Genomic DNA, 72089 nt, shown 5'->3' on the forward strand with positions numbered 1-72089 from the left:
TGGGTTAAATGACCTATTATCTAAAATTGAGTCATATTTGTTTCAATAGATAGACCCATTTTGTCTTTGAAAAAGTTTTTCTGTACATTATTTCTGACAACTTTCAGAGGTTTTCGAGGCCGTGGAAGGTTCTTAAGATGGTTTATATAGCTCGAGAACTAATCAGATAATAAGTCAATTTCAGGCGAAACGAAGTTGGTCGGGTCTGCAAGTCAAAAATAAAATTTTCTCAAATGATACCCCTTGATGTATGAAACATACTTGCTGAACAGACTATGCCATTTAAAACACGATTTCATACCGAAAAAGCTGACGATCACGTTTTCCGGGATGTTAACCACTGTGCACTGGCTGTAATCGCATAATTATCCCATATGGATAGAAAACCCAGCAAAGATGGGACAACTATGCGGTTACAGACAGCACAGCTGTTTCAAACTAATGCTCACCGGAGCCGAATCAATATTACAACAGAAATGAGAAGCAACATCTATTAAAACCCAACCGCCTCTGGATTTGCGGCTGTTTGTGGCATTTCGCAAGTTACTTTGAATACGTGGCATTTGTACTATTAAAAAGGAAATATACACCGAATGCAGCAATAATTTCATTTATATGTACATGTCTGTTTATATGCTCCACTATCGAATCATCTCACCGGTTTTGCTCTAAATATAAACATTGTTGTACGTAACGGCCTATATTTTGAGTGACAGCTTCAGCAGTTTACCTATTTTCGAACATTTATCGATTATTTTCGACCGAGTTTGGAGCCATGGGGCTCGCCTACGATCTGCCGTTGGCCTAGGGCGAGGTTGGTTGCAGTGAGGTGATGATGGTGTTCACTTAACGGTTTTTGCATGCCTACCTTAGCGTGTTTATGCACTTTTGTTTGTTATTCTTTCGCCAAGCATAATCGTTTTTATTGCGCTGAGGTAATGCTGCCTAGCCTTTAGTGATTGCTCGGGGTAGGAACAAATCGGAGAGCATGTCGTTGTATTCGTGTTTACATACTAAAAGGATAGTCGGAAGAGTGTTTGCACTATTAGGCTTACAAGCTTTCTGTTTGTTTTCGAGTATTATAATATATCTGAAAAGGATCATTTTTAGTCAATGAATCGACTGCTTTGAGCGTGCTTACAGCGGCACACTAGGAGTTAACTTTCTGAAATCAGTATGGCGAAAGGCATCTAAGGTTCGATTTCTCAAAATTAAGCACTTTAATCGAAAAAATATTTGGTAGGCGTAGTAGCGGACACCATCCCTCATAACCGATACCAAATAGTTTTTCATGAAAAGTTCCTAATTTTGAGAAAACCAGTGTTAGATGTCTTTCGCCATACAAATTTCTGACGGTTAACTCTTGCTGACTATTTTGTACATATACTATAGCGCCTGGATGTGGCTGCGGCGAGTAGAAAATCAGCCACTGCCAATAATTCATTGATATTTATTGAAAACAAAAAAAAAAATTGTGTGCTCTCTAGTTTCAAATTATATCAACTGTTTGACTTATCAAAGATTGTTTTATTTATTCATTTTAATAAATACCAGGAAAGCGTAATGACAGTAAAACCGATGCTAGTATAACTGTCTTATATTTGCTTGATTTCCTATTTATATGGTACAGTTATGCTGTTATGGGTAGCGCATAACTCCGAATAATATTCATATCATCCAATAGTTCACAGTTGCAAAACACGAATCGTTCCGTAAATTTGTCCCACCTACTTGGTCCCGAAGCGTTTAGTATTCAACGGTGCTCGGAACTCCATTAAAGGCACAATTGATTATGTATGAAAGGATAATTTCCGTAATAGGGGAAGGAGGTGAAAACTCGTGAAAAATCAGCGTAAAAATAACTTCATCGCATTCCGCTACTGGAGCGCAAAGTTGCACGTTGTTTCAAAGCAACCAGCCACGTTGTTTCGCGAGGTGTTCAGCGTTCGGTTCCGTGGTTCTGTGAAAAAGTAAGTGTTGGAAGTCGTACCGTCATTCGTAACTTGTGCTTCTTCCGATGCGACTATCGGACTGGGAAGCAGCCGAATTCCGCGAACCTAATTAAATTACTGCTAATTTTCACTAAATCTAGCTAATTTCTTCTTGGTTAGTGTGATTAGCTTTGTGCGCTCGTAATCAATATTTAATCAGGATGCCGATAGGCATTTTTCATCGAAGTGGATCTTAAGGACGTTGAAAATAATCAACAAAATCGAAACTTAAAAGCCAGCCTGTAATTATCATGAAATATTAATGTGAGATGAATTTTTCATCAGCGGTGAATGAATGTTTCAAACTTTCCAAACGATAGCGAATAAAACCGAAGAAAAATGTAAGCTTTTATCGAGCCACCTTACCAACAGTGGTTCACTCGTCCATTCGGCTGACTCGTTCTCTTGTCGATCTATCTGGATATCTAACAGGGCCGTTTATAATAAATGGTTTGACGAAACATATTTTCTACGACGTCACTGAAGCTGTTGAAGATGATTCCATTATTCTTTTAAAATAGGAACCCATTTAGAAAGATTTAATATCAAATACTGTTTTATATCAAATAGTCAAATAGCTCCAATCATTTTAGCAATGGATTAAGGAGATCTTAAATTTTATATTGGTCATCTAAACATAGTACCACTGGGTCCCAATCGTGAAACTGAAACTGGATCAATTGTGATAAATCCTTAGTGGAGCATCAAATGCTCCGTGGTCCTAATCTTATGATATCCCCTGTTCTAAACTGAGCCCAAATCTCGAAAAGAGTGTTTATTTTAAAGAGTAATACCAGCACCATGGGACTCCCCTCCACGAGATTTAACTCTTGCTTCGACTTTCCGATGCTCACCACAGGATACAACATGAAGGCACAAGTGGCGTATTATCGCAGCCGTAGCATTTTTGCTGGTTTTTCGCGCGAAGTCAAGTGGACCGGAAGAAATGTGTTTATAGGGGAACAGGATAACCTGTCGTCACCCAATTCGTTCGTTCGTTCCGGGTACCACCTGCCCATCGTGGAGGAAGTTCGCGTTCACTTTTCTTTCACCCAATTTGTTTAACATTGTTTTCGAGTTCAACGAGTAGCTAAGACAGGAGCCTTTAGCGTGACATTCGTTTTCCCTGTCGATGGTGTCTGCTTTGAACATTGCTACAACAAGCAACGGTGCTGAAATACACTCAGCGACTATTACGGGAAATTATTTCTCCGAGATTTCTGCTGTGAAGCGTAATTGGGCAAGAATGAATTTTTAATGCATTGTTATTGGAGCAATTTAGTTACTTTTGTGCTCACTCAATCGTGTTAACGCATTCAACTGATAGGGAGCTTTAAAAGTATTCGTCATTTGATAATTTTGATTATAGTTGCAGTTAGTTATTTGTTGAATATCAACAGTTTATTAGTCCGTGCGTCGTTTTGTTGTCAATACGAGCGATGCCACAATAAATAGTTTTGAGTGCATAAACATCCTGGAAAGCGTATTCCTTTCCCCAAAGCCTAACATTGAATCTCAGTTTTGAGTTTATTACTACTCTCAGGCCCTTAACAGTGGATTATTGTTTCCCATTGCATAATGAACGCGCAGGGGATCGCGCAAGCGGTTGAAATAGATGATACTGCATTTGCATATGTTAACTTGCATACCATTCAGCGTGCACTAGTGCAAAAAAGAGTATTTCTTGCTGTAGTGCACAACAATCAATATTAGTATCAATTGGAATATTTTCAGATCATCGGCAAATATAAGTTTCGAGGATTTCAGGCAATTACATATAAAGCTATACATGTGGACAAATAATCAGAAGGAATAAATTTTGGCTGTTACGCCCTTTTCAAATGTTGGTCTAGAATTCTCCACGTTATCTGTATAGGTATATAAAAAACAAAGTTGGCATTTGTACGACCACGCATCATTTAAGAATAAACAGCACAGTTTCAGCTAATTTATAGGTATTTTTTTTCATCTATTCACAATAATTTTGGAAAAAAAATCAAAAGGCCATCTCTTCGATGCATTGGTTTTTCGTACATTTGTATGAGAATTTCAAATATTGACCTTCTCTAGGTATAATACGATGTTGACATTATCATTCGATAATGGAACGATCGATTTATGCTAATTTTGGTTTGTTAGCATAATTAATTGGAAATATGTTAAGCCGATACAAGTATTAAACAACAATTGTGTATCCCCCTTGGGATTTAATAGCCCAAATCTAATATTTGGAGGGGGCAACAAAAAAAAACAACATTCTTCAACAAATCGAGGAGCCTTCGATTTTTTAAAAATTAAATAGGGTTTTTGCTCCTGGACTTCATCTCATAGCTCCGAAATTTATTCAACGAAAAACAAAGCAATTAAAAGGTATTTGATACGTTTCTTATTTTTGTGATTTTTTTTCAAAAGTGAGCACGCATGTGAGAAAAAAGAAGCGTTTAAATTAGTGCCGTATTTCTTTGTTTTGCGATTTGATGAATATATGTTCAGTGTGATGGAAAACAGAACAGTTCCCCTATTTATTTGTTATTACCCCCGCTTGACCTTTCGGAGACTAGTAGAACATAATTATAATTAAATATTTATAACAGCCTTATTTAAAAAAACTTTTAAAAAAAGATTAAAAATAATTCCGAAGAACCGATTCGTTTTCTTGATAAATTATGAACAAAAAAAAATGTATTAGAAAATTGATCAATTTTTGGCGAGACAAAGCTCACCGGGTCATCTAGTGTATGTGTATTTCCTGCCTTGTGTTTTTTTCTTGAGCTAGGGTAAAAGGATCTCTGCAACCAGACATCATAGGTGTAATAGGTTGTTTAACCGGACCCACTAAAACCCACTAAAACCAAAACCCTTTCACTTATCCGTATCTCCCCGTTCCGTTCAGGGGGGATGCAACTAGCTTTGTGTATTGCTATAATAGATACGACTTTCCATGCTGATGGGATCACCACAGATATGGTCCCCGCAGAGTTTTTAAATAGTAGAAATAGTAAAACAACAAGGAGAACACATGTTTTGGTGAAAGCAAATAGAAGTTTAAAACAAGATTGAGCAACATTACCTATCTGGATACCTGGTCCATCACCCTGCTTCAATCCGTCTAAGGCCACAAACGAGGTTGACACTTCGTCGAATACTTGATTTCGAGCCATCCAGCGTTGCACGTATCACTCTAATCAGTTTCGCCGGAAAACCATGTTCGGATTATCTGCCACAGCTCATTTCTCTGCACTGAATCGTACGCTGCTTTGAAATCAATGAACAGATGGTGAGTCTGCAAGTTGTACTCCCGGAAGTTATCAAGGATCATTCGCAGGCTAAACATCTGATCCGTCGTTGATCGGCCCTCACGAAAACTTGCCTCGTATTCGCCGATGGAGGACTCCTCAAGCGGTCACAGTCTGTTAAACAGGATAAGCGACAGGATTTTGTACGCCGAGTTCAGAAGGGTGATCCCTCTGTAATTGGCACCCTCTAGTCTGTGCCTTTTGTTAAAGATTGGGCATATGAAGCCTTCCAACCAGCCGGCAGGCAGTTCTTCATCCTCCCATATTGATGGATGCAGCTGCACTGGCGCAGTCTTATGCCGCGCGCCATTAACAGTTGCAAAAAACCTCCGCATATCGTTTCTATCCATGTTCTCCTGCGCTTCAGCTGTGAGTAATTCTTGCTGAAACCGGGCCACTATTTACACGAGGTTCTCAAAAATGCCTAAATTTATATTCTTTCGAAAGCTTTCGGCGAGTATATTAAGGATCCGAGTTAAATTCTTCAGAAAGATGAACCCCTCGTTAGTTATACACGAAATCATTTTAATTGACCCCTCGATTTTTGTCAATTCTTGACTCACTAAAACTATCATAACTTCAACATTTCTCAACCGATCATAGAGATCAGCATATCGTTGCAAAGAGGAAGAGTGTATCTTCAATTTGCAATAGTGAAAATATATTGAATTTAGCCGCCATCTTGGTTTTTTTGAAAACTATTTTTCCGCCAGGTTTGCAACCACCGATTTTGAATATTAATACATCGATCGAAAGCTCAGCTTATATTGTGCATTGAGTCCAAAAATCTCAGGTGTATGTTTTTTCTATAAAAAGTTAAGTATTATTTACCAATGCCAAAATTCTTGAATTATTTTATTCAATAACTTGAAAACGGCTCCGTTATGCTCAAAACTTTTGAGCCCTTCAAATAACATACTGTTGTAGATATGCTTTACATTTTTGAAACATATTTGGCTTAGAATAGTGTATGAAATCAAGGAACTGACATCATAGTACCATATTAACCATAAAAATAATGTTCGTTAGTCAGATGGCCCTTCAAAAAATAATTTGGTAAATCGTACATAACTTTTGATAGAAAAAACATACACCTGAGAGTTTTGGACACAATGTACAATATAAGCTAAGCTTTCCATCGGTGTACTAATATTCAAAATCGGTGGTTGCGAACTAGGCGGAAAAATAGTTTTTAAAAATAAATTCAAGATGGTGGCTAAATTCAATATGGCTGCTTCTATTTTTACTATTGCAAATTGAGGATACACTCTTTCTCTTTCCAACGATATGCTGATCTCTACGATCGGTTGAGAAATTTTGGAGTTATGATAGTTTTGGTGAGTCAAGAATTGACAAAAATCGAGGGGTCCATCAAAATGATTTCGTGTATAACTAACGAGGGGTTAATCTTTCTGAAGAATTTAACTCGGATCCTTAATATACTCGCCGAAAGCTTTCGAAAGAATATAAATTTTGTCATTTTTAAGAACCTCGTGTAAATAGTGGCCCGGTTTCAGCGAGAATTACTCCTGTCACATTATTTTCGTGTTGCCTTTTCCTTCTGCGGTGTATTCGTTTCACTTCTTCCCTTGCTACACTGTACCGCTCTCTGTTGGAACGGGTACGAGCCTTTCGAGCATTCAACTCCTAGCAACATTTTAGAGAAGTACCCAGCATTTGCCGTGCCACAACATTACATGAAGCAAAACGAATGCTGGAAATTCATGTCAGACTTTTCCGGATGTATTTTACCAAATGGCCATTAAACCCTCTTGTCATGAATCAAATATGTAGATGACTCTGTCAGGCCCATTTATGAGTTCAGACCCGAGCAATATTGAATCAAGATTTTTATTTGTAAAACGCTTCGACACGCGGCTGATGTCTTCAGAGGAAAAATAAAATGATTATTCCTTGCCTGTTGTTTGGCCAAACAATAACTGTCTGGAATGGATGTCTGTGGTACATTATTTCTGACACACTTAATTAGAACATTATTAACACTGGAAAACAACATAATTTTTCCTTTTCGAACCGCCTAATTGCAAAACCCTCTTTTTTCTTCTGAGGCAGATGCTGAATATATGACAAAAAATAGAAAGACAAAAGGTCGAAAGACAAATTGTCGAAAGTTCAAAAGGCCAAAAGGACAAAAGGTCGAAAAGATAAAACGTCGAAAGGGACGGTGTATTCGTTTCACTTCTTCCCTTGCTACACTGTACCGCTCTCTGTTGGAACGGGTACGAGCCTTTCGAGCATTCAACTCCTAGCAACATTTTTCTCGTCCGTCACTCGCTGGCATCGCTGGTGTCGCTGTGCAGTACCTAACACTACCTGCGCTGTTGTAGTCACAGCTTCGTGGATATTTTCTCACAATTTGTTGACGAGAATCTCCTATCTCCTATCCGCTCGTCCAACTTCTGGTGGTACTGTTCAGCAACTCCTGACAAGCGTTGGATATTGAAACGCATCGTTCTGTTGTTTCATGAACGGAAAGCTGGAAGTCGCGCCCGTATTTTAGCAACTACAGGATAGTGATCCGAGTCGATGTTCGGACATCTATAACATCCGAGAAATGTCGTCCGTCGACCAGCATGTGGTCTATCTGTGAGCAAGTGTCTCCACTCGGATGTTGACAGGTGTGTTTGCGGATATTCTTACGTGTGAAGTAGGTACTGCTTATTGCCATCTTTCTAGCAGCATCAAAGGTTACAAGTCGCAGACCATTATCGTTGGTAGTGGCATGAAGGCTTCCGTACCAATGACAGAGCGAAAAAAACTTTCTCTTCCGATCTACGCATTTGCATCCCCGATGACAATCTTTACATCGTGTGTTGGGCACTCTCCGTAGGCCTTATCAGGGCTCATCCTTCACGTCATCAAGCTTATCGTTCGTTGGGGCATAGATGCTGATCAGGCTATAGCTGAAGAATTTGCCCTTCATTCTCAAAACGCAAATGCGGTCGCTTATCGGCTTCCACCGGATAACACGCTTCATCTGCTTCCCGATTGGGCCCCTCCTTAGCCGTGCGGTAAGACGCGCGGTTACAAATTAAGACCATGCTGAGAGTGACTGGGTTCGATTCCTGGTGCTGGTTTAGGCAATTATCGGATTTGAAATTGTCTCGACTTCCCTGGGTATAAAAGAATCATCGTGTTAGCCTCATGATATACGAATGCAAAAATGGTAACTCGGCTTAAAAACCTTGCAGTTAATTACTGTGGAAGTGCTTGATGAACACTAAGCTACGAGGCGGCTCTGTCCCAGTATGAAGATGTACACCATGAAGCCAACTCCTCGTTCTGCTTTGCACCGTCGCTATAGTAGATGTGGTACTTGAATGAAGTGTTCGCTGTGCGGGTTCATTAAAAATTCTCACGTTCCACGTTCCTTTATTCTTTGCAGGTTCTGTTGCCGTTGAATCAATCCGTTTGCTCTACTTTTGCCTTTCTTGGTAACTGTAGAATCTTCGGTCGGCTACCTTACCAGGATTGCGCTACCTACATCGCGTTGAAGGCAACATGATGTGCACAGTTTAGTTTAGAGTCCCTCGCTGGCACTCGGACGATGATCTGCCGCCCCTAACATGGGGAACAGACGCTGTTGTGAGCCGCTCCGAACATGGAGGACAGATCAGGCTCGATCAGATTTGCACCTCCGGAGAGGAGCAAATCCCCCTTCCCTGTCAGCATACGACCATAGCTCCCACCGGGGTTGATTACCCGATCTTCCCTAAAGTTGCTCGTATCCCGATTAGCGTCATGAGGAGGTAGGGATAGGAGTTGCCGGGTAAGATGCTAAGGACCGCAAAATGGTTCAGGTACGAGAAGTACCCAGCATTTGCCGTGCCACAACATTACATGAAGCAAAACGAATGCTGGAAATTCATGTCAGACTTTTCCGGATGTATTTTACCAAATGGCCATTAAACCCTCTTGTCATGAATCAAATATGTAGATGACTCTGTCAGGCCCATTTATGAGTTCAGACCCGAGCAATATTGAATCAAGATTTTTATTTTTAAACGCTTCGACACGCGGCTGATGTCTTCAGAGGAAAAATAAAATGATTATTCCTTGCCTGTTGTTTGGCCAAACAATAACTGTCTGGAATGGATATCTGTGGTACATTATTTCTGACACACTTAATTAGAACATTATTAACACTGGAAAACAACATAATTTTTCCTTTTCGAACCGCCTAATTGCAAAACCCTCTTTTTTCTTCTGAGGCAGATGCTGAATATATGACAAAAAATAGAAAGACAAAAGGTCGAAAGACAAATTGTCGAAAGTTCAAAAGGCCAAAAGGACAAAAGGTCGAAAAGATAAAACGTCGAAAGGGACAGAAGGTCGAAAGGACAAAAGGTCAAAGAAGAGGAAAGGTCCAAAGGGACGAAAGGTCGAAAGGGACAAAGCGTCGAAAGAGTCAAAAGGTCGAAAAAGACAAAATGTCGAAAAGAACAAAAGATCGAAAGGGACAAAAGGTCAATCAAGAACAAAGTGATTACAAGTAGGGTGTATTTGAAAGAAATTTATCAAATGCATTTGACTTCAAGCAGAAATAATACACTCATCAAAGTTGAAGAATGAGCAATTTTCAAAGAAGGAATTATTTTTATGCAATAATATCATGAATATCTAGATAGTTTTATTAGAGATACAAAAGATTGTTGATTAAAGAAATGTATAAAACTATTTAGAATTTTTTTTCGACTTTTTGTACCGTTCGACGTTTTGTCCCGTTCGACGTTTTGTCCCTCTGACCTTTTGTCTCTAACCTGAAGACTTCGTGTCGAAAAATTGGACAAATAAAAATCTTGTCTCAATCTTTAAAGACTGCGTAGCCGGTTGAAGTTGGAATAACAATAACAGGAACACATTATAGAAATGGTGGGAGGGTCTTTGGAAAAGGAGAAGAGTACGGTGGGAGGGGTATTTTCTAGTTATCGATCTACTCAGTGTAACTTCTAGACCCATTAATCGATTTCCACCAAATTTGGAACGCACATACTCTGTCCTAAGAAGACAATAAGATTGGGGAACGTAGGGTCATAGGAACAGATAAAGGATTACGAGAGGCGAGGAGTATTGTTTAGTCAAAGAACAGTTCTGTGTAACTTCTGAATCCATTAAATGATTTGAACCAAAATTGGAACACATATTCTTTGTCCTAAGGAGACAATTATAGAATAGGTATGAAGAAGGAGGCGCATATTTTAAAAACAAACTTTTTTTTATATCTGTCGTATCGCTTTGTATCCCACAATACCCTTTAAGCGCATGGGTCGATTTCAATAAAATTTGGAATACGTATTCTCTGTCGAGATGGGGTGGGGTTAGGCATAGTGGGCGATTCTTTGAGATACTACAATTCCCTGGAAACCAATTCCCCAAATTGAAAATTCCCTTAAAGATAAAATTTCTCCGAAAGTATCATTTCCTCGAAGATAACATTTATCCGAAAATAACATTTACCCAAAAACATCATTTTTCCGAATATGACATTTCCTCGAGAGTCACATTTCCCAGAAATTAAAATTTCCCGAATAAGACATTTCACCGAATATGACATTTCCCCAAATATGAATTTATTTGGCAGAATCAATGCATTCAAAAGTAAAATCTGCCTTCTTTTGATCATTGTATGCTCTTTAGTCTTTAGCTTTAACACTTTTCAAATAATTAAGTAGGTATCAATATCAAAAAGCAATGACCCATTGACCTAGTGGTTTGAAAGATATCAAATTCATAATTCAATTTGATATATCAAACTGGCAAATATATGTAAGGCGAGAAAGTCATTATTACCGCAAGGTGGTTTAATTTGCATTTTTAATACACCTCAGAATGCACAAGAGAAACACCATCATATAAAGGGGACTGATCAGGCATTGCGTTCCTGAGCTATGGCATAATCACTCTTGTTTCCTCATTATTCATTTATTGCCATTTATTAATGAGTTTTACCATTCCGAATAACACTTCAAACTTTCCATTGCAATGTTAGGATCACATCACACTCGAATACATGATAAGGGGTCGTACACTAATTACGTAAGCATTTTTTCTGGGTTTTTCGACCCCCCCGTCCCCCCATGTAAGATTTTTTTCATTCAAAATAATTTTTATTTATATGGAGCGTAAGATATTGACCGACCCCCCTCCCCCCATAAGTGCTTACGTAATATGTGTACGACCCCTAAGTAAGCGCTGTTTTACATCTCAACAAATAATTAGTTAGGAGCTGATCCGCCATGTTCCGGAGGCGGACTAATGATAATCGAGGCTGACTTATTGAACTTCATAATAGTCATAACTAATTTTCGTGCAGAATAACTATGATGATATGCAAAACATAGAAGGACGACAGCCCAACATCTTTCACACTGTTGTATTCGTAGTATGGGAAATGATTTCACCTGCGTGAATACAATCGGCAAACCAGGTCAGGCATCGTGGGAAAATGTTTTCCATATAGGTCTGTGCAGTAGGGGAGAAACATGACACCTACTTCGGAGCCAGGAAGCTCTTGTGTGTTCAAGCAATCGTAAAGTGCATGATCGAAATCAGCAATCAATTTTGTTCGGTTGCTTTTTATGTTTTTCTTTTTCATTCGTGCCTTACTATGCGTGGTGTTATGCGTAGGCTTCTCTCTTTTCACTTTGTTTAGGCCGTCTTCCTTTGCAAACTTTACTGGTGCTTCAACGCACCATGCTTCCTTCGTTCGCTCCCGCACTCTATCATCGTCACTGGAGATCCTGACGGCTGGCTGGCGGCACAATAGCATGCCGAACATAATCTATTTTGGAAACTAAGCGAACGAAAAAGCTATAATCTTTGCTCGCTTTCTCACAATTGCATTCTGAAGCTCGCTCTTCTTCAAAAATATGTTCCATTTCTAGGAATTTTGTTGCGGCTGCAGCCAGCTGCCGGCGTATTATTTTCATTAGAAATCAGGACCGTACTCAGTTGTAAAGCTAATGTATGTAAAATTCCCTAGAAGATAGCAAATGCCTATTTTTTTATTTCTCCACAATGTACAGTGACTAAAATCGTGTTTTTAGAGCGTTTATTTAATAGTACCTTTGTTATGTGATTTAGCGTAGTGGCGTCTTTGAGACATTTTATCAGTAAGTCGACGCGCTTCTTTGGAGTGAGTGAGATGAAAATTTATTTTTTTACACTTTACAACATGAAAGGTATATGTCTTCGCGAGAGTTGTAGCAAAAGTTCTCCTGAAAATTTTTGTCGAAGTCACCAAGTTCGTAATTTCTTTACTTTTGGAGATTTATTGCATTTTATGCCAAGTTTTGAACATGTTCGATGTATAAGCATACAATCATATGGAGACGCATGGTGCATTGGTTCATCAACTCCCTGTGGTGGGTGATTGATTTCTATCTTGCAAAGTAGGAAATGGTTTTTGATGAAACATCACTTACATTCGCTTACAACTCTACAGTTCGGGTATTAATAACAAGTTCATTACTTGTTCTTTGCTATGCGTATGAGATTGACTGCCACAATTTGCCCGGTGTCAAGTAGCAGTTAAATAATAAAAGACTAAAATCCAATAAAACTGTTATAACTTTTCTATTTTTTAAGTTTTTAAGTCGCAATAGTCATCCAACGGCGTATTTTAATATTATCTAAAACTTTCTAGAACATGCATAAAAAGTAGAAATGAAAATGAGAAAGATATGATGAAAACACAATTTTTAAGGAATTGTTAGCATAAAACGTGAAAAATCTTCAAAAGTAACGGAATTACGAACTCGATGTCTTCGACAAAGTTTTTCAGGAGAACTTTGGCTAAAACTTTTATGAAGAATCAAACCTTATATGTTGTGAAGTGGTCATCTCACTTTTAGGGGATTGATCAGTAAACTGAATACCCACAAAAAAGCACATTAACTTACTGATTAAATGTGTCGAAGACACCATTACGTTAAATAGCATAATAAAGGTACTAATCAATAAACGCGCTCAAAACACGATTTTAGCCACTTCGCAATGCTTCCTTTTGTGCTTGAGCTTATTATGCCAATATCAAGTGCGGTTAGTTGTTATAGAATACCGATCGATTCAGTTCGTCAAATTGGTATGATGTCTATGGGAACATACATATTGGGCCATTTTTTATCTCACATTGTTTCCGACCGGTAGATTCTATTAGATTTATATCAGAATTTGATATTAAGCGATTATTATAGTACATGTACGATTAATAGTTGAAATAACAAAACAAAGTATTGCTAAATATGTTTTAATTGAACAAAATTGTAACTCAACGTGTTACACGAAAAGAAATAAAAATTTCGGAACCATAATAGAGAAATCATCTGTTTCCATGTGAAAATGCTATTAAGAAAAATGGTTATTAAAGAAGGATATGCTATTCCTATTGACCATAACACTTTGTGTTATTATTTCGTTACAGCATTTTTTCTACTGCCGGTTTCTAACAAAATCATTGCATATATAGTGGGTTTGCCTTTTGCCCGGATTTTAATATTTACGTGGTTTTCATTTACGCAGTACGTATCCCCCAGTACGTATCATCCAACTGGCAACACCTCACACAACCCGCGAAGTTGCTGATAAAGTATGTGTGTAGATGCCAGACAATACCAAATACTCATCTCAACTCGATTGCATGTGTACAAAAAATACGTGGAAAAGGGTTAGTTCGGAGAATGAATCTGCTATGAGCCTAGTGTTCGGAATTTTGTGGGTTGGTGAGTTCAAACTCCACCGATGAAAGTGGTTACCCTCAATATATTTTTTCGAACTAAATCTTTCACGTGTTGTGCATGACACTTGCAGTCTTTTTAAAAAATTGTAATAACCCATCCTCACTAACCTGAGTGGTTACCAATAACGCCCCCAAGAATAATGTAATAATAGTCAATTCATAAAAAATATAATTGCACTTACTCGCTGACCACTCGAGGTAATGAGGATGGGTAATGCTAATCATGTCTTGGTCACGTTTTCGGATATTCTGATGATTTCGGTGGCCACTTAGTTTAGTACGAAAAGATCTCGCCAATCATTTGTTTTTATTTTTATTCTGTATTATTGTGATTCTTTTTCCACATTTTCATTAGTGCACCACATATAATAATTTGTTGCTGAGAATGAGGTCCATAGATTGGTCACTCTTGCGGGTGTCCCTGATCTCCCTGAGGACCGTCAGTGCCCACTAAGGCCCATGTGGCTATGTCACGACAATTTTTCATTACTTAGGGTACGATTATACAAAAAAACAAGCTATTCTAGGATAAGTTCCATGAAGTGACCACTTTTACGATTGTTCCGTATCTTAGGAGTTGCTATTTATTGCTTTTATTGTCTTTATTTGAGAGGATTTTAGTCCTAGGCTGACTCAGCTCTTAACTAATCTTGTGATGGCAATTGGTTCTTAGGTATTGCAGTAGTACATGGCATGTAGTTGGGTAATTGTGGTATTTTATATCACCCTCCCAGTTCAAATGACCAGCATTTTGCAGAGATTTTGGAAAACTGGTGTGAGTCGTTTATAGATCCTAGTAAATTTTATTTAATTGTTGGCTATTTTAATATCAATTGGTATGCCAATTCAAATTCGAATCATTCGAGGCGATTATTTGACTTTTGAAATTAAAACATAAATAAATGAATATACGCGTATTTCTCGGCACAGTAGAACTTTGATTGATCATGTTTACTCTAACTTCGCTTTTGTCACTAGTGTTACGAATTGCAAAAAAAAATCGTAAAAGTAATAATGAAAATCATTAGATACCTATCAGGTTCCGCGGAATAAATATTCGCAATGTTTAAAGAAAACTCGATGCGAATATATTCAGAGGAAAAATTATCAGCATCAAAACAACAGCTAAGAGTTACGGAAAGTATTAAAATCATTGTTATAACCTACTGGTCTTCGAAAGGTCAAGGGGGGGGGGATAATAAAAAATAAATATTAAAATGAAACAAAAAAATAAAAAAAAACTTCTCGGTTTTGTTAAAGAATGTTTTTAAAATCCTCAAAATTGTCCTGTATCGGCCTAACTTGTTAATATCGGAATAATCGGAATACCGGGAAGGTCATTCCTGCGAAACCGCTTTGAACTTGGTGTTGGCTAGGTAGAAAGAAAGCATAGAGCGTAAAAATACGATTGTTGCTATGTTCTTGGATCTGAAACGCGCTTTTGAGACAGTTTCTAGGCCCTTACTGTTGAAAAATATACTACCCAAGATCGCATATTTTTCCCATATGGAAATCTAGCAAGGATGGTACTGATATGCGATCATAGGCAGTATGAAGCGCTTTGGAATTTGGGTTCCGCATACAGTTGGTTCGAAAGCTATTTGTATGACAGAACTCAACGAACTGCTTTTAATTATTATGTATCTTGTCTCGTGGAGAACACCCTCGGAGTGCCACAGGGAAGTGTTTTATGACCCCTTTTTTATTATGTATATAAATGACATGCGACGAGTTTTACGTTTTGCATTTCTCGTACAACAAAATTGTACCGAAAAGCTTCACGATCGACTCAGCTCGATGAGCTGAGGTGATGTCAGTATGTATATGTGTGTGTATGTGTGAGTTTTTTTTTTCTATTGGGGCTATCACTCAGGGAGTGGGGTTGACGCGGTAGGCAGAGGGCCAGACCGCCGATCTAGCCTACTCCAATTAACCGATTTCCCGTGCACTGCGCCTTTTAGTTTCTTGTTAACCGATGAGCCATATATCTCACGCCTTGGATAGTCCCCGGTGGTGGATCAATCATACTCCGACGAGAAGTTCCCCGACGTCGGAAGCTCCCCCGTAACCGACGACCCGTCTCAACGGGTGACCGGACGACTGCCGAGGTCAACCCAAGGATTCCGGGTGGAGATAACTTCCGGTTTAATTGTGCCCCGACGACCCGGAGCCGGTGCATTCGCATGCCACGATCTACTCAGCTTGTCCCCGGCGGTGGGCCTAGCCTACTCCGATAACCTAGTTTCGATTGCCTTGAGCAATTTAGCTCTTGCCTTATTTATTCAGCCATTTAGCCCTCGCCTCGGTCACGATCGCTAACGACTCAGATAGTCCCCGACGGCGGATCTAACCTACTCCGACGAGAAGTTCCCCGAAAGCGGGAGCTCCTCCAAAACCGGCCCATTCGTCACGTTCTGCGGCTACGCGCGGTAGCTGGCGCTGGCGTTCCCATTCATTATCGACATATATGTTTACGACTTCCGCGGCGGAGTACTCATGGTCCGCTATCCGTAAACGCTGCTTGCTGCAGCTCTATTCGCCAACTTCGTTGTAGGATGTCGGCTATCCTGCACGTCGCTCTTGTGACCGCTCTTCACTGTTCTGGGTTCTGGTACATTTTTCTGACGATGTTATCGGGGGGAAGTGTCCGTTCCGCATGCTTTCAACATCGCACGCCTCTCCGTTTCGAACCGGGGACATGTGAACAGGATGTGTTCAGCCGTCTGGGCATTGCGGACAGGCGGGAGAAGCCGCGTGTCCGTTCCTGTGTAAGTACCACTTGAAGCATCCGTGGCCTGTTAAGAACTGGGTCAAGCCAAAGTTTAGCTCTCCATGAGGTCTGCTTATCCATGCCGACACACTTGGGACTAGGCGATGGGTCCACCTTCCCTTAGCCGAGTTGTCCCATTCTCCCTGCCATTTGACTACCGTTGCTGCCTTGATATTCCTTCGAGTGTTATTGGTGCCCCTAAGGGCGTAGCACTCCTCGTCTTCCTCCACCACCAGTTTGATAGGCATCATGCCCGCGAGTACACGCTGCTTCGCGAGATACGCTGATGACTATCAGGCACATTAGCCTATGAGTACTCATCAGCTTTCGCACGTTGCAGTATTGAAACCGCCACGCCTGCCAGCAGCCTGCGCTTGCTGGAGCACACCCTAGAGCTGTTCGCCATCATCCTCGATAGTGCCGCTATCGCCGTCGACGTTACTTTTAAAGCTCAACTTATCATCGAACATCACCCCTAATTGTTTCAGAGATCTCTTGGAGGAGATGTCGCAGCCGCCGACTCTAATTGTCGTCTCTTGAACCGATTTCCGGTTGTTAACAACGTTCATCTCCATTTTATGCTGGAGCTTCTTGCTGCTCAACCATTCCTTCACTAGACTGATAGAATAGGCTGCAATAAAAAAAAAATACAGATCCGAATCCAGTGACAATCCTACGTCGCGAGTGTGCCTAAAGTCGGCAATAATGACCAGCATGGAAAAGGCCGCAACGACACGGTTAAGTCTGTTTCTTAGAAATAAAATGTGCAAGTACCCTAAACTAAACTCCATTCATTAGACCAACAAAAGTTTCCTTAAATAAAGTGTTAGATTGCATGATTCTTCAAATTCAAGTAGTTTTGCTAAATTATTTTTGGTCAGTCGCCAGATGCGCAGCCTATGCGGTGGCAAAATGGGGTGCGCGCCTTACCGTCACGGCTGCTTGATGACGACTGACAACTTGTTCTTCTCGGGGGCATTCCTTCAACGTTATCCGGATTAAATTGCAACCGAACAATGCAATGATCATTGGATACATGACATGGACAAACGGACACAATGGACTCACGATCAGATGGACTGGCAACGATAACAATAATGAATAATGAAAATCTAAAAATAGATTCTGTGTGGATTCAGTACAGCAGAATATCACAGTAGATCTCGGCACAGTAGCGGTTAAGAAACACAGAGTACCTACCAAATAAAGAAAGGGATAAAAAACCCTATTTCAAAATTGTATCTTGTTCGCCGAAAACCATGGTAAGTGGTAAGTCAGTCCACCTAATTGATTGGGATTTATTCAGAGATCGCCCTTCAGAAACGACCCTGTACAGCTTTGTGAGCCTTTGTATGGCACCTAAAACTCCTATAGAGCAGTGGTGCTCAACAGCTTCAGCAGCCAGAAGTTGCTAAGACTAGAAGGTTAACAATCTACTCACGATGACGAAAAGTTCTATCAAGCTAAAGACTTGAAAGATTTGGTTGAACACTTGAATGAAGATTTGCATTATGTAAGTAGATGGTTAAAGTACAAACAAATAAAATTGAATATTAGTACTTAAAACAAAGCACATGATTATTTCGCGTAATCGTTCAACTGATAATGTCTCGGTGAAAATTGATAACGAGACACTTGATCGCGTACGGGAAATTATTTTTTCTACAAAAAAACAAATTTCAAAATGATACATATGAAATTTGCTTATTAAATTATCTTTCTTAGAACTAACTATCTAGCTTAACATAATTCTTATTTCTTATTGGCATTACACCCATCACTGGGACATTGCCGCTCGCTGCTCAGTGTCCATTCAGCACTTCCACAGTCATTAACCGCGAGGTTTCTAGGCCAAGTTACCATTTTTGCATTCGTATATCATGAGGTGAACACGACGATACTTTTATGCCCAGGGAGGTCGAGACAATTTCCAAACCGAAAATTGCCTAGACCGGCACCGGGAATCGAACCCATGGTATGGTCTTGCTGGCGGCGCATTTTACCATCTCATCTTATTTTTTAAAGGTGTATTTCGGTGCCTGCACATATCAAACGTGCAACTACATTATTACAGTTCAAGAGACTTTGTGTTTCACACGTAAAAGCCGCCTTCAAGCAGCTGCTTAGTTGACTTTTTGTAATTCAATAATTTTTGTATCTTGACGAACTTTGTCCTACGGATTTTTTGAGTGGACAATCGTATTTTTTTTATTTATTGACGCACTGATAAACTATTTTTCTCGCCTTTTTTTATTGGCATAATTGTAATTTAAACTTGTGAAGTCTACAAAATTTTTGAGTCTCGCGCGCACAAAGCAGATATGAATGATTTTTAAAAATTTATGTACAGATTTGCGCATTTCCGACTGTTTGAATGATTCTTCGGATTAGTAATTGGCTATTTGATAGAGTTTTGTTCCCGCGGTTGATACCGAAACTTTTGATATTGACGGAACAGTAACACAAGTTTTAGTTTTGTTGACGACTTAGAATATCAAGTTTTATTGATGCTTACGAGTGTTGAACGTTACGTGGTATTGTAAAAACATGAAACGCGATTCTTGGTGGAACTGTAAATCTGTGCGAGAGGTATCACAAATTTTGCATTTTTGCATATACTCGAAGTATCACTACCGATGCTTATGAGAATTTGGAAATGAACAACAGTTAATTAACATTTTTTGTAGGATAGTAATGGAAAGTTATATAATTCATATCTGTGACGGTAATCATATCGTTTTAGTTTTTTGTCAATCTGATTAAATTTTTATTACATAAAATTCAATTAATTATGACTGAAATGAAAACTTTCTTTAAAAAAATTCCTAAATAATGCCAAACTTCCATAAATTAGTACTTCTAAAAGGACAAATTTCAATTATATTAGAAGAATATTCCATTAAGAAATCAAAAGGTTCCATTGAAAATAAGTACTAAACTTCCATAAATAAATAAATTTTAATTTATAAACAATACACAATTTTCCGCAAAAAAAAACTTTTCACAAAAAAATCAATCAAGAGCAATTAAAAAAAAACGAAAATTCCAATAAAGAAATATAAAAACAATAAAACTGAGCATTTTTTCCATAGATGACTTTTTCTTTGAAAGCGTATATTGATCATGGAAAATTTAATCAATTTTATTGCTTTTTGTATTTTTTTATGGAGATTTTTAGGAGCCAGATAAAAAACAGGTTGTAGAAGACACATGAGAATACCATCTCCTAAATTCGACTCTGTTTCATTTTCTATCACCAACATAATAGATAAATATAAAATCACATTAAATGAATCATACGCTGAAAAGCCTGAAGCTCAAAGCAAAATCGGCGTATTTTTCTATTTATTTTTTGCTAGTTCTCTCTTTCCTTCTCAGGATATTAAATGCATTAATGTACCACCGCCAACTCCTACAAATTTTACCGTGCATGGTTTTCTTTTGATTTCGTCCTTCTTTTATGTTTTTGTGCATACATACCATCTACGACGTCGTCCACAACAGGCTAGTAGTGCCGAAAGGCGACAGAGAAAATGCGAATAACCGTAAAAACACGTTAACAGGACTGGAACTGAAACTAAATCATGAGCAGAAGGTTTAGGAGGAACGAAATTGAAAAAAGAAAAAACAAAATGAATCGAGTAAGAAGCCCGCGATGAAGTGAATTTTTCTTTGTCAAAAATATGGAACCCACATGAACTACACACTATCAATAGACACCAGGGCATATATTTGAGACTCGAGATAGGAACTAAATCGATTCGGAGGAGGACCAGTTTTAATTGCCTTCATCGGATTGGATATATGGCTCTGATTGGATATGCCGATGGAGTGCGGTGTTTTAGACATTCAAAAATGGGCTGAACTCAGCCAAAATAATAAAAGCAGTATGGGCCATATGTTGCATAGAATATTTTCGCGAGTTTAGTGTCGTCGAAAGCAATGTTTCAAAGTAATTTAATTGCTTGTTTTACTCTGTCCGTAATTCAGACACGATAAAAATGCAAAATTCACTGAAGTGTACATTATGCAGACATCAATAGACATAAATAGAAATGACAAGACCTACCAGTGAGATTTCTTAGCTTGAGTCTAATAACCCCTATCCGCCAGCCTAAATCTCATTGGAGTGCAAGAAAAAGCGTTCAATAATCTTAAGGCAATAACAACCCCAAGACGATAGCGGATATTTCTATCGACGCACCTTTATCGTATTATTTTCTTGCCGGTGGCTTCCTCCTTTTCACGGGCAATACTTTGTTGGCAATTGTCAATTTCGATATAACCAAATTAGCGCAGAGATGATTTCCATAGAATTTAGCCTTTGCTTTTAACCTGATACCTAGCAGCCAACCAACGCAACGATGGATTTCGCTACTTGACTCGTGGATAGCGTAATCCACAATGTAAAAAATATAGCAGATTGAACAAATGTTTTTGGACCAAGGTGACCAGAAGTGCTTTTGATCATTCGAAATCGTTTTAAATATTGCATTCGAAACTGGTGACCCTGGACATAGTATTATCAAATTTTACACACGATCTACTGTACATTGAGTATAATGAAAGAAAAACACAGTAAAGACAAATTCGTCTCCTCTTAGAAGCATTAGGCAGTGTGGAGTAAAAAAAGCTCCCTGTAATACGATACTGTTGATAATTTATTTTCCGAGCCGACCAAGCGACAGCGATAAAATATCATCCGTCCAACCACCGTGGTAGCCAGATTGGGTGCTTCCATTATTTGTTATGGTAATGTTCAAAAACCAAAAACTACCACGGTTTGTGACCAAACTGGCATTATGCTTTTCATTTGAATTGTTTGATGTATGTTTGATTTTATTATAATATTTGATGCTCTAATTTGCATTCACACCTCAAATACCCAGGACATCCCTACAATAACTCAGTTGTGAGTCTCTTTAGCCGTGACTCTTAACTCCACCATTATTGTGCTTTTCCTACCAGCAGCCAACCCAGCAGCATCATCGAACGAGGAACTGCTGAATATGTCCAGTCCACCGTGACAGGCACTGTCCACGCTTGATGACTTATTGTCTCCCGTGCTGTTGACGTATTATGATTTCAATCTTTCTCCTCGGAAAAGTAAATCCGACTCCGCGCGCCGTGTGTAGCAATCGTTCGAACAGCTGCCCACCTTATGTATGGTGATCGCTCATCAGCCGTTCGACGGGAGAAACCGCGGCCGGTGGCACATGTTTTATGCTATTGAACATGGACCTCACTCGCCCTGCTGCCTGGAATATATGAGGTGGACAACGGGGTCACGGCGTTAGGTGAACTTTAGGTTCGTAAATTGATTGATTGACACTGCGGAAAATTAGCTTCAACAAGTAGTTCGTTATTATAATAATGATCCTATCGGACAGCTAGTGAGTGTGATTTTTTTCCTTCCTGTTTAGTAGTTCACAAGCACAAAATAGATTGTTTTTGTAATTTAAAAAACGAAGAATAATCCTCTCAGCAGTTATGGTGCTTTTCTCGTGAACAGTATTTATATGAGAAACCGATGTACGATCTCACAGAGTTTTATATTTTGTGACCTGTATTTGTAAATTTGTCATTAGGGTTGTGAATTTCGAGATTGGGCAATCAGAAAACAAATTTTTGAAAATTTATTTGGAAATAAAAACCATAACTTTAGAACTGCATTTAAATCCGATTTAAAGCGATGAAGCCAAAGAATGAAACAAAATCTTCACTTTTTTTTTTTTTTAATATTGGAATAAATTCAAATAATTTGTTTATTTTTTAGTTTAGGCTTTTTGTTTTTGATTGATTCTACATTTTCCATGTTAGACAACCATGCGTCTCCACGCACGTATTGTCTATGCAAGAACAGTTATGTAGGGTTTTTCAGTTGGCAAAGGAATTTTCTCGCGAGTGACAAATACCGAAACACTGGCTCGATGATGCCATGAATCAAAACTTCAGGAAATTCACAATGAAGTAAAATTTGTGTCCGCGAATAAATTTAACTCAAAATTAAATACAGCGGGAACCAGTGCTTGACAGCCGAAATCTCTGGAAGAAGAATCGACAGAAAATAGTAGTATACATGAAAAGCCACATATCTCACTACCCCGCTCCAACAGCGCCGAAAACAGCAGCTGCAACCAGACCCCCATCACCCCTTGCGCATAATGCCATTGCTGAGCTTTTTGCTGAACATCGTACAAAAATGGGCCAAGTCAAAAGAATAGTATTTCCATGTGAAGTTTCTCTACGCATATCAACGAACCCCGCTGGAAAGGATTTCCTGGTGGGGAAATGAAATGTAGGTGGAGCCCAGACTGGGAAAAATTGAACATTGAACGGAAAATTGAACAGCGTCAGCAGAACATCTCCGTGCAAAACAAATTTCTTATCAACAGCACCAATGTCCAAGGCAGCAATATAAAAAATAACATCATCAATTAGACGAATGTCAAACGAACCACCGAAATGGTTAAACGACGCAGTAATAGCAACAGCAAACCAAATGACAAGTAACTGGTACTTATGGCCAAAAGTTATTTTCCCGATTTTCAATAACAATTGAACAACCGATTGTGGCTCTTTCAGCTCCTGCTGCAAAATCTTTCATCAACTATAAGAAGGGTGAAACCATCAATCCAACTAAAAAATAACAAATAAATAGAACCACAACCACCTTACGCTAATACTCAATAGAATCAAAAACAATAACAAGAGCATCACCAGTATCATCATCATCATCAGCAGCAACTACAGCAACAAGAACAACCATCAAATCCTGACGACCAATGAGACCACCCATTATTCGATTGACGCATCAATCTACGGAAGGTGACGAGACGCGACCCTATGACCATAAGGTCCGAAGTTCACGTAGCGGTTTTTTAAGCTGCGTGCACGCCGCGTCCACGCAAGGTACCCAGCATCAAATGGATTTTATGCACACATTTACGTGTGCAAGACTACATTTGATGCTGGGTAACTTGCGTGGACGTGGCGTGCACGCAGTTTTATAAAACGCTACGTGGGCATCGGCCCTAAGGGTAGTTCGGTTGTATCTTGCGTACATGACCAGCCCCCAAATGTATTCATCGATGAAATGACGCCAACCAGCATCACACCTCAACGACCCAACAACTATGAGTACGAGGAAGTCTTCGAATGCCATTCAGCAGATTATCAAATAATCAAACAAAGACTAAATAGTATTTATTGGCAGTCAATTTTAAGGAATGAAGGAAATGTCGAAACTGCTGCATACACTTTTAAGGAAACTAATTAAACAAGAAATTCCACTAAATAAAATAAGCCGACAAAGAAATAAAAGAAAATTCAATCTGGTACAGTAAACGTTCGCAAACTGGGCGCTCTTTAATTGGGCTGTCTTTTAACTGGGCGTTTGCAGCAGTTAACTGTCAAAAAATATACAAGGCAGTCAATTTAATTTAACTGATTCTCGACTAACATACAACTTGGGCGTAAGCCAATTTTTATATTTATTCAGCTATTTCAAACAAAGTTGAAGATCGAAAAATTATATTCAGAAAAATATGGAAGCACTGTTAAAATTAACTTCCCGTCGAAAAGTAGAGTAGTTTACGATTGCGGCCAAATTGGCAATAAGACGGTTCAATTACTACTTATTGTCGATCCGGAACAAAGTTAGTACGTTTTTTATACCGTCGGAGGAGATAATCGGTCAAATGGGGGTGAAAATGAGTCACTGTTTTAACTACATAGAATGCTTGTAGAATAGATTTAATGAATCTCAGGACAAGAAAATTGAATTATAAGAGACCTTTCTGAACGATTTTGTTATCCGAACTCTAGAGTGTCGGTGAGGGCGCTGAGCGATTATCACTCCCCAGACCCATTGTCACCCCTGACGACAGTATCCAACAATTTTCATATTTTAAGTTACGTAAATTTGGTTACAAACCAGTGACATAAGTAATTGAATGAATTATCTTAAAACATTCCTGCATGATGATGACTACATTCCTCAATGCACTAAACTGTTCAAGGTAGTTTATGTTGGGCGTGTCTTGTACATAACCCTTCAGATTCTTAAGGTTTGCATTTGGATAGATTAGATGATCCATGAAATTCGTTTCGACTGCAGTCATATGTTTCTTAAATTTTTACGTAGTACCAAATAAGTGATCCGCTTAATTACGAAATGGTTAAATAGTTCGAACAGGACAAAGGACTTTTTCATTTCTTTATCTCAATTATTTTTGTTCAATTATTGTGTGAACAACTTTTTCAGTAGAAGTATTTTATGTACAAGAAACACAAACCATCAATTACATATAATTAGAATTCAGCTTACCCAAATCATTAGCAAGTTTTGTTTCTATATTTGTATAACTCGGTGCTGAAGCAAATTGCATGCAACGCGATGGTGTATTTTAATTGAAATCGCTATCCGAGTAGCACGGCTCTGTGCCTAATTCTATTTCTCTACGTATTTAATTTAGGTTTGCAAAGTTCGACAACAAGTGTAAGATCTTTGCCATATTTTTTTCATCTCTTGTACACAGCCATGACCGCATCTAATTAAGCGATTTGCTTGTTCATTTACTCGCAGATTCATACCGCCACTAGCTAGTCAACAATCACCATCAGGGCCAGGATGTTGTGCCGTAGGATGCGTTTAACCGAGCGCCATCTTCAGCCTCCACGCGAACCTAGTGAAGGCCCAATCGTTCGTCCTTGCACTGCGCGCAAATTGGAGGGGAGCGACAGGGATTCCTCACTGTTCTCGGCTGGACATCATGGGAGGTAAAGATATTAAAGTTCACATCATCAACGCTCGCTTGCCGAGACATTTATAGTGTTGTTGCGGCTGCTGCTGGTTGGCTGGCCTGACCGTTGCTGTTGATAGATATTTAATTTATGTATAGCACAGACGCCCGCGCTTTGTTGCTTCTGGTTAGGTCCGTACATGCTGCTACTCTCTGTCAGCGAGCAACACTTTTGATAGCAAAAATGTTTTACGATTATGACAGCGAATAAAATATTTTGATTAACATTTTAATGACCGCCGCTCGTCGATGGTGGCTGTAGTTGCAGACAGTTGCACCCCAAAAACTTGATTTCTCACTATAAAAATGGAACAGAAGATAACAGCAAAACCTCACTGGTGGAAACGAATTGCACTAATGATGATAGAGAAATGCAATAGTAAATGATTGAATACAATTTGAGTCATCAGCAAATATATAACAGTTTGCAAATTCCGCTCAAATATATTGGGATTCGTTCATTATAAAACATCCGAGCAAAACACTGATACCAAAGAAGTGAACGTTCGAACTAGCTAAGAGTGTTGTAACTGTTTACAGTTTTAAGAAGAAAATCAATATCCCATAACTCACGGACGACGAAAACCAAGCGCGAGTTGAAACTTATCGAACTCAAAGACCTCATGCACATTTCGACGCTAGCTTGTTTCCATCATTGTATGATTTTTCCTTGGATCAAAACAGTAAATTGATGATCATTTTATTTCTCGTACGTGTAACGTTTACGGGCAGCAGGGACTATGTTCAATGGCTGGATGATCCCTCTCCAGGCCATCTGCGAGTTGTGGGGCTTGCCTAGGATGTGGTGGGGTTTGTTTGACAGTGGGCCCTGTTAAACTCTTATAAACAGCTGCATGTATCCGCAAGTAGGAACGACAAAAGCGACCGTGTGCCGCTCAAAGTGCACAAGCCCATGTCCTGGTGTCAGGGGCAGCAGGGACTTTGTCCAAGGGCTTGACGACCCCTCCCCATGAACCGCAAACGCGATGGGCTCTCGGCCTTCGAGGTGGCGACGGAACAGCTGGACGCCATCATCGACTTTGCGTCATCGAAGCATAATATCAGTAAGGACCTCAAGAGGAGCTTGCAGAAACTTCGAAAGTCGATGTTGGACGCCAAGCTGGAAACGGCGGTCGGGACGGCCAAGTTCGAACCCGTGAAATCCATGGAGTCGAGGTCTACCCAGACTGAGGCCCAAGAATTCGCGGATTTGGGCAAGGTCGAATCGACCGAGGGCGTGCCAGCGAAGACGGTGGTGCCAAAGTCTACCCAGACTGAGGCTCAAGTATTCGCAGGCACGTCAGGGGTGGCGGCTCGAGGGGAGCGGGCACAAAAACGGGGAGACAGTCTCAGGGATGAGCTCCCTGGGGCCGCTCCAAAACGCGGAGGGTTACTACCCCGAACAAGGGTAGTGGGGCTGGGAAGCTGAACCCCGGCCAGGTACCTCCAAAACCGGGGGAGGAAGGACCTGGAAAGGTCCGTCCACCCAGGAAAGACGGTGGTTAGGGGTTACGGCAGGCTGAGAGCTCTCAGCCGCCCCAGACCAGGGAAATAGAGGGGGATGACGCCTCCTGGACCCTGGTCAAGAACAAGAGGAAACCGAAGACGTCAAGGGCCGAAAAGAAGGCCCAGGCGAATGAGGGTAGCAAGAAGTCTAGGGTAGGCGCCAATCGCTCCAGGGGCGATGCCCTAGTCATCAAAACGGACGAGGCTAAGTACTCGGACGTCTTGAAGGCGATGAGGAGTGACGTCAAGCACGGTGAACTCGGCGCCGACGTACGTCGAATAAGACGTACTCGGATGGGCGAGATGATCCTCGAGCTAAAGCGGGGCGTCTCGCAAAAGGGCGCCGCCTACAAGAAGTTGGCGGAGGAAGTCCTAGGCGAGACGGTCAAGGTGAGGGCACTCACGACGGAGGTGAATCTACGGGTTAAAGACCTGGACGAGATCACCGTAGTCGAAGAGCTCGTCACGGCACTGCGGCGACAGTGCGAAGTGAAGGCGTCCACCGCAACCGTTCGGCTACGGAAAGGTCCGGCAGGGACACAGGTAGCATTGGTTCGGCTACCTGCAGCGGACGCCTCCAAGGTAGTCAAGTTAGGGAGCGTCAAGGTGGGGTGGTCGGTATGCCCTGTGGGCATATATGAGCAACCAGAAGTTTGCTTCAAGTGCCTGGAACCGGGGCACAAGCAATGGGACTGCAAAGGCCCTGACAGAAGCAAGCTCTGTCGACGCTGCGGATTGGAGGGACATAAGGCACAATGTTGCACGAACCCTCCCAACTGTTTGATCTGTTCCAGCAAAGCTGCGAATAGCAAGCACCCCATGGGGGGTTCGAAGTGCCCGGCGTTTAAGCGTGCTGCAAAATCACAGTGCAGGTAACGCAGCTAAACCTGAACCACTGTGATGCAGCCCAGCAACTGCTGAGTCAGACAGTTGCTGAATGGGGGACGGATATCGCCATCATAGTGGATCCTTACCGGGTACCCGCCAGGAACGGTAATTGGGTCACCGATGGGTCTAAAATGGCGGCGATATGGACAACGGGGAAATACCCAGTCCAAGAGTTGGTGTCTTCGACACACGAGGGCTTCGTCATTGCCAAAGTCAACGGGGTCTTCTTCTGCAGCTGCTATGCGCCTCCTCGATGGTCGATCGAGCAGTTCGGTCGAATGCTAGATTGTTTGACGGCTAACTTGATGGGGCGTAGGCCGGTGGTGATAGCGGGGGACTTCAACGCTTGGGCCGTGGTGGAATCACTGGCCATGTTGGATGTGGACTTGGCCAATGTCGGTACCAAAAGTACCTACAGCTGGAACGGTGCCGAGTTGATTATCGACGTTACGTTCTGGAGCCCTGGCCAAACGAGTAGTTCGAACTGGAGGGTAGATGATGGCTACACTCACAGCGACCACCTGGCGGTTCGCTACAGTATCGACTATACGACCAGCATTCAGCGGACGGAAGAAAGGGCGAGGCCTAGCCCTCGTATGTGGAAGACATCATACTTCGACGACGAGGTGTTTAAGGAAGCGCTCCGCCGCGAGCACAATACTCTCGGTCTGAGCGGCGAGCAGCTGGTAACAGTACTCTCGCGTGCATGCGATGCCACCATGCCCAGGGAAAGTCCACCCTAGGAATGGGAGACCACCGGCTTACTGGTGGACTCAAGCAATTGCGAACCTGCGCCGCGCCTGCCTACGGGCAAGGAGGCGGATGCAGCGAGCACGCACAGAAGAGGAGCGTGTTGAACGACGGGTGGCGTTCGTGGCTGCTAGAGCCGCTCTGAAGACTGAGATTAGATCAAGCAAAAAAGCCTGCTTCGAGGGTCTGTGTCAAAGTGCCAACGCGAATCCATGGGGTGATGCCTATAGGGTCGTAATGGCCAAGACACGTGGGGCGATGGCCCCTACAGAGCGGTCTCCAGAGATGCTGGAGAGGATCATCGCGGGGCTCTTCCCACGTCACGACCCAAGTCCATGGCCTCTCTTTGTGGAGCTGCCACGGGCCAGGGTGGCCGACGAGGGAAGAGTAACGGTGGCGGGACTTGCGGGGATTGCACAGTCCCTTAGTGTAGGTAAGGCGCCAGGACCGGATGGTATTCCGAACCTGGCCATCAAAGCGGCCATTGCCGAGGCTCCCGAGATGTTCAGATCTGTTATGCAGAGATGCCTGGACGAGGGAGTCTTCCCTGAAGCATGGAAAAGGCAGAGCTTGGTCCTATTGCCAAAAGCGGGAAAACCACCGGGGGATCCGTCGGCATATAGACCAATATGCCTGCTTGATACGGCGGGGAAGGTGCTCGAGAAGATCATCCTCAACAGGTTGTTGATACGCACGGAGGGTGCGGATGGTCTATCGAGTAACCAGTTTGGCTTCCGAAAGGGTAAGTCGACCGTAGACGCTATCTTGTCGGTTACCAAATCCGCGAAGATAGCTATCCAGCGTAAGAGGAGGGGAGTTCGCTATTGTGCAGTAGTGGCTCTCGACGTGAGGAATGCTTTCAATAGTGCCAGTTGGGCAGCTATTGCAGATGCGCTCCTGCGTCTTGGAATTCCCGAGAACCTGTACAAGATTCTCGGAAGCTACTTCCAGAATCGAGTACTGGTATACGACACGGAGGCGGGTCGGAAGTGCGTTGACATAACCTCAGGGGTTCCGCAAGGTTCCATACTGGGTCCGGTGTTATGGAACGTCATGTACGACGGTGTCTTAAGGTTGAAGTTCCCGGTGGGCGTGGCAATCGTCGGCTTTGCTGACGATATTACGCTGGAGGTCTACGGCGAATCGATTTAAGAGGTGGAATTGACTGCAGCCCACTCGATCGCAATTGTGGAGGAGTGGATGAGTTCCAGGAAGTTAGAACTGGCTCACCACAAGACTGAGGTGGTTGTTGTTAACAACCGAAAGTCGGAGCAACAAGCGGTGATAAGGGCAGGCAACTGCACGGTCACCTCTGAACGCTCCATCAAACTCTTGGGGGTAATGATCGACGATAAGCTCACCTTTGGTAGCCACGTCAGTTACGCCTGCAAGCGTGCCTCCACAGCTATAGCGGCATTGTCCCGGATGATGTCCAATAGCTCTGCGGTTTATGCCAGCAAGCGCAAGCTTCTGGCTAGCGTTGCTCTGTCCATACTGAGGTATGGGGGGCCAGCTTGAGGCACGGCCCTGCGTATTAACTGCTACAGAACGAAGTTAGAAAGTACGTATAGGCTCATGTGCCTAAGAGTTGCGAGCGCGTACCGTACCGTGTCGCACGATGCACTTTGCGTCATCACCGGTATGATGCCTATCGACATAGTTATCGGTGAAGACATAGAGTGCTTCGAAATGCGCGGCACGAGAGGCATCCGTAGGACTGTCAGGTTGGCCTCAATGGTCAAATGGCAGCGTGCGTGGGACAGTTCCACTAAGGGTAGATGGACACATAAGTTGATACCGGAGATAGGTACGTGGGTCAAGAGGCGCCATGGGGAAATCACTTTCCACCTGACCCAGGTCCTTACAGGCCATGGTTGCTTCAGACAGTACCTACACTGGTTCGGACACTCGGCCTCGCCCGAGTGTCCGGTGTGCGTAGGTTTAGAGGAAACGGCGGAACACGTGTTGTTCGTGTGCCCGCGTTTTCGCACAATGCGTGACCACACGCTTGCCACATGTGGTCTGGACACTACCCCGGACAACCTAGTCCGGAGGATGTGTAAAGATGAAGTTGGCTGGAACGCCGTTTTATCGGCTATCGTCCAAATCGTCTCGGAGCTACACAGAAAGTGGCGCGTGGACTCGAGGAATGGCTAGTTCAGGCGCAAATAAGAGGTGGTCCAAGGGTTCGGAGTCGGCTTCGTGGGTCATACCGGTGCCCTGTGGTCGAACTCGATCCTTTTATCGAACAAGTGGCCGCGTGAAGAACAACATGGTATCGTCGCTTTCGCGGCGTCGGTCAACCGGGCGGGTTCCGAGCCCGAGGACGGAAAGGGGTCCTCGTCAAGGCTGGGGCAGGCGTAGGCACCGCGTCGGCAAGTTCCTCTGTGTGCTGGCGAATAGGCCCTATCGCAGAAAGGTCAATTTGGGGTGCACGCGGCATCAGGATACCAGTCGTGCAGAGGGAAGCAGGCGCGAAGTCGACCCTGCCCACCTTCCGAGGACATAGGACGTGGTAAGGCCACCTGGAAAGCCGGCAATGCGCTGGCACGACACCATGGTGTTCTTCTAAAAAAGCGAGTAACGATGTTCGATGCTGCAAGGACACGCAGCTAACCTCGAGGGTGCGTTATGCACTGGCCCTCCTTTGAAGCATTACTTTCTGGTTGTACCGAAGCACAATGGTCGGATTCGTCAAATTTCACGACATAAATCGATAACTCGGAAACTATCGGTGCTAGAGTTTTGACGTCTTCAGAAGAAATGATCTACAAGAAAAGATTTACTTTTGGTGTTAGTTGCCATTAGGGTGGCCCTTTTGTAATTTTTTTTTGTAAATCTATTTTTTTAACCTTTTGAGTTAGGAGATCATATTATTCTACAAAGTTATAGAGAATTTAATTCTAAGCATTTTTGCTTAATAAACATTTATTTTATCTCATATAGGTAATGTTTTATGACAAAATTACTAAATTTAGATAGGGTGGCTCCGAAAAAAATAGTTTTTAGCTTCCACTTTCACCAATTCAAAATATTTTCAAAAACTGTCTAGGCATCGCTTCACGGTCTTTGGAAAGTGCATCTTTTGGTTACATAAGATGGTTGATAGCTTCATTTTCAAGCATATTATAAGCGTTTTTTCATGAAAAAGTGATATTTTTCTAAGCATTCTACTGCAGCTAGTAGCAAATATTAGCAAACATTTCAATCGTATTCTGAAAGTATACATGCAGGCCCATCAAATCCATGGTATTTCATTTGTCCATCTTTGTCCACTTTTGTTTGAAAATTATATTGATTTTTGTATGAAAAATCAGCTATTCCATGGAAAACACATATACCATATCTCTGTTTTACGCAATATTTAGTAGAAACATTCTTTTTCGAAAATGAATAAACTCACTTTTTTTGTTTTGTCCGATACACTAATCTCGATCCAGGGTGGTCGAAAAAATGAACATTTTTGAAAAAATATTTTTTTAAAACATAATTTTGAACTACTAGACCGATTATCAATGTTCATGGAATCGCCTGTAGTCACTGGAGACCCTCACTTAGAAACTGCGAAAATGGAATGTTTCTGCGAATCAACTTGAATTTTATGGTTTTGGTTTTTGCCACAAAAGTAGCGCTCTTAAGCATTTATTTTATGTACCTTATATATCTTGAAAATCGGTCCAGTTGTTAAAATATCAAAATGATTTTTTCGACTACTTTTCCACACGAGTTGATTTAAATAGTTTAGATAAAGAACGATTCTTCGTGGGCTTTGTGGCCGTTCGGTTAGCGACGTCAATCGTCTAGACGCATGTGATATGGGGCATGGGTTAGATTCCCACCCCGATAAGAAGAGAACTATTCGTGATCGAAAAATTCTTCACCGGTCCACTGAGTATAGGGGGGACACATACTGTCCGTTGTCTAGGTGTTCAGTCTATACGACCTCTGGTCGAAGACTGTGTTTCTGTCTTTTATTTTACCGAATATTGCGAAAACCCTGAAGATGGTATAAGTGTTCACATGAAATTCCTTATTTTTCATACAAAAATCAATATAATTTTCAAACAAAAGTGGACAAAGATGGACAAATGAAATACCATGGATTTGATGGGCCTGCATGTATACTTTCAGAATACGATTGAAATGTTTGCTAATATTTGCTACTAACTGCAGTAGAATGCTCAGAAAAATATCACTTTTTCATGAAAAAACGTTTATAATATGCTTGAAAATGAAGCTATCAACCATCTTATGTAACCAAAAGATGCGCTTTCCAAAGACCGTGAAGCGATGCTTAGACAGTTTTTGAAAATATTTTGAATTGGTGAAAGTGGAAGCTAAAAACTATTTTTTTCGGAGCCACCCTATCTAAATTTAGTAATTTTGTCATAAAACATTACCTATATGAGATAAAATAAATGTTTATTAAGCAAAAATGCTTAGAATTAAATTCTCTATAACTTTGTAGAATAATATGATCTCCTAACTCAAAAGGTTAAAAAAATAGATTTACAAAAAAAAATTACAAAAGGGCCACCCTAATGGCAACTAACACCAAAAATAAATCTTTTCTTGTAGATCATTTCTTCTGAAGACGTCATAACTCTAGCACTGATAGTTTTCGAGTTATCGATTTATGTCGTGAAATTTGACGAATCCGACCATTGTGCGAAGGGACGATGGGCTCGGCGGCAATGGAAACGGTTTAGCTGGTCGGGGATGCAGTCCTGCCTCCCTCATTGGAGGTGGCCCCTAACCCAGCACTTCCTGGTCAACCCAGGATGTCTGTTGAGCAGATTCCCCCTCCATTGTTTAGGAAGAAAAAAAAAATTCCTGGTGTCAGGTGGGACACAAAAAAAACCTGACACGATGGCCCTTCAGGAGACAGGAGGTTTGCGCAGGCCCAATAAGCCGCATGGAAAACCAATAACTACGAGCAATATAAGAGATAATACGACTCGATATAATCGGCAAAGACCTAGGCGACGAATAAAGGATCACGATTGGAAGCTCGGAACATGGAACTGCAAGTCGCTAGGTTTCGCAGGTTGCGACTACGATGAATGACATCCCCGCAACTTCGACGTCGTGGCGCTGCAGGAGATTTGCTGGACAGGACAGAAAATGTGGAAAAACGGGCAGCGAGCGGCTACCTTCTACCAAAGCTGTGGCACCACCAAGCTGGGAACCAGCTTCATAGTGCTGGGTAAGATGCGTCAACGTGTGATTGGGTGGCAGCCAATCAACGCAAGGATGTGCAAGTTGACGATAAAAGGCCGTTTCATCAACGTGCACTCCCCACACCAAGGTAGATCCGACGACTAGAAAGAAGCGTTCTAGGCACAGCTGGAGCAGACATACGATGGATGCCCACTGTGGGACGTCAAAATCGTCAACGGCGACTTGAACGCACAGGTAGGAAGGGAGGAAATGTATAGACCGGTCATCGGACCGGATAGTCTACACACCGTATCGGATGATAACGGCCAACGGTGCATAAACTTCGCAGCCTCTCGCGGAATGGTAGTCCGAAGCAGCTTCTTTCCCCGCGAAAATATCCACAAGGCCACATGGAGATCACCCAATCAAGAAACGGAAAACCAAATCGACCACGTTCTAATCGACGGTAAATTCTTCTCCGACATCACGAACGTCCGCATTCCGTGCCGATAGTTCGAACGAGCCAGACGTGTGTGCTGTGTCTCATCGCGGGTGTTGTTCGGTAGTGCGAGTCTATTGTGTGGTGCCTACCTACGGATCCAAGGCGATCACTGTCGGCGAGCGAAGTAGCTGCTTCTGGCGACGCCAGTAAAGCAGGCTATTGTTTCTGCTGCTACCTACAGCAGCAGCACAGATAAGTGGCAGATTTTGTTTTATTGTTCTCCCTTTTGGAGCGGGACTGATTGAAATCAATTGAATTAGTTTTCTTATTATTTTTTTCTGATTTGCTAATAGTTTTAAGTTAGTATAAGACAGAATTGTCCTTCCACCTCTCGGGGTGAGAATGGAAGCAGAGACTATGGGAGGCGGTGAGCCACCAAAAGAGGTTCGCACACGGTTTTACCAGGCATCTTCGCCTGGCCCTTGGGTTGTTTACTTTCGGCAGAAAGCGAAAAGCCTAGATTTTCTCGGCATCAAACGAGACTTGACGCGTCGTTTTACGAAGCTTGAATTCAATCAAATCAACAGAAACAAGCTACGCATCACCGCACCTACATACCAGGTGGCGAATGAAATTGCTGGCGACAGGGCGTACAACATTGAATATTTAGTTTATGTCCCCTCGCGGGAGGTCGAAATAGAAGGTGTGATCAACGCAGCGAGCTTAACTTGCAAGGATGTGCTTGCAGGGAAAGGTCGCCTTAAGAATGCCCTGCAATCTACCGTGGATATCCTGGACTGCAAGGAATTGCATTCAGCAACCACAGTAGATGGTAAAAAGGTATATGCTAAGTCAGGCTCGCTTCGGGTGACGTTCGCCGGTTCGATGCTCCCAAAATATGTAGATATCGAGAATATGTTGTTTCCGGTGCGTTTGTTTGTACCAAGGGTATTTAATTGTACCAACTGCAAACAATTAGGTCACACTGCCGAGTTTTGTGACAACAAACCACTTTGTGGTAAATGTTTCAAAGACATCGGAGGATACCTGCCAGCAACAAGCCACAAAATGTGCTTATTGTGGTTTGGATCCTGCCCATGGTTTGCAAGATTGCCCGGTGTACAAACGACGCACCCAAAAAGTGAAGCGCTCGTTGGTACAGCGCTCCAAGCAGTCTTATGCGGAAATGGTTAAAGCGCAAGACACATCCGCCACTGCCACCGCAAAGACTGCTTTTTCAGCTGCCGTTCAAGTAAGTGACTATTATGATTCCATCTCCATTGATGAATCGGACTCTGACGCAGCCGACATGGATGATTCTTCGAGGTACACGCGCCCGAAAAGAGGAAGCAACCGTCTTCCCCGGGATCGCGCCGAAAGAAAACAAAAGTCATCCATAAAGGCTTGGCAAAATCTGAAGGTAATGGGGGATTACTTAAAATCCTGAAGCAACCAGTCTTCACTGCAGATCCCTGCTGCTCTAAGACATTCCCGCCATTGCCTAAAACCGATGTTCCTAAGAAACATCCGGCTAGGATTATCAATGAAAAGGAAAATGCTACTCGCACTTCCGAAAAGAGAATCTCGTCCAAGCGAGGATTGATATCCTTTAAGGACCTCGTGGACCGCTTTTGAATCTTTTCAATATTCCGGATTCATTGAGGCCAATCGTTGACCTCTTTATTCCAACAGTAGAAAGTTATCTGAAGCAATTGACTGTTTCATGGCCCTTCTTGCAGAAATTGTATCTTTCGATGGATAATACGGCCATACAAGATACAATCACTGTGCTGCAGTGGAACTGTCATAGTCTAAAAATAAATTGGACGTGTTCAAGTTTTGATTCGCAATTCCGATTGTGATGTATTTGCTCTGTGAAACATGGCTTTCTTCTGAAGATGAAATCAACTTCCACGATTTTAACATTATTCGCCAAGATCGGGATGATCATTATGGTGGCGTTCTTTTGGGGATCAAAATGCTACTCCTTCTACAGAATTCCATTCCGACTGTTCCCGGCTTAGAAATCGTCGCTTGCCAAGTAAATGTGAAGAATAAAGATCTTTGCATAGCTTCAGTGTACATTCCTCCAAATGCCTCTATTAATCGTCGACATTTTTGGAGCGCAGTCTCCCTTCTATCATCTCCAGTATTGATATTGGGTGATATGAACGCACATGGTATTGGATGGGGCGAAACGTATGACGATTATAGAGCGCCTATTTTCTATGATTTGTGTGACGATTTCAATTTGAATATTTTGAACACTGGTGAAGTAACTCGAATAGGACCAAATGGTCAACAAAGCCGTATTGATCTGTCTTTATGTTCTAATTCACTATCGTTAGATTGCACGTGGAAGGTTATCCAAGATCCCCACGGTAGTGACCATATGCCGATAGCCACCACCATTAAAATTGGCTATCAAGAATCTGAGCCAGTTAATGTTCCTTTCGATCTCACGAAGAACATTGACTGGCAAAATTTGCATCGGCGGTAAAATTGGTATTGAATCAACTGATATTCTTCCGCCACTGGATGAGTATCGATTCCTTACCGAATTGATTCATAAAAACGCACTGGAAGCTCAGAAACGACGCGTTCCAAGTACATCTGTCATAAGAAGACCAGCCACTCCTGGATGGGATGATGAATGTACTAAGTTGTATTCTGAGAAATCTGATGCCTTCAAGGCCTTTCGTAAACACGGAAGGTCTGAGCTTTTGAAGAGTATTTGAGGCTTGAAAGAAAGCTCAAAAATCTTCTCAAGGCAAAAAACGTAGCTACTGGCGACGTTTTGTCGAGGGACTATCACGAGAAACCTCAATGACAACACTTTGGAAAACGGCCTGCAACATGCGGAACCGCATTTCCACCAATGAGAGTGAAGAATACTCCAATCGATGGATATTCAACTTCGCAAAAGGTCTGTCCAGATTCCGTACCAGCAGAACCGCTATTTCGAGAATCAGTCACTGTTCCCGGTTCTTTGGGTGGACCATTCACAATGCTGGAACGTTCTATGTCTCTTCTTTCATCGTATAACTCTGCTCCGGGATGCGATAACATCAAATTCAATCTTCTTAAAAACCTCCCAGATATCGCAAAAAGACGATTACTTGACCTGTACAACTGTTTCATGGAGTACAACATTGTGCCACCTGAATGGCGACAGGTCAAAGTAATAGCTATTCAAAAGCCTGGGAAACCAGTGTCTGATCACAATTCATACCGACCGATTGCCATGCTATCATGCATGAGAAAATTATTGGAGAAAATGATCCTTTCAAGAGTCGACCATTGGGTTGAAGAAAATGCATTGCTTTCAAATACTCAGTTTGGATTTCGAAAAGGGAAAGGAACAAACGATTGTCTAGCGTTGCTTTCTTCAGATATACAACTGGCCTTTGCGCACAAGGAGCAATTGGCTTCAGTATTCTTGGACATTAAGGGCGCTTTTGATTCAGTTTCCATAGAAGTACTGTCAGACAATCTGCACAGTAGTGGATTACCCGTTATTTTGAACAATTTCTTGTACAATTTGTTGTCAGTAAAACACATGAATCTCACACTCGGCACTCTGACAACTTCCAGAAATAGCTACATGGGCCTTCCCCAAGGATCATGTTTAAGTCCCTTGCTTTATAATTTCTATGTTAAAGATATTGACAATTGTTTGGAAGGACAATGCACGCTCAGACAACTTGCAGATGATGCCGTGGTCTCTCTAAGAGGTCCAAGTGCAGCTGTCTTGCAAGGACCATTGCAAAGTACCCTAGATAATCTGACTGTTTGGGCCAGACATTTGGGGATCGAGTTTTCACCGCTGGTTGTGTTTACTAAGAAGCGGTACCCTGCTCAACTGAAACTAAAGCTGTTGAATGATGACATCAACCAATCTTTATCTTCTAAATACCTTGGGGTCGTGTTTGATTCTAAATGCACCTGGAGACTTCATATTGAGTATTTGATAGAGAAATGCCGGAAAAGGATCCATTTTCTACGTTCTATCTCCGGAACATGGTGGGGTGCTCACCCGGAAGACCTCATCAAACTCTATAGAACGACTATTCTCTCTGTTTTAGAGTACGGCTCCTTCTGCTTCCTCTCAGCAGCTGATTGCCACCTTATCAAATTGGAACGAATTCAATATCGTTGTTTGCGTATTGCCCTTGGCTGTATGCATTCAACGCATAACATGAGCCTGGAGGTGCTTGCTGAGTCACTCCTTTAAAGCACCGTTACTGGGAGCTCTCATTAAGAATACTAATCAAATGTGGAACAAGTAACACACTTGTCTTACACAACTTCGATAATATGCTTGAACTGGTTCATCGGTCAAGATTCTTAAGAGTTTATCTCAATTACATATCGTCAGATCTTTGCCTTCCATGTTATACTCCCCCTCGAGTTGACTTCACCAATGACAGTTTCTCAATTGAATACGATCTGTCCATGAAACATGCTATTCAAGGAATACCAGATCATCTTCGAAATCTTTCAATTCCCTCCATTTTTTCTGAAAAATATGAACATGTCAATTGCAACAACAGATATTTCACTGATGGTTCTCGCATTAACGGATCCACTGGCTTTGGTGTTTTCAATGTAACTTCAACCACCTTCCGAAAACTTCAGGAACCGTGTTCGATTTATGTTGCTGAGCTGGCAGCAATTAACTTCGCTTTGGGGATAATTTCCAATCAGCCCGTAGACCATTATTTCATCTTCTCGGATAGTCTTAGTTCCATCGAGGCACTCCGGTCGATGAAACCTGTTAAGCACGCATCTTACTTTCTTACAAACATAAGAGAGCAGATGCGTGTTTTGGTCGAAAGATCATTCAAGATTACCTTTGTTTGGGTCCCTTCTCACTGCTCAATCTACGGCAATGAGAAGGCAGACTCGCTGGCAAAGGTGGGCGCACAGGAAGGTGAGGTTTATGATAGACAATTCTCGAGCAACGAGTTTTTCCCATTAGTCCGTCAGAGTACTCTTCAAAGTTGGCAAAGAAATTGGACACACAACGAACTTGGACGGTGGCTATTTTCTATAGTTCCAAAAGTTTCTGGGCGAGCGTGGTTCAGAGGTGAGGACTTAAGTCGAGGCTTCATTCGCGTGATGTCGAGACTTATGTCCAATCACTATTCACTAAACGCACATCTGTACAGAATAAACCTTGTCGATAGCAACTTATGTAGGTGCGGAGCCGGTTATGATGACATCGATCACGTAGTTTGGTTCTGCTCGGAAAACGACGTCTCCAGAGAGCAATTATTGGATACCCTAGTGGCCCGAGGTAAACAACCCTTCCAGGAGATAAGAGGTGTTTTGGGGGATCGTGATGTGGTCTATATGCAAGCCATTTATAGTTTTCTTTGTTCCTCTGACATAAAAGTCTAATACTTTTGTTTTTTTTTCTTTTCTTCAAAGTTTTTTTTTTGTTTTGTCTCTGTCTGTCTGTCCCGTAGAGCGCCGTAGCTCTGGCCGTCCGGAAGATGCTCCCATTCGAACCATTCTTCGAGCACGACGACACACCACATCGTCCCCGACGCCAAATGACCGGATGAGCTGCTGAAATTCCTTGATTATGATGATTCCCTGATTCCCGAATCCTAATCCCCGTCCATCCTTAAACATTGTAAACCTAACCTCGAGTCACCACGAGTACGTTGGCTTATTTCCCTCTCTTACTAATTTAATAATAAGATTATGTCGATTGTACATATCTCAAAGAAACGTGGCTCCGTAAAGTGTTATACACGCCTGAGCCTACCAAATAAACGAAATTGGAAAAAAAAAAAAAAAAATCACGAACGTCCGCACTTACCGCAGTGCGAATATTGAATCCGACCACTACCTCGTTGCAGTATGCCTGCGCTCAAAACTCTCGACGGTGTACAACACGCGTCAAAGCAAATGTGAGCAGTTAGTAGAAGAGCAGAAGGCAGCATGGGCGAGATTGCTGCAACACCGCACGAGGGCGAACGAGGCACGATATAAACGGGCGCGGAACAGACAAATTTCGATTTTTTGTGGGAAAAAGCGTCAGCAGGAAGATCGAGACCGTGAGGAGACGGAGCAACTGTACAGCGCTATGTTACACGAAAGTTCATACAAAAAAGACATAAACGGGAACCTTTTTACGAACGAGCGTGAGGTGATCCAAAGGTGGCGGGAGCGCTACTAAGAACACCTAAATGACGATGTGGCAGACGAAAATGGCGGTATGGTGATGGACCTGGGAGAACGCGCTGGCTTCGGATCTCCATGCAATTCAGGATTGAGGGGGAGGGGGTTGACCAGCTACCAAGAGAGCTATTTAAACATGGTGGTGAGGCACTGGCTTGAGCGCTGCACTGGGTCATTACCAAGATTTGGGAGGAGGAAGTTTTGCCGCAGGGGTGGATGGAAGGTGTCGTGTGTCCCACCTACAAAAAAGGCGATAAGCTGGATTGTAGCAACTACCACGCAATCACATTGCTGAACGCCGCCTACAAAGTACTCTCCCGAATTTTATGCCGTCGACTAACACCAATTGCAAGAGAGTTCGCGGGGCAGTACCAGGCGGGTTTTATGGGCGAACGCTCCACCACGGACCAGGTGTTTTCGCCAAGTACTGCAGAAATGCCGCGAATACAACGTGCCCACACATCATTTATTCATCGACTTCAAAGCCGCATAAGATACAATTGATCGGGAGCAGCCATGGCAGCTAATGCACAAACACGGTTTTCCGGATAAACTGACTCGGTTGATCAAGGCGACGATGGATGGGGTGAGGTGCGTAGTTCGAGTTTCAGGGGCATTCTCGAGTCCCTTCGAAACCCGCAGAGGGTTACGGCAAGGTGATGGTCTTTCGTGTCTGCTATTTAACACCGCTTTGGAAGGGGTAATACGAAGAACAGGGATTAACACGAGTGGCACAATTTTCAATAAGTCCGACCAGCTATTTGACTTCCCTGACGACATAGATATTATGCCGCGTAACTTTGAAAAGCTAAGTGGATCGGACTAGTCATCAACACGTCGAATACGAAGTACATGATAGGAAGAGGTTCAAGAGAAGACAATGTGAGCCAACCACCGCGAGTTTGCATCGGTGGTGACGAAATTGAGGTGGTAGAAGAATTTGTGTACTTGGGCTCACTGATGGCTGCCGAAAATAATCCCAGCAGAGAAATTCGGAGACGCATAGTGGCTGGAAGTCGCACGTACTTTGGAGTACGCAAGACGCTGCGATCAAATAGAGTTCGCCGCCGTACCAAACTGACAATCTACAAAACGCTCATTAGACCTCTACGGACACGAGGCCAGGACGATGCTCGTGGAGGACCATCGCGCATTTGGAGTTTTCGAAAGGAAAGTGCTGCCTAACATCTATGGTGGGGTGCAGATGGCGGACGGTTTGTGGAGGAGACGAATGAACCACGAGTTGCATGAGCTGCTGGGAGAACCATCCATCGTTCACACCGCGAAAATCGGACGACTGCGGTGGGCCGGGCACGTAGCCAGAATGTCGGACAGTAACCAGGTTAAAATGGCCACAAGAAGGCGAGGTGCGCAGCGGGCAAGGTGGATCGATTAGGTGGAAGATGATTTGCGGACCCTCTGTAGACTGCGTGGTTGGCGACTTGTAGCCATGCACACCAAAAAATTCTCAATTTTATAAGGGACGCAATCCTTTAAGCTGACGTAATCAACCGAGATGCATATTTAATCATAACATAATATTGTGTCATATTTGCTTCAGACACCCAAAACAATATATTTGCAGTATCATTCTGTCATCAAATACCGAATGCTATCCATTAAACGCGTCTCATTACCAAATGGCTCAAATTTACAGTAAGAATGACTGAAATCCAAAGCGCCCCGAAACAAACAAAGTGACCCATGAATACAAGATTCTTTACGCACCAGCTGAGCACTGTTTTCGTTTCTCCTTTTTCACCTTCAGCGCAGTTGCAAGGAACAAGCAGTGGATGGGCTGATGCTTCCCCATATTCGTGAAATTGTAGAACATGTTAAGTTTCGATCTCCCTTCTGCCAAGCAGCAGGAATGGTAGAGTGGTATCGAACGGGACTCCCACTCATAAGATCTGGTGTTAGATTGACATGCTGGGCCTTACCATTTTTGCTATATACGCTAGTTTTTGACGTAGGACTACGTCTGTGTTTTCTATACTGGGGTACACTTTAAGATTGCGAAAATCGGGGACCGTCACGAAAATATGATAGACTTTGAACTTTAATATCTAAGCCGTTTCTCGATGGATTTTCAATATTTTTAGACCAATCGATCAAGGATGAGTCAACGCTTCTTTGTATTTATTTGAAAATACTGATTTTAACTATTTATTATCGATAATTGATAAAAAGTTTAGAAATAGGTCAACCAACCAATCACGTACATGCATCACTAGCACAGACATCAAAAATCAATCACTTGCGGGTTTGGATCTGATTCTCAGTTTGAACAAGGTTTCACGCAGAGCAGACGCATCCAAGCGATCGCAGCAGAGCGGACACAGCATCACGGAGGCGCTAATAACATTTTCAAAGGAAATCCATCGCATTGGTGGTGGTGCTCGATGTGTTGCTGCGGATCATTCAACCTCAACGAACCAGCATTTCATATGATGAAAAGGTTGACCATAAAAATAGCACTGTGGCGATCCCGCACCGCCAGTGCTGATGCTGAAAATGTATTACAAATTGTGGTGTCAGTTAGTTGGAAAAGAACATTGGGAAAAGAAAATTGGTTCTTCTCAGGAACAACATTTTATGAAAAGAAAGAGTTAATTGCGAAAATGGACTGTTTCGGTGGCATCGGGTTTGGCGGGGTAGCTTGGTTACTGTTAGTGATCTCCCTCCTACGCGCTATCAAATTCGCTATTTACGATTGAGTTTTGCACTTTGAAGAAAATTTATTTCGGATAGTCGGATCAACCTTCTTTTGTATAAAATGGTGGCTTTTGTATAAAATCAATGAAGACGCCACCTCAGTGGAAACTATCTACAGCAACCACCCATCGGTGAACGTCGCTCGGACAGACATATGCCGAAAGATAATGTTTTGTAATATGAAGAAACTTCGTCTTGAGTCAAATTTCTGTTGTCATTCCTCGCAACAATACGCATCTTAGATAAACAATATCTCATAACCAAATTTAGAATCTTGCGAGAAAATTTCATAGGATTCTTAGAATTTGTCATCCTCCGAACGGTCCGTTGTCTGCGGAATCCTGATCTAAATGGCTCGTGCGCGCCGAAAAGCAGCTTTCTTATATCTAATGAAGTAATTCCATTAGCCCCGCCCCTTCATTATTCGTTATGAGTGCACATTACATTTACACCCATATCAGATCACAAAAGGGCGGGGCTAACGGGCTTGATTTATTAAATACAAGAAACCTGCTGTTCGGCGCGCGCGAGCCATTTTGATCGGGATTTCGCAGAGAGCTTGAGCAAGATTTTACGCTAGGAATGGGCGTTTTTCGGAAAAATATTGATACTGCCGAATCGATGTTTTTGCCTTTCTCGTATTTATTATCGAAATATCGATGCAGCGTTGAAACATCGATATTCCGATAAAATTGAAAACACGAGCAAAAAAAGAAATAGAATACTTTAGATTTCCCATTTTAGATCATCGAATCACACATCAAAAAATCGATACGGTCAAATATCGAACTTAAAAAAATATCGATACAAAATATCGTTTATTCGGAGCGAAAATATCGATTCCCTCTATATCGTATCGGTATCGCCCATTCCTATTTACACAGAGCGGACGCAGCGGAGCGAACACAGCAGCACGAAGGCGCTCTGGTAGCATTTTCAAAGGAAAATCATCGAATTGGTGGTGGAAGTCTGCGTTGGTGGTCGTCATTCAACCTCAACAACAAATCAAAATCTGGTGAGGAAATTCCATTTGACTGCTACTGACGCCATCCATTTGAACAAACTCATTGCATAATCTCCCTCCGACGCGCGCTTGTGCTATCAACTTTCTGTCGTCGCCAAACGATGGTAACCCGTGAAAAAATCGATATCATTTCTAATGACTAACGAAACAAAACCAAAGAATCTTGCCAGAAAATTTCACTTTCCGTCGACGACGGCCAAATCGATGAAGACACCACCTTAGTGAAAAATGACGTTTAGCTGCCTTAGTTTTTCAAATGGCGCATTATTAAAAACAAAAAATCTTTCCAAAATCGTCATTGTCGTTTAAACAGCCGAACAGGCTGTTTGTCTGGGTAAACAATTTTCCCATTTAAGTCCTGAAAAGGACTGTTTGTAATTTATTCTTGAAGTACCGCTCACTTTGCCACCAGCGCTATAGAAAACGATGCATGTACGCTTCCATCGCCGGCGGAAGTCGAACGTTGCAAATTAATATATTTGTGTTTGGTTTCGCGCCACCTCCGATTCTGCTTATTTTTCCTTTATTCCAGACATTTTTAAGCATAATGTCTTCTAGGATTCTGATGATATCCCCTGAAAGATAGACGAGTGGCTTCAGTGGCGATGCGGCCGATGAGTCGTTCCTTTTTCATGGCTGGTTCATCCAACTGGGAGCTACTTTCAGTTTCTTGATTCGGTTGACCTCCGAGCAGTTTGCACAATGCTAATAAATTGATACAAATTATGATGAAAAATACCCTCCATTTCGTATAGCTACGCAGTCCTACGTCACCTTTGCGTACAACCCGATTGGGCTGCACCTTTGAGTTTTTTGGTCGTGTAAAATTTAGGATACACATTTTCAGAGCCTTGTAAAAATTAATTTGAACGCAATAATGCCTCTTTTGGTTCGCTTGCATATGTCGGTCTTAAATGACATAATGTTACAGAACTTTTTCGTAGTGTGTGGACCAAGCCGAATGGAGAAGACTCTTATATACCGCACAGGCCACTTCGGCCTTAGTCTGTTATGAATCTATACCATTTCGTCGAAAGACATTTCGTCGAATGACATTTAGTCGAATGACATTTGGTCGAAAAGACATTACGTCGAATGGACATTTGGTCGAAAGGACATTTAGTCGAAAATGTTTTTTTTTAATTCACTAGATACGTAGGACATTTCGTCGAATGACGTTTGGTCGAAAGGACACTACGTGGAAAGGACATTTGGTCGAATTGACATTTAGTCGAAATTTGATTTAAGTATAAAAAATCTTCGTACATTTGGTCGAATGACGTTTGGTCGAAAGCGAGTTTTCGAATTAAAAATCTTGGTAAATTTAGTCTAACAATGTTCCGTCGAATGGCTATTTGAAAGAAAAGAACTTTAGTCAATAACAATAAAAAAATAAATGATTTATTGGGGTTTTCTAAAAGTCACATAAATTTTGCTTCGATATTGTCCAATGAATGATGGGTCCATAAAAACAATAACTAATACGAAAACGGTGAATATCTCGAGAATATTTCCGACTGGATATTGACTTTGGCGAACCCCTGTAACCGACTACGATGAGTCTATACCACCTGGTCAAAAGAAATTCATTCACCATTTCACCAGAAATTCATATGACCATTTGGTCGGAATTAAATTTTCGGCCAATAATAAACGAATTATGGTTGGAAGACAATTTCATTCTGAACTAATTATTGTATAAATATTGAGTGAAAGGAAGAGTTTCAATGAAAAGAATAAGAAAACCATTTTCATTCGACCAAATGTCCTTTCGACTAAACGTCCTTTCGACGAAATGTCATTTGACCAAATGTCATTAGACTAGCTGTCAATCAACGAAATGCTCCAAAGCCGACTACGATGAAGAAGTGACATTGATATCATTGGTTTTTGATAATGTGCCGAAAAAAATAGAGGGTATTTCACCATCAGTACCTAATATTATGCTATTTCTGTAGGTTTTCAATTTTTCTATAATACACCAGAGTCTCCATATTTTTTTTTTTAGCCCAGGTGAAAAATCCTCATTGACATACATATTCGTTTTTTCAGCTCTTCCGCACTTCCGCTGAACTTCCTCACGTCGACTGAATTCCTCTTATCAGTTTATCCATGAATCTTGTGGATTATTTATTCAAATGCAACCAAAAATCTATTGAATTGAATTGAATTATCCATTTAACTAATTACCTATTACCGACTAAACACTTTCAACATTCGACTAAATTTCCATTCGACTAACTAAATGTCCTCTCGACTAAATGTCCGTTCGACTAAATGTCATTTCGACTAAATGTCCATTCGACTAAATGTCCATTTGACTAAATTTCCATTCGACTAAATGTCCATTCGACTAAATGTCCCTTCGACCAAATGTACTTTCGACAAAATGTCATTCGACTAAACGTCATTCGACGAAATGTCATTCGACGAACTGTCCCAAAGCCGATTAAATAGTAATAGAAAATATCCATCTTTCAGTACTATTTTAGAACATTCCTATGGGTTTATTAGATTTTGTAATGCAAGAGAAAGGCACCACCACCGCTAGGTGGATTCTTCTTCTTCTTCTTATTGGCACTACATCCCCACACTGGGACAGAGCCGCCTCGCAGCTTAGTGTTCATTAAGCACTTCCACAGTTATTAACTGCGAGGTTTCTAAGCCAGTCTAAGCGTCTTATCGCACGGCTAAGGAGGGCCCCTCCTAGGGCTAAGTGGATTAGTCAGGGTTTTTGTTGTTGTTACTTAAAATTCAATTTATTTAATCAATTCGTGTTCATATTCACAAAGAGGGAAGGAGAGTGAGAGATTGCCGTTGAGTGCACGCTTAAAATGAAACTTGTCGAAAACTGGTCGCTGTGGCACACGCAAACAAGAATATAAACTTTCGATTGTGTTTCAAGCCTTCTAAAGTTTTCTGTTTCTTTCCTTATTTCAACCTCAATCCATGTTTTGAAAAGTTGAGTCCCACAAATTTGAAAGTTTGTTCTTTTTATTCAAACTTACTCCATGCTCATGTAATCGGTTTACAACTACCATCCAGTTTTGGGCTTTGTGACCGTATGGTTGGCTGTTACAGGCATTTAATCACATCATACTGAGGAGTGTGGGTTCGATTTCCAGCTGAGTCGCAAAACTTTTCGTTAGGAAAAAAGTGTTCGGCAGAGCCAATGAACTTTGCATGTTGGTCCGTTGCCCTTCAAAGTGCGAAGCATTAAACGTGCAGTGTCTTTTTAAGTTAACATCAAGCAATTATATCATCCAAATAGTTCACATCCTAAACATATGACTAACACAACTGCTTGTAATATCTCTGGTACAATATCACGTGGCTTACACAATCCAATTTAAGTGTAAAACTACATAGAAGAAATCACTGGTAAGATCGATTGTGGAAAACCATGCTGCTCCATCTCAATCTTGCACATCGCGATAAGATGCGCGACTAAAAAGCAAGACCATGCTGAAGGTGGCTGGGTTCGATTCCAGGTCCGGTCTAGGAAATTTTCGGGTTGCAAATTTTCTCCACTTCGCTGGGCATAAAAGTATCATCGTGTTAGCCTCATGATATACGAATGCAAAAATGGTAACATTTCTTCAGTTCGAAGTCAAAAAGGCGTGTATGGCTTTCGGCCAATGCCGACGAATTTTTGGTAAAACTTGGGGTCTTAAACCTAAATATATCAAATGGATTTACACAACAGTTGTACGACCAATTTTGGCTTATGGATGTCTTGTGTGGTGGCAAAAGGGTGAAGTGAGGATAATTTAGTCTAAATTAGGTTATCTTCAAAGGATGTGCCTAATGGCAATGACTGGTGCGTTCTATTCGACTCCCACGGCTGCTCTCGAGGTTCTTCTCGACGTTGTCCCACTACACATACATCTCAAACAAGAAGCACTTTCTTGTACTTACCGATTATGGCTTCTCGGTTTCATGGAAGAGAATCCTGTAAACCGCAGTTCTTCACACACTTCGTTGTTACAACTCATGGTTGATTAGGACAGAACAGTCCTTGCTCCAAGTGATCTCACACTCGCTAGTAGTTTTCCTTATAGGACATTTTCAATACAATTCCCCTCGCGGGATGAGTGGACATCTGGCTATCTGGAGAGAAGTATGTCGGACAGCATTGTTTGTTATACTGACGGCTCCCTCTTCGAAGGTAGAGCGGGTGCAGGTGTCTACTCGCGTGAGCTAAGATTGGAACAGTCCCACTCACTGGGTAGACACTGCACTGTCTTTCAAGCGGAAATATTTGCCATTATGTGTGGAGTGCAATCCGCACTGCAGAAACACATAATGGGCAAAGTAATATACTTCTGTTCAGATAGTCAAGCAGCTATCAAAGCTCTCGCTTCGGCCAACTCAAGATCAAAGTAATTAATCGCATTCTTCTTCTTCTTCTTCTTCTTCTTCTTCTTCTTCTTCTTCTTCTTCTTCTTCTTGATGGCATTATATCCCCACACTGGGACAGAGCCGCCACGCAGCTTAGTGTTCATTAAGCACTTCCACAGTTATTAACTGCGAGGTTTCTTACCAATTTTCTTAGCCAAGTTACCATTTTTGCATTCGTATATCATGAGGCTAACACGATGATACTTTTATGCCCAGGGAAGTCGAGATAATTTCCAATCCGAAAATATTCTAGACCGGCACCGGGAATCGAACACAGCCACCCTCAGCATGGTCTTGCTTTGTAGCCGCGCGTCTTACCGCACGGCTAAGGAGGGCCCGCATGTCGAATGTCGAACTCAAATAGAGGAACTGGATTCAGTTAATACATTGCTCCTTATATGGGTACCTGGTTATTCTTCCATAGCTGGAAACGAATTGGCTGATGAGTTAGCTCGCACTGGAGCATCACAAGACTTTTTTGGTCGTGAGCCAGCTATTCCAACATCTAAGTGTTGGGTGAAGCGTTTGATTAGCTCTTGGGCTTCCACTCAGCACAAACGGCATTGGAGTAGTTTGGATTCATGTCGACAAACAAAATTGTATATCCGAGAGCCATCTCCGGTAGTAGCTAACTATTTAGCTAATCTGTCTAAACAGAATTGTAGTGTCTTAGTCAAGGCCTTGACAGGTCACTGCCGACTCAACTATCACATGGCAAATATTCAACGTGTTGAATCCTTTGTCTGTGATGGTTGTGAATCCGATTATGGAACTTCTTATCATCTGATATGTAACTGCCCAGTTTATGCGCAACTGCGTTTCCAAATATTTGGTAAACACTTACTAAGTGAAATTGACTACAGAAACCTGAATCTTCAAAGTATTCTGTTGTTCATAACCCGTTGTGGTAAGGAGCTATGAGCTTTTGTACGTGTTGTATACGTTGTATGCCCTCTTCAAGGGTACATTTCCCAAACTTCCCATTTTTCTCCCATCCATATTCCTTTCCTTTTTGTTCACTTCCTTTTCCGTCAGATGCGTGATAAGAAAGGCTGTGAAGGCGATGGCACAAATCTCCCGAATTCAGGTGAACGTGCCCCTGGAGCCGACGTTCTGATACCTGAAAAAGCAAGACCATCAGGTATCAGGTATCAGAACGTCGGCTCAGGAGGCACGTTCCCCTCAATTTGGGAGATTTGTGCCATCGCCTTCACTGGCCTTTCTCATCATCTACCTGACGGAAAAGGAAGTGAAAAGGGGAAAGGAAAAGGAAGTGAAGTTGGAAAGGAGAATGGAACCATTTATAGGAAAGCCAATTATGTAGACTCACACGCATTCAGCTAGGGACTAAAGAGAGGTGTTACAAAAACACAGAAGACGTAACAATGGACGAACGTCAAAGACGAAACACAGAGTGCACTGTGAAAAACGCATAATGCGAATCCATATAGGTAACATACACAAAGTACATTGTAAAAAACGCATAATGCGAATCCATATAGGTGACAATTTTTTGAAAACTAAGTAAAACACATATCCATAACCCCACTCTTATTTAACCTCACGTTGAGATTGAACAAGAGTAACCGAAGCCGAACGTTAAGGACGAGCACAGAGTACACTGTGAAAAACGCATAATGCGAATCCATAAAGGTAACATACACAAAGTATATTGTAAAAAAACGCATAATGCGAATCCATATAGGTGACAATTTGTTGAAAAAAACTAAGTAAAAAAACATTTTCATAACCCCACCCTTATTCAACCACAAGTAGAGATTAAACAAGAGTAGCTGAAGCCAAACATCAAAGACGAAACACAGATTACACTTTGAAAAACGCATAATACGAATCCGAATACGAATATAGGTGACAAACACAAAGTACATTGTAAAAAAAAACGCCTAATGCGAATCCATATAGGTGACAATTTGTTGAAAACTAAGTAAAACACATATTCATAACCCCACTCTTATTTAACCTCAAGTTGAGATTGAACAAGAGTAGCCGAAGCCAAACGTCAAGGACGAGACGCATAATGCGAATCCATATAGGTAACATACACAAAGCACATTATAAAAAACGCATAATGCGAATCCATATAGGTGACAATTTGTTGAAAACTAAGTAAAACACATATTCAGAACCTCACTCTTATTTAACCTCACGATGAGGTTGGATAAGAGTAGCCGATTATCTCGGAGAAGTAAAAAGTCAACTACGCCATAGCTCCGGTTAGCGCAGTGAGGGCTAAAATACTGTGAAGGGGGCCCTGGTGCTTCACAGGCTCCGTTTGCGGTTAGGTTCTTATTAGACCCCCCTAACCATTCATTCGTAGGCACGGTAAGCATAAAGCCGCATCACACCGAAAATTAGGGGTCACCTGTATGGTGGACTTTTACCACTGGAACAGGAAATCCGTAATGTTATTCTTAGCCAGATAACCAGCTGCCGACACCACACGGCTATCTAGGCTGTTCGTGGAGAGAAGTTGACATTGACTTTACGTCTCAATGTGGCCGAACAGCCGTACAAAACCTGAATCTTCAAAGTATTCTGTTGTTCATAACCCGTTGTGGTAAGGAGCTATGAGCTTTTGTACGTGTTGTATCCGTTGTATGCCCTCTTCAAGGGTACCTTTCCCAAACTTCCCATTTTTCTCCCATCCATATTCCTTTCCTTTTTGTTCACTTCCTTTGCCGTCAGATGCGTGATAAGAAAGGCTGTGAAGGCGATGGCACAAATCTCCCGAATTCAGGTGAACGTGCCCCTGGAGCCGACGTTCTGATACCTGAAAAAGCAAGACCATGCTGAAGGTGGCTGGGTTCGATTCCAGGTCCGGTCTAGGAAATTTTCGGGTTGGAAATTTTCTCCACTTCACTGGGCATAAAAGTATCATCGTGTTAGCCTCATGATATACGAATGCAAAAATGGTAACATTTCTTTTTTTTTTGTTTGGGTTGAACCACTTTTTTGTTCGGGCGTCCATTTCATTGAAATTTTGTAGTATACCCGTGTCATTTATTTAGTGCATGTCTTTCTGCTTAATTTCTATTGAGAAGACATGAAGAAGTCGTTTTTTATTCAGATTTAGTTTGAGGTACCGCTATTTATTCCCTTCGAGAAATCGATTATACCAACTCTCGAAGGGCGCTCTCAATAAGTTTCGGCATCAACAGTAAGTGGGATAATACTGATTTTGACCATGCATCGGTACTGAAGTTCAAACATATTTTTGTTTCTTCTTATGAGTTCCGAATTCGTTTTTGTACGAGATCTGATTTCGTTTGACATTTCGGAATCTAACCTTTACACAGAGCTCTAATCAGTCAGAGGGTTTTGCAGATCCACCAAATTCGTATCCGCTTCTTTCCAGCGCTCTGGAGCTTGTAGACTCGTGTCGTCGGCTTCGAAACCAGTCTAAGATTGAATTACTTTTTGATAATTTACTCCATTGCCTCCATCCACAAGGTGCAAAAGATGGGTCATCTAAAAGCAAATTATATTCGTTTCATACTCTTCCGACCATCACTCATAAGTATTAACAAGAATAGTACGAACTAGAGCACAGTATGGTAGATCTTACTCCGTAATGCACCACCAAAAAGGTGTCTACCTTACAGTCTTCGTTAACTGCCTGGCTAATTGTTTCACCCCCAGGCCATTCATCCCTTCGGCACGGGTTGCCTGACACCTTGGGATTCGGGGCAAGGGAGGTCATATTGTCAGCTTCACTGTTGTACTGAGCCTGGCGATATGATCGGATTTACACCGTTGCGCACTACTTCAGAGTATCCATATCCTATGGTAACGGGTTTAACATTGCTTACAAACCTCGCAGTTAATAACTGTGGAAATGCTTAGGAAACACTAAGCTGCGAGGCGGCAATGTCCAACAAATTCTTCAACAACTTCGAACACATCCCCATCAAGCACTATCTCTGCACCAACACCATTAGGTCTTTCCCTATCTCTACCTGCCACCATGTACTTTGTCTTGGTAGAGTTAATGGTTAAGCCTATTCTCGCCGTCTCCTCCTTCAGTGGGACAAAAGCATCCTTTACTGCTCTGCGATCGATTCCAATAAGGTCGATGTCGTCCGCACAACCCAGGAGCATATACGACCGTGTGATGATAGTGCCGTTCCTCTGCACCCTCGAGTGCAATGTTGAACAATAGATTGAAAGTGCATCACCCTGCTTCAATCCGTCTAAGGTCACAAACGAGGTTGACACTTCGTCTGCAATCCGAATACTTCATTTCGAGCCAACCAGCGTTGCACGTATCAGTCTTATCAGTTTCGCCGGAAAACCATGTTCGGACATTATCTGCCACAGCTCATTTTTCTTCACTGAATCGTACGCTGCTTTGAAATCAATGAACATATGGTGAGTCTGCAAGTTGTACTCCCGGAATTTATCAAGAATCATTCGCAGGCTAAACATCTGATCCATCGTTGATCGGCCCTTAAGAAAACCTGCCTGGTATTCGCCGACGAAGGACTCCTCAAGCGGTTTGAGCCTGTCAGGATTTTGTACGCCGAATTCAGAAAGGTGATTCCTCTGTAATTGGCACACTAGTCTTTCTTATAGATTGGGCACATGAGGCCATCCAACCATCTGGTAGGCAGTTCTTCATCCTCCCATATTTTCTGGATAATGTGGTGGATTTATTGATGCAGCTGCTCACTTCCGTGTTTGAGAAGCTCGACCGAAATCTCGTCCTTCCCAGCAGCTTTACTTTTTTCCAGCTCGTTTAGAGCCTTCTTAACCTCGTCCAGCGTTGGTGGTTCCACAGCATGACCGTCGCCGACTATGTCCATCTTGCTCCTTAATACACCTTCATTTTCACCGTTCAACAAATCACGCAGCAAAGCTGAAACAATAAAAATGACAGTTGTGCGTTGCTTCCGTATCGAATGGTGTGCCCTTGAAAACTCGAGTACTTTGAAAATTGGATTCCGTGAGGAGTGTCCTTAAATGGGAGATGTTGATATATCTGTCCCTCTCACTTTCTATAGAAACGCGAAGAATGAAAGGAGTTCTACGAAAATATCACTTTTTTTATCACACACAGAAGTGAGTAATATCTGCTTTTTTATCGTTTTTATTAACACTTATATGGCATATGGTTAATTTATCGACTTGGTATTATTCATTGCATGAATCTGTTCGTGTAATTTAGATATTTTACAACTTTCAAAACTAAGAACAATTTTGAAAATGCAGGGAATCCAAAAATAATCCACAATTTCCGAGATGAATATTTGCATAGGTTTGGTTATGCATATGCCACTAAGTTGGCAAAGTAATTCACGTGCTGATCAACAGCTGGTACAAACTCCAAAACCCTACTTTATAGTGCTGCATCGATTTATGCAAGATACTCAGCAATATGGGACCGCGTATGTAGTAAACATTAGCCTTCTGTCGACCTTAGTGCATGAGAAAGACTTTAGCAAGACTAAAATACAAATCGAAGCGATCGTACCTTTTAACACATCTTCTCCCATAACGAAGATATCTTCCCTGATTTGGATCTTTTATCCATCGAGATCTAGTTCCATTTGTCTCTACATATATCATTTCATCTGCGCAGACGACTGGAATCACGACCATCAGATATGTCTCACGCGCAATCTTCAATCGGAGAGCGGCTTCGTTTGATTGCTAATATTTGATAGCCAATATAGCGCATTCACATAATTAAAAAAAATATATGTAAATAAGTTTTGACGCGGTTGTAGCTCATTCGCGCCGCTTTTTTCCGAGAACCCCAAAACAGCCGTCAGGGACGACTAATGAGAAGACATTAAATGGAGTGTGCTGCTTATTGGTGGTGGCGGCGACCACGAGGAGTTCGCTGAGCATACGACGTAGAGAGAAAGAGATGCGTCAAACTGGTGGTACTATGTGTGGTCAGGGTCGCATCGAATAACTATTTCGTTTAATTTTATCACAAATTATTTGATTTTTACTTTGCTTCCAACACAAAAGGTAGGTAGGCAAAGGGAAATATTTTCGTTGTACATACATATCTAGCAGACGTTTCCTAAAAAAAATTAAGAATGAGTGTATACAACTGCAACAAGTTGGGACATTTCATGCTTTATTCTATTAATTAATTAACTATGCCTATCTCATTTTTTTTAAACGCTGGCCTACATATAAATTTTATTCTACGGCCAATTTGAGCCGACTCTGCTACCTTCTGCTATAGCCACAAAACTATATCCCCCTTCGGAACAAAAGGAGAAACGCAAAAAACAAATCCTGCCCCCAAAACACATCAAGTTGCATTTGTTGTAGGTCAACGCGAAGACGTGCAGACATTATGAGTCACTTCTAGATTGGCGTTCATGAGAATTGCGCGGCATCAAGAAGGCCCCGGGAAGAAGTAGACACAAAGGAGTTGATACGACCAAATTATTTTTAATCTACGAGGCGCTAGCAGTTTGTGTTGATTCACAAAACAGCGTGAAACAACTTTCACACGCTATATGAGACTGTCATGCAGGGCCCGAAAGGCATCCCCTCTGATATATTTTAATTCGCCGCTCTCTCTAGTCTTATAATTTATGAGTTTCTCTGTTTCTCTTTCTTTCCAGAAAATCGAGTGAAACCCCCAAGACACCACTGATGATTGTCAATTTGAATATTCCGCCCGGGACGCAGACATTGGCTCCGAAAAGCGTGAAAAGCCCCCGCAAATTACCACCCTTTTGCGTGCAACATCAACATCTGGTGAGAGCTTATGGCACCAATCAATCTCATTCTGCTCCCGAAGAAGCGCCGCCATACCCCAACAGAACAATTCCGCAGATTTTCATACAGGGTTATGAGATACAAGATAAAAAAATATCACCGTTGAAGCAGCAGTCAGACGACACTCAAGATTGCGAGATTCGTCCCATAACCGAGAATGAGGAAGACAGCTTCGCGACTATTCTGCTGGATAATATTTCGAATATTTCCTTGGAAATGATCAATAGGCACCAGCGCAAACTCATGGGAACTACGAACTCCACGAAAACAGCGAGCAAGGCATGCAACACGTCGGCATGCGATATGTTTTTAAATTTGGATTCCTACGAAATGGACGACTTTGGACAACTGCCAGATAAGTCAGAGGACAGAACAGAAGACTCGCCTCCCATTCCTCCGGGCTATAGGTCGCTTTGCTACCGCACACCTAGCCCCAGCACTCGACAGATTATTCGCGTGAACGTTACCGTGAATAGCAGAGGACGACACGTTGAGGATTGCTCGCGTTTCAATCATTAGCGGTTTATTTTAAAACTAGGTTGTCGTTTCGTAGTTAATTTCAAGTATTAAGCTTTGTTTCGATTATCATGTTTTTATATTATAACTTTTGACTCATGCTACAATCAAAGCTTCTATTATGAATATAAATATATGGAATAATTATTTTGCATCACAAGTGCACAATTCGAGTTCATAATATTTCATTGACTTCCTTGACGTGCTAGGCACAACCAACTTCAGCTAACTTTATCAACTACTGTGTACATAATTTTCGTTTCTATTTTAAATTCTATATTCTAATTTCTTTTTATAAGGCAGCCTTTTCTTAAAGTAATTTGAGTACAGCTGCATATAATTCGCACTTTTGGATATTGAATGGATTTATTCATTACGTTTTAGGATGCTGAAAGCTTTTTCGGATTTCAAAATTCCATCCAATTTTATTAGGACCTTAGTATTCCTTAGGACCTTATTAACAAACAGAATTTTATTATTATTTTTTCCTAATTTTCTGGACTATGAATCAGTTTTCAAACCAATATACTTAGGTTTAATAAATGAAAAATCGCTTATACCGTGGGGCATCAAAATCCGTACACTTAAGCGCATTAGTTTATGAAAAAGTCATTAGAAAATAGAAATCAAATGTAAATATAACGTTTGTCACTGACACAGGCGCCTGAAGGCTTCTACTTTTGAAGTGTTTCACATTTACTCATTAAAAACTACGAAAAATATGATAAAATAATGAATTAAATCAACTACTCCTGACTCGAAATCCGTCCACCGTGGACGGATTTCGAATCAAAGAATCAAAATCCGTACAGCTATTTCTTCATTAAATATTTAAATTGAAACAGTCTTATCGACTAAACTACCACAGTAAATAGTTCGACGCGCACCTTGAAAAGCGATCCCTTCGATTTGTATTCCGCTTATCTTATGTAATGATTTGCAATTAGCAATTAAAATACAGTTACTTTTGGTGCAATTATGCTCTACCCGAAAACAAAATGGCGGCACAAGAACCGCGTTTGGTGGGTGGAGATTTGTTTTTGATTTTTGTTGTTTTAATTTCAAAGCCTTTTTTCCAATTCTATGCCCTAAAAGCTTACTGCCAAGTATCTAAACAGGATAAGATTAATTATTCCTACATTATTTACGTTTAACTTCCTTTAATTTATTGATATCTCATGAGGTGGACGGATGTCGGTGCTGTACGGATTTCGGTCCCGCACGATAAGCATGCTGCGATTTGGCGCATGCGACACTGTCCTTGATGAAGCTTTGAAAACCGTGGAACTCGTGATTAAATCACGAATAATCGAACGCAATGAGCGTTTTTTTAATAGCCAGCTGTGGTTTTCCGAATACCCCTATCATGAAATGGTTGTGGAATAGGCTCCAGAAGCATGCAACTTTTTCTTTAATGAAGCTCTCTTCAACACTTTTGTTCCTCGCTAAGCTGCAACGTAGGTGTTCAACGGAATGCAAGGGCAGAGCAAATCCTTGATGATAGATAGATAGACCCAAGAAAAAGTCATTTTTCTCATCTCCAGAGCACAACAAAAATGGGAAAACCGCATTAGCCATGAAAAGGAATAGGATTTTGTGTTTGTGCTTGCCCGCCTATTTCTACAATGTGATGGCTGCTCTCATCTGTTGCACTGTGAAAAAGTGTCTGCTTGAAAATCCAATCTAGATCAGCGGCGCCAGCTCTCCTGCGAGCAACAGGGGTTCTGTTGAAGCACGTCGCATTCATTGAGATAAACTAAAAAGTTTTCAAAATCAAATTCACCAACAGGATCACGGAATTCACTACACGTTATTGTGAATCAGTCAGACAGACAAAACGTTAACTTAGTACGGATTTTTCTTCAGTTTAGTAATTATAGTGACCATCAATCGCAGCTTCTATCATTCGGTTTCCAAAGCGGCTCCCAAAATCGAATCCGAGAGCCAGCGTGTGCCTACCTTTTTTTGCTTGTTTCACTTCTAGTTTTGCTTTTCTCTATAGAGATATATTTGGCTGCATTTCCTATGTAATTAAGGGCCATAAAACGCCCTGCGATGTTGGCTGATTGGTACCATTTGTCCATATATCATGTATCGAGTCTGTTATTAAAGGTCCTTAACCGATTATAAAATTATTCCTCCAAATATGTAAATTATACCGTTCAGTGAAATTTGTCATATTGCTCGTATGAAGTCAAACATGATATTTAATTAGAAAGTTGAATGAACCGATTTATATTCACATTTGAATTACATGTTTTTTACAATTAATAAGCTCATGATCCAATCATCAATTGATAAATATTCTAGCCTGTCATAAGTCGATTTTAGTACTACACTGACCCAACAATCATGGGTCACACAGCAATACGTATTTTGACCTCAACTGTAAAACCGTATTCAGTGTATCGTTCTTCTTCTTCTTATTCTTCAATGGCTCTAGATTCCAACTGGAACTTGGCCTGCTTTTCAACTTAGTATTCTTTTTTATTTATTTTTATTTATCGAGCACTATAGAGCGCTATAGAGCACCTTTAAAATTAAGCACGATCAGTTTTGATTTGCCCGACGTTTCAACATTGAAAAAGGACAAAATAAAAAGTCGAAATCGCGCAAAAAAAATCACATCACAGAAAGCAAAAAATTCTCAGAACATTTTTTGCGGTTCAAAGTAATTTGCAAAAGATTCTGCTTTCTGCTCCATTGGAAAAATATGAAAAATAAAAATAAACTATTTGGTTTGAACGGTAATGTATACAAATGAGTACCAACATATATGACTCAATCGTAACCCGGCAGAAGCCATGAACACAATAACTTAACATGATATGGACTTGATTAATATAGGAGATAAAAGAGCAGGCAACAATATCAAAAACTCGCACTGAAATACCATTTCAATATCAAGATATGTTATTGATAAGAACAAACCAATAGCACATCCTATTGATTACTTCTTACAAATAGCTTAACTTGATCTCCTCATGAAATTTTAGTGTAAAATATTGGTATTGTCACCTGATCTTTTATCTCTTATATCAATCATGTCCATATCAAATTTTGCTATCTGATCAACATTTTATATTGTTAAGCTATTTTCGTCTGCTCGAGAACGCGCAGAAGATTACGGCAAGTTATGGTCTTCAATAGGCATATGGACTGACACGAGTGCACTCGAGTCGTACGAATTTCACGTAGTCTGTTCAGCTATTTGGTTTCGTCGACGACATTGGTATAGTAGTCGCAACTTTGAGAAGATCGAAGAAGCTTACATAATACTGAAGAGGGAAGTTAAGCAGATCGAAAAGGTCTTCACACTTTATTTTGTCGCCTCTTTTTAAGATGGGATATACGACCACATTCGACTCCTCTGGTAGCTGTTCCGTTTCCCAGATACTAAATCTCAATTTGTTCATACAAGAGTCCAGTTTTTCTGGGCTCATCTTGATGAGCTCCACCCGTAATAGCTGCTTTATAGTTCAAAGTGGAGGTTGGTTAGTTTCCTTCGTCCGATGAATTGATGCAATCATCTCCTCCGTTGTCGTTCATCAAGATAGTAAAATTCATTCTTTCTCGTGGTATGGAGCCTTCGCGAAATGTGCTGTATCTACCAGAAGAACTTTACTAAAAAACAGCGTTTCTTGGAAACGGGACAGCTGTTCCACCTCTTCTTCACCACCTGTGTTGTGTCCTTCTACTCCAAAATCTGCTTGTATTCCTTGTTGAGCCAATTGTTCTGTAGTCTCTGTTCCACATACCCGTTGTTGCTCTAAAGTACGTCGTTGATGGCTGCTGTGACTGAGCACCAGCAGTTCTCATTGAGCTCACGTTCTTTTGGCAATGCTGACGACATCCGGCTGCTGCACCATTGGAAAAGTATCGCTGATCAATCAGAACGGGATTTCTGATACACCGGTTCGGAAGGCTTTGCTGGAAGTAGGTGAGCGAATGGCCATATTTATGAAGGTAGGGAAATCAATCAGTCGCAGGACGTTCTCATTCGTCAGTTAGGTTATCTTTCCAATAGTCGGTCTAAACTTTTCCTCCTGGCCAACCTAATCGTTTAAGCCTCCTGCAGCTGCAGCTTGCATTTATTCGAGATGCACGTAGTATGCGTCCTTATCATCATCAATGCTTCCGTAGTGTGGAGCGTGGACGTTGATTATACTTTTGCTCAAGAACCGGCCTATGTCCTCAATCTGCACATTCTCTCATTGGACGCTACCCGATCACAGCTCCTCCAGTGCTTGCGTGTGCTCCAAATGAAGTTAAGAAATCTACCGTACCTAGTATCGAGCTTACCATCGCTAGTCCCTTATTGTTGCTGTTGTCTTCGCCGATCTTTTATGTCCATTTTTTCTCGTGAATCATTTGTGGTTCGTTTTTCTTTATAAAGCTTCCTTGCAAGGCTTGACACCAACACCTCAATTTACGGAGGACTGTAGTATACAATTTTTTTAGAATATCTCGCTGGTAGTTTGATGTGCACAAACTGCATCTAACATGGCGAACAGATACTGTTGTGAATAGCACCTTCTTAGTAAATATATGTTCATCATCATTAAATAAAGTAAACTTAATTTTGTTTCATTTATTTAGATTACATCTAAACAGATAACACTGAATCAATAATTTGATGCCACAATACACGGTTCGAGGCCGCATCTCTCCGTCCTCGAATGCGCCCCACGCTCGCCAATTCGTTTTGCACCTGGTTTGTCCACCTTGCTCGCTGTGTTCCACGCCGTCTCGTACCTGCCGGATCGGAAGCGAACACCATCTTTGAAGGGTGGCTTATTATGTGGTCAAATCAGAGGCGTCGCGTCCGCATGTGCAACCGGTGCACTGCAAGTTAGCAATTTTGTCCCGAACATTTAAACTCTCGATAGCTTTCTTGTCATTCTTATACAACTATATACTTGGATTATGTGCATTTGTCATATGCTTAGTACAAATATAACGATTAGGTATAAATAGGGTTACTGCTCCTGGACTTCATCTCATAGCTCCGATATTGGTCTCACGAAAAACAAAGCAATGAAAAGGTATTTGATTTGTTTATTATTTTTGTGATTTTTTTCAGCAGTGAGCATGCATGTTACCAAAAAGAAGCGACGAAATTTGTGCCGTATTTCTTTATTTCGCGATGAGATGAATATATGTACAGTGAGATGGAAATCGGAACAGTTCCCCTACATAATCGTAAAATATGCACGGATTTTTTTACAGGCGACATGTGATATGAGGCAACTGAAATGCTGCGATGGGGACGCGTTATATTTTACTCCACGATACCGAAACGACGCATCGCCAGATGTTGTTCAACAAGAAGTGCACTTTCAGCAGAGAACGGTTTGCCATGCATCATACACGTATTATTTTGTATGTGTAGGTCACCCGCTTTAACCGCAATCGGCGATGTATAGGTAGCCAAGGCGTTCATCGTTTAGCAGTGCACGGTTTGGTGCCGATGGAGAAAAGCACAGCGGTTTGGTGCCTACCGAGTAGGTACCTATACCGCTTCAAACAGCGCATGCGCGTTTGGTTCAAGAACGCGCAATCGGAACAAAATAGAAAAAGAAAAGAGGCGGTGATTAAATGAATTTTCTGCTCTCTCAAAGCGTTCCATGGTGAAAGTCCGGTTTTGAATAAGCACATCGGATCAAAAGCGTTTTAATCTTCTTCTTCTATCTTCTTCTTCTTCTTCTTCTTCTTCTATATAATGAATTTCTGTCTGTCTGAACCTTATAGACTCGGAAACTACTGAACCGATCGGCGTGAAAATTTGTATGCAGAGGTTTTTGGGGCCAGGGAAGGTTCTTAAGATGGTTCGAGACCCCTCCCCGCTTTGGAAAGGGGGGCTCCCATACAAATGAAACACTAATTTCTTCATAACTCGAGAATTTATCAAGCAAATGGATCCAAATCTGGCATGTGGAGGTTTTGGAAGGGAAGATATGTTTATGTGGTGGTTCGAAAACCCTCTACCTTCTGGAAAGGGGGGCTTCCATACAAATGAAACAGAAATAACTCGATAACTAATCAGAGACTAATTCAATTTTAGGCGAAACGAAGTTCGTCGGGTCTGCTAGTATTTCATATTGATTGGGATTTTGGTCTATGATGAATTTTTCGTAAAATCCAATATCCAAAATATTTAGGAGCTATTCGTATACCATGTGGACAAGTTAGGGGGTAGAGGGGTAGGAAGAATTTCCATGGTTCACACAAATTAATAAAAAGTTGCGTGATCAGATGTGTACGCTGATGGAGGGAAGAATACATCTAAAACTGTTCAACATCTGTCCACATGGTATAAAAACAGCCCTTCGAAAAAAAAAGATTCATCGAAGGAATAAACTAAAATAGAATAATTAATAGTTGAGGGACGTTTAGATTATAAACCTCATTGTACAGACCCCATTTTTCTGATATGTATGACATGCTAATTACAAATGTGTATTAGCCGTCTAATCATCTTCTTCTATATAATAAAAATGAAATGGTCTGTGTTCGTATCCGCATAACTCAAAAACGGTTGGATGGATTTTCTTCATGCCTTCAACAGATATGTTCGTTTTAGTTTCCGACGGATTTATATGATACATACTAGCTTTATGTACCCGGCCTTGCTCGGAATTGCCAGTTTGGTTTTCAGTTTTTATCACAATCAGAGAAGATAAAACCAATTGGTCAACAGAGTAATTGTGTTAACTTATTGATACTTCGTCATTTGACTAATAGAAGGCTTTTGGAAGCATTGACTGATCTAGAAAAAGGGATCGTTGGTTTGAATAGGCTTATTCCTGGCAAACGTCAATTGCAAAAGAAGGAAAAACATCCACCGATGCTTTATTCCGGGCAAACGCCCATTTTTAAAGAAGGGATCACACTCACCATTGCCTTATTCCGGGCAAATGCCTACTTTTAAAGAAGCAATCACATCCACCATCCAGAAGGAAACACATTAATTGTTGCTTTTCACTGGGCAAACCATGATTCCGATAAAGGGTAACAATAATCATTGCTCTATACCCAGCAAATGCATGTTTCTATGAAAGATTTTTCTAATGATGTTCATAATTATCCCAAATGCCCTTCATGTCAAATGACCTTAAGCCAAATATTGTTATGTTAATGGCCTGCTTCATTCAGGATATGTCAGGGGAGTGTCATATTCTGGGATATGTGTATCGGTAAGAATCATTTTTGGGGAATATCATTTTCGTTGAAGTCATTTTTGGGGAAATGTTATTAACGGGAAAATGTTATTGTCGAGGATTTGCTATTTTTGAGGAATTCGGGAAATTTGTTTTCGGAGCATTGTACAATGTGAAAGAACCTCGAATGAACTAAATAAGAGGGATTTTAAATTAAGACGTTTACTGAACAATACCTAACCTCAACAACCTCCGCATTCCAAAAAGTTTCTCCCAGCCTCTATATAATTTTGTTTTGTCTTTATTATCGAGACTTTCAGCCCGAGGCTGGCTCGTCTCGTAGATCTATATAATAGTTTTGGGCAGAGAATATGTGTTTACAAAATAGGTTTGAATTGACCCATGCCGTAAAAAGGTATACTAAACTGCTCGTTTAATAAATATACCATCTCTCTTATTCAGCTATGACACTCCTATCCAGTCCGATATAGTCTTCCTTAAACAGAGAATATGGGTTCCAAATTTAGTGGACATCGATACATGGGTTCAAAAGTTATGCTGAATTGATCGAGAACTAAACAATACCCCTCTCTCACACCATCCCCTTTTAAAATTACCTACCTACATCCACTAAAGTTGTTTCCTTAGGACATGCAATATTTGATACAAATTTAGTTCAAATCGGTCATTGGGCTCAAGACTTACATTTAGTTGATCGATTGCTGAACAATACCCCTCCCTCCATACCCTCCCTTTTTCAACGAGCATCCCTAATCACGCTATTGTCGTCTCCTTAATATGAAGAATGTGTTCCAAATTTGGTTGAAATCGGCCAAGGGGTTCAAAAGGTACACTGAGTTGATCAATAACAGCAATACCCTCCACCCACACCCTCCCCTTTTGCAAAAAGCATCCATTTGGTAGAAATCGGCCAAGAGGTTCAGAGGCTACACTGAGTTGATTAATAACTAAGCAATACCCTCCCGCACATCCTCCCCTTTTCCAAAGAGCATACTTAGCCTCCTCCATTGTCGTCTCCTTAAGATAAATAATGTGTATTCCAAGTTTGACTGAAATCGGCCAAGGGGTTCAAAAGATACACTGAGTTGATTAATAACTAAGCAATACCCCTCCCCCCACACCCTCCCACTTTTTCCAAAGAGCATCCCTAACTCCCCTATCGTTGTCTCCTAAAGATAAAGAAAAAGAATATGTGTTCCAAATTTGGTTGAAATCGGTCAATGGGTTCAGAAGTTATGCTGGAACATACATACAAACATACATACAAACATACAAACATTGAGTTTTATATATATATAAGATATAAGATATAAGAAGAAGATTTCCTAATGCGAAAGTTACGAGTAAAGTTGAATGAATTGGGGAAAATAAAATTAAGATTCGTATGAGCATTTTGCATGGACGCTTTCTCGCCTACTATGCAGGACAACGTTTGCCAAGTCAACTAGTTCTTAATATAATTCAATTTTCTGTCTGAACACATAACTATTAAGACTTGTCTCATTCTACAAAATAACTTGAATTGAAATTAAAAGATTCCGTTTCATTCAACAGATGTCTTATATGTCATATTGAAAAGCATTATGATTCCCCAGATTAGTTTGTTTTTCAATTTAACGTACTGTCACTGTAAGTTTAAATTGAATTTAATTCGATAAATGGGATGTAGCTTAGAAGCAGATAGACGAAACATTTGGGATCGTTTATATTGGATGTGTCATTGCAGGTCCCTTTTTCAGGTCAAGTTTTTCTCAAAATATTTAACTTTGATACGATAAGCAATCATCAACTCCTCTTAATTTTCATCATTGAATTCTTAACTTTTTTCTACAACAAATATAATTTTGAAAAAGTATCACCGGTGCGAGCTTACTCGTAATTTTAATGCTGATACATTGCCGGCTACATCGAACAACTGAAACCGAAATACGCCGCTCGGTGCACAGGTTGAAGAATTGACCACGCGACGCCTCTGGGTCAAATAGTTTGTGGTGTTATTTAAATTGCCGGTGGTATCTCTCCACTGGACCTAGGTTCAATCCCAGACGGCTCGTTGGCATATTATAAGACGGAAAATGTCTGAAAAGGCTAAATGTAAATAACTCATGAGAAAAAAGGCTGACGGAAAGTAAACATAGGTAGATAAAAACAAGCGATTTAATTCGCTTAGTGTTGATGAATCTTTCTTGTGCATTACAAATTAAACGAGAAAAGTACATTAGACAAATTTGAATAGCACTTTATGCAAAGTGAAGACCTCAAGACCTCAACTTCTATATTGTTTTACATTAATCAATCGTAGCATTCAAATCAAATATTAATTAAGCATCTAAAGCGGTAAGCTGCACGGTTATAAAGCAATGCTGAGAGTGGCTTGGTTCGATTTCCGGTGTCGGCTTGTCTTAAATGGAAAGATTTTTGTCTAAAATGAAAAATTATTTTAGTAGACATTCGGTCCAATATCTCAATGTTCGAAATCTGGAGAACAGAACATAAAATGTAAGGTCGTATAAGATGTTGTAATAGTATGTGGTAATTTCGCATTTACCCTGTTCTCAAACAGATTTTGGAAGGTTCACAAACAATGCTTTCCGAATTTAAGGTGGCGCTTTGCCCTTTTTGGCCTATAAAAATGAAATTTGGTCTTTATTACCCCAAGGGTTAGAAGTATTTGATCAATATGGAAATGCATGATATATTAAGTTCCTTAATGAAGATTGATCACTGTTCGACAGTAAATTTGTATTCGCGATGCTCATGTGTTGCATTTGTAGCTCTAGACCTCTAAAATCGACTGGTTACTGGCGTTTGTTGTTTTATTGGGAAAACTCTGAGGTTATGTGGTCACAAACTAGGAAGGGGATCATCGCTTTAACGGCGTTGAAGTTATTTGCATGTTTGTATGATTACATGTTCAGATAAGTTAAAATACTAAGTTATTACGATATCTGAATGTCCCCATTAGTGTTTTCAGGCGTAAATGGACCTCTTAGGGAAAACGTTATGTAGGGATTTCGAAAACTGTTCATATAAGCATAAAAGCATATGGAAACGCATGGTACATTTGTGCGTTGATTCATCTTGTGACTAAACTTCTTAGGCAAATTTCGTCTTATCCGTTTTATTAAATGAATGAACAAGTGCACAAGCATTCGCATGGAACTTGTGTTATGGAAAACCTGAACTTAATTGCATGTTGGTAAGCACATAACTTGGTTAACTGGCGAATACTGTTATCAAGGAATCTTTAAAATAATGATTACAAACAGCAGGTTTCCGGGCGTCTTCTAAGCGATTCTCACGATTCTTTCACGGTTGTCTTAACCAACTCATCTAGTTTCCTGTAGTTTGCTAGTTTGTTATGTTTCTAGGGATCACCATTTTTTTTTTTGCTAGATCAGCTGGAGTACGGGTGCTGCCATTTAAAATGTAGAAAACTTCGATTTACCAAATTTCATGGTTAAAATTTACAGATTTAGAAGAGCTTCAAAACGAAATCAATCCAGCTTATCTTTGAGAGCCCCTAAAGCTATTGCGTATTTTGTGCAGTCCAAATTAGTTCGATGCAGATGTTCTAGGTTCTCCAAACTGTTCTGGATTTCGAATCAATTGGACTAGTAGGTCAACTACGCCTGGTGTTCAACCAAGCATAACCACACATGCTCCAAGATTCTTTGCATATAATGTGAAGTCCAAGTTCGTTTGATACAGATGTTTTAGGTTCTCCACGTTGTTCCGGAGCTCAGATAATTTGGCCTAGCAGATTAAGTACGCATGGTATCCAATCGGAATCAACCCAGCCTGTCCATACAAGTCTTTAGAACCTTTGAGTATTTACGCCTGGTGTCTAGTCGGAATCAACCCAGCATAACTGCACAAATCCCAATAGCCCATGCGTATTATGTGCACTCCACATTAGTTTGGAGCAGATGTTCGACGCTCCCCAAGTTGTTATGGAATTCAGATCAATTGGTCCAGCTTGTCAACTTCGCCTGGTTTCCAATCGAAATCAATCCATCATATCCATAGGAGTCCCTAGCTAAAGTCTTTGCGTATTATATGCAGTCCAAATTAGCTTGATGCAAATGTTATAGGTTCTCCAAATTGTTCTGGAGTTCCATTCATTTGGTCTAGCAGGACAACTACGCCAGGTTTCAAACTGAAAGCAATACAGCATGTCCATACAAGACCCTATAGCCCTTGCGTGTACATCCACAAGAAATAACATTTGAATAATTTGTTTGAGAAACTGCAAACTGCCAGTACTCCATAATTGCTCTTCATAGTGCGTGCACATATGAAGTTTCTTAAGCAAACGAAAAAAAAACATAAATTTCTGAATAGTTTTTCTTAGTTTTATACTAGAATACGTATTTTTGAACGAGGATTCAGAATAGGGAAACAGTTCTGATAGTCGTGGGTGTTCCTATAGTTGCGGTAGTACGGTTTGCAGGGAATTTAAAAATTAAACGCAGTAACCCACATCACCGATCAATAAGTCGACCTGTCATAACACGATGGAAGCAAAAATAACATTCAAATTTCATTCAAACTGGTAAAGTATCTTTAAATTACTTTGTTTTTTCTTTCCCTTGCACCAATAGTTGCGGTAGTGTTCCAATAGTTGCGAATCCCGTAGAAATCCTATGGGATTCGCAACTATAGGAACACGAATAACAAAATACCGCAACTATTGGAACACTGTACCAATAATTGGAGGATTGATTTTAGGTAACAATAAGGGATTTTGATGAAATTATGGCACGCTTCGGATAAAGTAGAGAGAATGAGCTTTCGGTTGCACTTTCAAGGTAAGAGAAATGAAGTTTGGATTATGTGTTATAGAGAAATTAGTGTTGGAACGTGCTTAGTTCGTCCACTATTGGATCTTTTGCCCTATATAAAAATCTCATTTTGGCCATAAATGTCACATATGCAGTTTCTCAAACAAACGGTTCATTTACCTTATTCACCTGTTTATTAATCATGTTACAATTACTCTTTACATGTCGACGTTCTATATCTTAAAGGTTCGGCGTTAATCTACGTAAAATTTTGCTTTTTACATCTCGATAACCTCCCTATCTCGATATTTTTCTATACGAAGGTTTTTTGATCCATTTTTCAGCATTCAGCATCTTCTCATAGCCTATTCAGATTACAGGCTTAATTACATGATAAAGAGTTTCTTTATGTCATAGTTCACTTATCTTATTTCTATTTCATATTATATCATGTCAAATACCTCGTGAATGCTCGTAATCTGAATAGACTATTAAGTCAATGCACATAGTGACTGGTAATTGGTGTTATATTCGGAAGGAGGCAGAACGATAAAAGTATAGTAAACATTATTTGTGTTCGAAAATTGGAAAAGGTAAAGGAAAAATCATTTTGTTTTGACCCAACATGTTTTTTGCTCAAGTACTCAAAAGTAATGAAAAAATGTTCTACGCCCATAGACAACAATGCCACCAATCTATGCAAAACAAAGTTTGGCATAAACGGCGAGCACGTGATTACCTCCACCAAGTACTAGAAGAACTGAAATGAGGTGCAACACTGTTGTTGCATGTGTGTTTAAATGTGTTACATCAATTCGCTTCAAAAATCCTAACAATCGTTTCATTTTAACCAAAGTATATTATATAGAGTTGCACAAAGAGTAGAGAGGGGCCCTTCTTAGCCTAGCGGAAAGACGCGCTGCTATAAAACAAGACCATGCTGAGGGTGGCTGGGCTCCGGTGCCGGTCTAGGCAATTTTTTGATTGGAAATTGTCTCGATCTCCCTGGACATAAAAGTATCAAACTTTACATGGGGATTGGCTCTTAGATCTCAAGATGAGAAGAGTTGACTGCAGTAGAATCAATGATAGTATTGAATATAATTAATAATATTTCATACTATAATATTATTATAGTATGAAATATTATTATTTTGTTAACAATTTATTTTATTTGTTGATAACTAACTCTATTATTTCCGAAATTAATTAAAATGAATTAAATCTCCGAAATAAATTTTAACAAACGATAGTTCGGAAAAGATTTTAAAATATTGTAGGGGTATTATGTTTTATTTTACATGCGAAAAAAATATGGGTGTGGTTTTCTGGAAGATTCTTTTTTTTTATTCATGTACATAAAAATGAATTTCTGTCTGTCTGACCCTTATAGACTCGGAAACTACTGAGCCGCTCGGCGTGAAAATTTATATGTGCGAGTTTTTGGGACCATGGAAGGTTCTTAAGATGGTCTGAAACCTCTCCCGCTCCAGAAGGGGGGGGGTCTCCCGTACAAAGGAAACAATAATTTCTGTAAAACTCGAAAGGTTTTGGAAGGAGTGGAGGTTTTTGCAGACAAGAAATGTTTCTATGATGGTTTGAGATCCCTCCGCACTCTATGAATGAGGGCGCCCATACAAATGAAACACAGATTTTTGTATAATTCGGGAACTAATCAAACAAGTGGAACCAATGTGAAATGCATGCATGGCATGTGAAATCGAATCGCAGAGCAAACATTAAAACTTAAATTCTGAATACAAAATAAATGTTCGTCCTAAGTGATTCATGTTGGACGACACGAAGTTCGACGGGTCAGCTAGTAAAAAATAGGTTTTGTCTGACATTTTGTCCACAACCCTGCTATTGTATTGTACCTATTTCGGTTGGTTCCGGTTGTTTATTGAGAAAAAATGCCAATAATATTGAGCTTTGACGCCCATCAAGTGTTTGAAAGCAAAATTTCACATTCTGTGAAAATTAGTGGCGTACAGTGATAAACTAACCTAATTGTTGTAGGATTTTTCGACGGTAATTAACTACAGAAGATTCATAACTTTCAAGTTGAAAACCATGGGGCTCATGGAAAATTTGTATTACATTATTCTATAATCATATTTTAACACGTTGGTTAATATTTTCGCCACGAGATGAGCCGGCCTAGGGCCGAAAATCTCGTTAATAAAGACAAATAATAGTTGGTTAATGACATGAATATTTTACATTTGGTCAACGCTATTCGTTGTAGGTAGGGGAGGAAGAGCTTTTATCAGTAGGTACGAGCCATATCTATGGCATTGTGGTACTCTTCTAATTATGTTCTTCAATGTCACATGCTACTAGAAGCGGAAAGCCGCTATTTTTCTCATCTCAGTAGATTTTTTCAAGGACGAAATTTAATGCATTTATTTATGTATCTATGGTATATGTTAAATGACCACGAACAGTATGCTAATTAAATGACATTAAATGCATAATATGAGATTATGGCAAAAAAGCACAAAACACGATTAATGCATTTAATCAAACGATTTTTCTAACCAGACGGTTTGAAGCCTTGAGTGTTTTAGATACAAAGTGCACAGTCTGGGTAGATCTAAAATTGCATCGCATAAATTTCGGTAACAGCACTCAATCAGTCCAGAAGGCGTCGCCGTTGTCCAGTCAGTATAGCAGTTTGTTAGTTTTTTTTTTGTGCCCGTATCATTAATCATGAGACACGGAATATGTCGATTAGTTCGAGTTTTAAATCATTTACAGTCGAGTGCTATTCGTGGACAGATTAGCCGAGAATCTTGTTTTCGACGAGCGCTGATGCGGCTGCTGCGGTCCAATCCAGTCTTATTGGTGCAGAGCAGACGGTTAATGAGCGACGATTACACGAAAATAAAAGTGTTAAGTTAATAGTCTTTTTATAACTTTATTTCATTTTATATTTTATCTTTAATGATGTAGGAACAAGTGTGCTGACGAAACCAAAATTGCTGTTCGCAGCAGATTAGGTGATATGAATGCCACAGACAGAACCTGGCCAAGGGAATTTCGTCTGTGGGAATGAATGCAATATTAGTGACCTACTGCAGGTGGTTTTTTGATACATGAACAAAGACAAGTATTCTGGAGAACATTTTGATGACCTTTATTGTTTATTCTGTTATGGAGGAAAAATGCGCCGGTTGGGTAAAAGATAAATCAAATATTTCCTTCTTATTAATATCAGTCTATGAAACTGACTGATGTATAAAAACAGTACTTACACTTATCTTGTGCAGAAAACTGTGACAATTCTTCTTGACTTCTTATTTTTCTGGCATCCTAACGAGTTTTTTGCAAGACTTTCACTAAGGTAATAGTCTAAATTTCGACGTAAAACACAGAAAAAATTCTTGGGGAAATCCAAGAATGTTGAGCAGTAAAACTTTTCTGAATTTTCTAAAAGTTCTTTATGAAATTTTGTTCCGTATTTCCACTTGAATCTTTGGAGATTCATTCGGAAAACCTTTGGAACATCCTCAGGTATTTTTGACGTGCTGTGTTTTGTCAAATTAATGCAACTTAAAGGTTTAGTTTTAGTCCTCAGTTCGATCAAAATTTCAAAAGAAGCAAAATCGGCAGCCTAGGGACCTTCCCTAGCCGTGCGGTAAAATGTGCGGCTTCAAAGCAAGACCATGCTGATGGTGGCTGGGCTGGAATTTTCGGGTTGGAAATTTTCTCGACTTCCCTGGGCATAAAAGTACCATCATGTACCAAAGTACATCGAATGCAAAAATGGTAAATTGGGTTTGAAACCTCGCAGTTAATAACTGTGAAAGTTTTTAATGAACACTAAGCTGCGAGGCGGCAATGTCCCAGTGGGGGATATAATGTCAAAAAGAAGAAGAAGAATCGGTAGCACAGCGATGATTTCTGAAACTTTAGTCGTAATTATTCCGTCGGTAGTGGTTCCACCGACGATATCAGTGGCGTTTATCGGTGGTGGATGCTCTTATTGATGCTTGACGCTTGCGGCTCTTATTGATCGAAAGACGCAAATCCAATTGATTTCATTTCTGTCGAATTCGATTCCTCCTAAAGGTGTGCGCCACCGCCACCGATACTTTTGCTTTCGCTGCTTAAAATCTGTCACGCATCTGATCTATAATTCGC

General features: G+C 40.9%; 1 protein-coding gene across 1 annotated transcript; it reads left to right on the forward strand.

Annotated features, from left to right (window-relative positions):
- Positions 1–1882: 1882 nt before the first annotated feature.
- Positions 1883–56113, forward strand: LOC134221057 (uncharacterized). The gene is made up of 3 exons (XM_062700236.1): positions 1883–1970; positions 25403–25596; positions 55306–56113. Exons 2-3 carry the CDS (start codon positions 25448–25450, stop codon positions 55979–55981), a joined length of 825 nt encoding a protein of 274 aa, XP_062556220.1. The 5' UTR covers positions 1883–1970; positions 25403–25447; the 3' UTR covers positions 55982–56113.
- Positions 56114–72089: the final 15976 nt, after the last annotated feature.

This window comes from Armigeres subalbatus, chromosome 3 (assembly GCF_024139115.2).
Source record: "Armigeres subalbatus isolate Guangzhou_Male chromosome 3, GZ_Asu_2, whole genome shotgun sequence".
NCBI lineage: Eukaryota > Metazoa > Arthropoda > Insecta > Diptera > Culicidae > Armigeres > Armigeres subalbatus.

What these genes read in the sequence shown, in the direction of transcription:
- LOC134221057 (XM_062700236.1), top strand. Translation starts at nt 25,448, where the DNA reads ATGTTGTGCCGTAGGATGCGTTTAACCGAGCGCCATCTTCAGCCTCCA. An exon ending in TCGGCTGGACATCATGGGAG is followed by an intron (nt 25,597 to 55,305) that starts GTAAAGATATTA and finishes CTTTCTTTCCAG; the next exon opens with AAAATCGAGTGAAACCCCCA.